At 42.3% G+C, this 72,089-nt stretch overlaps 1 protein-coding gene across 3 annotated transcripts; it reads right to left on the reverse strand.

Annotated features, from left to right (window-relative positions):
* Positions 1 to 2,874: 2,874 nt before the first annotated feature.
* Positions 2,875 to 23,715, reverse strand: ciz1b (cdkn1a interacting zinc finger protein 1b). 3 transcript variants are annotated; one of them, XM_065026477.1, is made up of 15 exons: positions 22,959 to 23,715; positions 16,083 to 16,189; positions 15,788 to 15,942; positions 15,481 to 15,592; positions 12,737 to 12,815; positions 12,462 to 12,550; positions 11,983 to 12,069; positions 11,661 to 11,854; positions 9,624 to 9,754; positions 9,367 to 9,463; positions 9,134 to 9,241; positions 8,724 to 8,840; positions 8,555 to 8,633; positions 8,316 to 8,437; positions 2,875 to 8,180 (listed from the first exon to the last, which is right to left on the reverse strand). In XM_065026477.1, exons 1-15 carry the CDS (start codon positions 23,090 to 23,092, stop codon positions 8,091 to 8,093), a joined length of 1,701 nt encoding a protein of 566 aa, XP_064882549.1. In that variant the 5' UTR covers positions 23,093 to 23,715; the 3' UTR covers positions 2,875 to 8,090. The 3 variants fall into 3 exon arrangements, with proteins under 3 accessions (XP_064882549.1, XP_029519776.2, XP_064882548.1); XM_029663916.2 differs by having other exon boundaries at positions 11,661 to 11,870; positions 11,987 to 12,069; positions 22,959 to 23,714; XM_065026476.1 differs by having other exon boundaries at positions 9,137 to 9,241; positions 11,661 to 11,870; positions 11,987 to 12,069; positions 22,959 to 23,713.
* Positions 23,716 to 72,089: the final 48,374 nt, after the last annotated feature.

Raw genomic sequence — 72,089 nt, forward strand, 5'->3', positions numbered from 1 at the left:
ACCAGCTGTTGTTTACACATATACATAGACCGCCACCCATTGTTTTACCAGAGGTGGCTGTTATATCCTGCTGATACAGCGTAAATCCCGCCAGCTGTATGTTGTTCATGTCGTCGTTCAGCCATGACTCGGTGAAACAATAGATATTAGTTTTTATGTGCTGTTGGTAGGATATACGTAGTTTGTCTATTTTATTATCCAATGATTGTACGTTCGCTAATAGGACCGATGGTAAAGGCAGATTACCCACTCACCGTCGCATCTTTACAAGGCACCCCGACATACGTCCCCGATATCCCTGTCTATTTCACCTGTGAATGACTGGGATGAGGGCCTTGTCGGGTGTCTGAAGAAAATGCTTTGCGTCCGACTCTTAAAATAAAAAAATCTTCTTCCAGTATCAGGTGAGTAATCGCTGTCCTGTTATCTAGAAGCAATTTTCAGTCATAAGAGATGGTGGCAGAAACATTTCGTACAAAATAAGTTACAAATAACACAAACACAATAGCACAATTGGTTAGGGGACCGTAAAATGGGAGCCATCTACTCCGGCGCCATTGTATCACTCCCTTGAACAGCCATTCCAGCTCAGGGTGCCAGCCTTCACATTCACATTTTGAGTATTTGGCGCATGGTGGGGGAAGTGCCTAGGGAAAGTCCACACTCCCTTGAACAGTTTTCACATTTGTGATCAACTCCTTTTACTGTCCAGCCACTCCAGCTGAAGGTGCCAGCCTTCACATTCACATTTTGAGTACTTGGGGCACGGTGGTGGAAGGTGTAGACAGTCCATCAGAGAGGCTGCTGGTAGGGAGACAAAACAATATGAATTGTATTGTAAAGTACATCACTTTACATGGGGTTCAAGTGAGGAATGGGCTCATTTGGAAACACTCATCATTCAACCTATAGAAGAATGTTGTTTTACATCATATTTTGTAGATTTGTTTTTCAATTAAATTGTCCCATTGGATGTATCGGGTCAACCATGAATAGTTTTGCAAAACTATTTATTTTGTCGTCGACAAGTAGTTAGATAATTCTGTGTTTAGCTGCCATAAAACACTTGCTAGCTCAATTACCTACTATCACATAGGCTAGACGCTAAATGTTAGCTAGCTGACGCTAACAGAGAAATTTGAAAACAACCTTGACACAAATGAATTAGCAACTGCAATACACTACTAGAAATACAATAGCTACAATTACCTATTTTTTTTACTTTTTAAAAACTTTTTGGTATCTTCCCCCGGCTGGTCTCAATTGTCAACCAACTGACTGACTCACAACGACTGTTGGAAAGTCAGGAGCAGAGGCTGGCTCGAGCTGCAAGGAAGACGGCTCAAGCAGGCCATCGCTGCTGGATTTTGTGTTTTGGGTTCCTTTAGAGGTAACGCTAGCTCTATATTATTAAGGATACTTCAGCAAGCAATGATGTTGGCATTTGAAGATACAAGTATGCTGCTATTTGCTATGTTAAAAATCACAGATTTGTAAAAAAAAAAAGACAGGAAATAGTAGCCTATTATTGACATGGTGATGTGAGGTCTCATTAAACTTTGTCTATGTTCAGGTTCAGCAAAACTTGGGTTATGACAAAGAAACACTATGACAAAAGTTACAGTTGGTGATACAATTCATAACTTACCCAGTTTAGACAGAAGAAAATAAGTGTGTCTTCTCAAAATGCTCAGGCAGCCCATTGCTACTGTTTAAAGTTCCATGCAGGAAAATGTTTGTCTCACAAATGAGGTGTGCAAAAATAAATGTGACATTAAGCAGACGCTTTTATCCAAAGAGTCAGTATGCATGCATTCATTTTCCATTTGTGGCCATGGGAAGCAAACCCACAATCATGACGTTTTGAGCGCAGTGTTTTTTTTCCATCGACTGTCATGTCGTTATTTATTTTGCTATTTTAATAAGCTATTAGACATTTGTAACAGTTTTATAGTTTCATGTGCCTTAATAAACGTGTATGCCATCTGTAAATATGAATAAAATGTTTAAATTACGGGCCTAGTTGTTTTAGCCAAAGAAAAAGTCTACAACCTTCCCGCTTGCCATGTTTGGCTGAGATGAGTTTGATCTGCCATATAGCATGCTTCTGTCTATTTGAGCTGGTCAGTATGTCTAGGTAATCCTGTCTAACGCAGCTCTAAAAAAAGTATTGTGTATTAAAACTGCATAAGTGTTGCTCTCCACTTTCTGGAGGACTGAGTTTTGAAATCAGTGGAATTCGAATATGATAGCTTCTGGATTACATCTTTAAACTAAGGGCAATCATGGCATCTGATAGGAGACATCCAACCATGAATGATGGTAAGATAGTCTGGCTAGATACCTTATCAGATATTACACGTTTGCTGTAATGAATGAAAAACTTTGTATCTTATCTTTGGTATCATAAACAATCCTTGCTTCTTGCCTGTGTCTGGTTAAGAGAGGAGGGGGAGGGCCCCCTCCGGAGGAACATCTGACAGAATGCCCAGAATATGATCTTTAAGTTAAGATCGAGATGGAGCCAGTCACATGTGTGAACCGATCCAATGAATCATGTTTATGTAGGTTTAGATAGCAGTATATAAGGCTATGTAAGTAACACCCTTTCAAAGCTCACTTCAGACCAGTCCTTAAGCATCTAAGTTTAACTGTGACCACTCCAGCTTGCTGACAATAAAGAGTGATTCATTTAATATTGACATTGAGTGTCCTGTGTAAGAACTTCAGTAACAGAGCCATATAAAGTTTAAGTTAGCCAAATACATTTCAACTCAAGTTTTTCACAATTCATGACATTTAATCCTAGTAAAAATTCCCTTTCTTGGGTCAGATAGGATCACCACTTTATTTTAGGAATGTGAAATGTCAGAATAATAGTAGAGTGATTTATTTCAGCTTTTGTTTCATCACATTCCTATTGGGTCAGAAGTTTACATACACTCAATGAGTATTTGGCAGCAGTGCCTTTGAATGGTTTAACTTGGTTCAAACGTTTCAGGTAGCCTTCCACAAGCTTCCCACAAGAAGTTGGGTGAATTTTGTCCCATTCCTCCTGACAGGGCTGGTGTAACGGAGTCAGGTTTGTAGGCCTCCTTGATCACACGCTTTTTCAGTTCTGCCCACAAATGTTCTACAGGATTGAGGTCAGGGCTTTGTGATGGCCACTCCAATACCTCGACTTTGTTGTCCTTAAGCCATTTTGCCACAACTTTGGAAGTATGCTTGGGGTCATTGTCCATTTGGAAGAACCATTTGCGACCAAGCTTGAACTTGAACTGATGTCTTGAGATGTTGCTTCAAAAAATCTACAAAATTTTCCAGCCTCATGATGCCATCTATTTTGTGAAGTGGTCCCAGCTTTGATGCACCTGTACTGACCTCGCCTTCTGGATGGTAGTGGGGTGAACAGACAGTGGCTCGAGTGGTTGTTGTCCTTGATGATCTTTTTGGCCTTCCTGTGACACCGGGTGCTGTAGGTGTCCTGGAGGGCAAGTAGTTTGCCCCCGGGTGATGCGTTGTGCAGACCGCACCACCCTCTGGAGAGCAGTTGCCTTACCAGGCAGTGATACAGCCCGACAGGATGCTTTCAATTGTGCATCTGTAAAAGTTTGAGGGTTTTAGGTGACAAGCCAAATATCTTTACCTTCTTCACCACACTGTGTGTGAGTGGACCATTTCAGTTTGTCCGTGATGTGTATGCCAACGTTCCACCTTCTCCACTGCTGTCCCATCAATGTGGATAGGGGGGTGCTCCCTCTGTTTCCTCTAGTCCACGATTATTTCCTTTTTTTGTTGACGAGAGATCGTTTTCCTGACACCACACTCCGAGTGCCCTCACCTCCTCCCTTCGAAGTCCGCCTACCTCTTCTGCGGCGACGTTGTTTTGGGTCGGCCTCTGGGATTAGATCCAATGTCCTGGTAGGTGGTCCGAACAAAGGATCCACATCGGTAAAGTGATATTCCTGGTCACAATGTTGGTAAATTGACGTCGCTCTGATATCCAATAGTTCTTCCCGGCTGTATGTAATAAGACTTAAGATTTTCTGTGCTAACAATGTAAGAAATAATACTTTTTTAAAAACGAAACACTGCATAGTTTCCTAAGGACTCGAATGCGAGGCGACCATCTCTGTCGGCGCATCTTGTTGTGATTATGGTTCATTGTTTACCTAGCTAATGTAATCTAACGTTACGTGTATGACATTATTAGTATCTCAGAGCTATTTGCTTAACTAGCTTACATTAGGCTATAGCTAGCCAACACTGAACCTGATTGATTCGCTACCTGCAGAATCATGCAGGCTAGTAGCATCATGAGTTGTGATTATGGTTCATTTTTTACCTAGCTAGCTAGATTACATGTCTTAACAAAATACTCCACTATGCAAGTAACCACTCCCTGGTGCATTCGTAAATTCAGTCTGGTCATCTACTCCAATTTTAAAGCACTCTCGTCTGTGTGCCAGAGAGCGCAGAATAACTGAAGATTTTCGAACGCTCAACACCAGTTAAATATGGCCATGTCAGTAAATTCACTCATCGGCCAGAGCGTCCGCTGTGCGCTCAGAACACTAAACGCTCAGAATTTACAATCTGACAGCACAATTGCAGTCACCAATGCTCTGGATAACAAAGCAGCCTAATCAACTCTGCTAGGGCAAGTAATGTTCAGTGAGCTGTTCTCTCTCTCTCTCACATAGATGTCTGGAAGTAGTTAGCAAGTTAGTTTGGGTGCCTGACAGCTGTTAATACATTCGGATAAACCCGTAAATAGATGGTTGGGGCTAAAGTTTAAGAGGATGTGAACAATGCTGAATGGGTGTAGACAAAGAGGGTTCTCCAATAGCAGTACCAAAACTTTCAAAGACCATTTTCTCAAAAGTGAATTTACAAGTTTATCAACTTTCAAAGCAAAATTACTTTCCCATTGTTCCTCAACTGTAGTGTATTATACCATTTTGCAGCTCTGAGTCTCTACTTTTATCCAATGTAGGAAGCACAATTTAAAAATGTTGCTTCATGAGACCGATTTGAGCCCGTCAGTCACAAATCTGTCCTCGGTTGCAACACTTCTAAACTGCCTGGAAGCACAATAACTGTTCATCGGGAGCTTCATGAAATTGGTTTCCGAGCAGCCACACACAAGCCTAAGATCACAGTGCGCAATGCCAAGCATCGGTTGAAGAGGTGCAAATCTCGTAGCCGTTGGGACTCTGAAGCAGTGAAAATGCGTCCACTGGAATGATGAATTACGCTTTACCATCTGGCAGCCCGACGTACGAATCTGGGTTTGGCGGATGCCAGGAGAACGCTACCTGCCCCAATGTATTATTATTCCTCCACCCAGTTTGGTGGAGAAGGAATAATGGTTTGGTGCTGTTTTTCATGGTTTGGGTTACTTAGTTCCAGTGAAGGGAAATCTTAACTTTACCAGACAATTCTGTGCTTCCAACTTTCTGGCAGTTTGGGAAAGGCCCTTTTCCTGGCCTGCACAGAGCCCTGATGAATTGGAATGCTGACTGTGAGCCAGGCCTAAACTCTCAACATCAGTGCCAGACCTCACTAATGCTTGTGGCTGAAAGAAAGTAAGTCCCTGCAGCAATGTTCCAAAATCTAGTGGAACGCCTTCCCAGAAGAGTGGAGGCTGTTACAGCAGCAAAGGGGCGACCAACTCTATTAATGCCCATGATTTTGGGAAGTTAAGAGCAGATGTCCACATACTTTTGTATCTGTGCATATGCCAGCACCGGTACTGCAAGCCTTCCTCTTATGCGTGAAATGAGTTGGGGAAAAACTGACACTTTGCATCTTAGAAATAGTTCACACTTACAGTATATCACAAAAGTGAGTACACCCCTCACATTTTTGTAAATATTTGAGTATATATTTTCATGTGACAACACTGAAGAAATGATACTTTGCTACAATGTAAAGTAGTGAGTGTACAGCTTGTATAACAGTGTAAATTTGCTGTCCCCTCAAAATAACTCAATACACAGCCATGAATGTCTAAACCACTGGCAACAAAAGTGAGTACACCCCGAAGTGAAAATGTCCAAATTGGGCCCACGATCATTAATTAAACTTTTTAAAACAAACTTTTATTTGAGTCCTCAGATGAGACTAAAATGTAGCTTTTTGGCCATCAAGGAAAACGCTATGTCTGGCGCAAACCCAACACCTCTCATCACCCCGAGAAAATCATCCATGCTTTTCAACGGCAGGTACTGAGAAACTGGTCAGAATTGAATGAATGATGGATGGGGCTAAATACAGAGAAATTATTGAGGGAAACCTGTTTGTCTTCCAGAGATTTGAGACTGGAATGGAGGTTCACCTTACAGCAGGACAATGACCCGAAGCATACTGCTAAAGCAACACTCCAGTGGTTTAAAGGGGAAACATTTCAATGTCTTGGGATGGCCTAGTCAAAGCCCAGACCTCAATCCAACTGAGAATCTGTGGTATAATTTAAAGATTGCTGTACACCAGCGGAACCCATCCAACTTGAAGAAGCTGGAGCAGTTTTGCCTTGAAGAATGGGCAAAAATCCCAGTGGCTAGATGTGCCACGCTTATAGAGACTTGCAGCAAAATGTGGCTCTACAAAGTATTGACTTTGGGGGGTGAATAGTTGTGCACGCCCAAATTCAGTTTTTTTTTCTTATTTCTTGTTTGTTTCACAATAAAAAATATTTTTCTTCAAAGTGGTAGGCATGTTGTAAAATCAAATGATTACAACCCTCCCCAAAAAATCTATTTTAATTCCAGGTTGAAAAGCAACAAAATAGGAAAAATGCCAAGGGGGTGAATACTACAGAGGGTAGTGCGTACGGCCCAGTACATCACTGGGGCTAAGCTGCCTGCCATCCAGGACCTCGACACCAGGCGGTGTCAGAGGAAGGCCCTAGAAATTGTCAAAGACCCCAGCCACCCCAGTCATAGACTGTTCTCTCTACTACCGCATGGCAAGTGGTACCAGAGTGCCAAATAGTTTTGACCTGAATGAGATTGCATGGTGTGACTGATTAGTTCAGAGCTGAAAAGGAGGCAATAGACAACGATATATACATAGACTTGATTGAGCTCATTGATCCAAGGGCACTTTCTTTAAAGAAAACAACATAATATGGCCTCACTCACTGTGATAGGAGATCCCTTGCAATACTGTGAATGCTATCTCTTAATAAAATAGTAACCCAAACTGTTAATTCCATTCAAACTAAACTAGGCCTACTTTACTGTAACCAAACAGGATTTGTCTGTGAAATCTTATCTTGGGTGACTTCAAACTCGCACACACACCAAATGTGTAGATATCCCATCAATCACCATTAACGACCTGTCAGGCTTAGTTTGTGTTAATTTCCTGTGTTCTGTTGGGTCGTGTTCAGTAGAACACGACCCTGCTCTCAGGTTGTGTGGGTTGTCCTTATGGATTTAATTTTGGAGGCCATTCTTTTCGATGTGGTCCTTGACTTTCCTGGCTTCATCCCAGCTGACTCCTTTCGTTCCACTTTCTCTCTGTTGACTAGTTCTCTGTCCTCATCCAGTTCGAGTATATGTGGCATCAACAGCGTGGAGCTCCCCTGCTTCAAATGCTCTCTTTCCAAGAGGCTGCCTCGTAGTGGCTTGCTTGCAGTTTGAGGTATGCTCATGTTTGTTTCCTGTTGCACTGCATGCAAAGCAAGAGCACATCCACCTCTGCAGGAGCATTTTTCTCCAGTCACATCATGCCCATACTCCTGGAGGCTCGGTTGGGACCTTTGGCAGCTTTGGCATGGAGACGGCTTCACCATGTTCTTCAATCCACAGCTTGAGCCAGAAGGAGGCTGGGTGGCACAGCAGCACGGCCTATGGACAGCGACTGCGGTATTTGGCAATACAGAGTCTGAGTTCAGCTGTTCTGAGACCTGCTGAGTGGCAGTGGAAATATTGTCCTGCTCTGCCTTGTCCTGAGTAGAGACAACAGAATGCATCTTGATTGTGGTAAAGGAGGTACCACAGGGATGTGTGTTGTCCCTAGCCATGTTGCAGTCATTTGTACAGTCATTTTTCACTTGGATAACCACTTTGTATTCTCTCAAGTCAGGGGAGTCCCCCACTGTTCGGCTGCATGTCCTCGTCTTCTCGGTGTCCTCCGCAGCGGAGCTCTTGATTCTTCAAGGCTTTGTACTTCTAATACAGAGACATAAGAGGCAGATGTGAGGAATCAAAAGAGAGCAAGCACTTTGTGGAGGCGATGTGTCAGTAATTGCTGCCGTTTGACAACAATACACTAAGTATGAATGCCATTGGGTCTATGGCGCATACCTGTAAGTTCTGGAAGTGTATGAGGGACTTGCAGTGAAAGTGCCTGGCCGTGGACTTGAAATAGAAGAACTTATGGCACAGTCTGCAGAGAAAACCAGCCACTGGGACAACAAAGCTTGAACCTGGAGAAAATAATGGAGAGATATGAGGCGGGAAATAAATAATGCTTCGTCTCACTTTCTGTCCTACAGTTTCGTTTTTTGTGACTGGGTGTGTCATCATAGCAACAGCATAATCACCGTATTGTGTTTCAGAATCAAACGCTTCATAGCCCCCCACATGCTCTTGTGGGACTGCTCTTTGACCGGGCTGCGATCCCTGCAAAAACAGTGAGAAATTAAACACTTGGAAAGAAATGTACATGACGCATGGCAGTTATGTTCCTTGGGAAATTTAGTCCATTAATACCCTGCTATCCTCATCCTCGTGGGTCTCCTCCTCAAAGTCATCTTCTCCCTCGAAACATCCCACTGCATCCACAGTGATGAGTTCTTCAATGACCTCTGGCTCTCCTTCCTCCTGGAGCTGGGGTCAAAAGGAGGACATGAGGTGAATCAACATTAAGCTAAACAATGCCCCCTGTTGGATATTGTGCTTCATGAACGGTGCATTGCTCAGTGAGGGACAAATCCCAACTGTCTAATTTTCACTTAGTAATGCATTGACATTTTGACCCTGAAGTGGCTAGTAGCCAAGCGAGACTAGTCAATAGTCATAGATTATAAACAAGGACAAATGCCCCAAACCAAAAATTAAAGGTCCATATTTCATAAACACACATTATTATGCACTACTGTTGTTTATTCACATGCACACACCACCTTCCGCTTGTGTTCTCGGGACTTCATGTGCTCCACAAACTTCCGTGGCGTCCTGAACTGGCGATTGCAGACGGTGCAGAAGGGACGTGAGGACTGCTTTGATAGCTTAGAAACCCGAGAGAATAAAATGTTTACAATGTTATGGCTCTACCCGCTTCCATTCTCCACAAAGCCCATTTCACCTTTTTACTCTTCCCAACCTTAGTGCTTCTCTCTGACGTCACCTTTACCTTGTGCTCCTTTGTCCTCCGGTGCTCGAGGAGGTCGCCGGTAAAGTGTGTTTGGCAGGTTGCACACCAGCGCTGCACCCTTGCTGGCTTTTTGCCCCTGGAATGTAGCCAAACAGAATTTGAAATCCACTCTATTGCATTTGCCAGGCTGCCTGACTACTGCCAGTCCCCGGTGTCTCAGTCTCACCAACACTGACAGCGGATTGTGATGATAGAGAAGTGTAGTGAGTAATATGGTAATAGAGTTTGCCCCTTACCCGGCTTTGTGTGTACCCTGTACAAAGTCGCCGACCCGTGGTAATAGATTGACCAGACAGGCATTGCTCACTTGCTGAATCTCCATCATACGCTGTTGATGTTCCAATCCGTTCATATGGTTCTGGAAATTCTGCAGGCAGGTGAGGGGCAGACAGACAAAATTAATTTGAGTTGTAAAATACCATTAATTTCACAGGATGAGCATCAATACTTACATACAGTATTAATTTTGTCAACAATAACTATGACAAAAAACACTCATTAACAACCTATTTTTCCTGACTAAAACTATAACGAGAATCCCTGAAAAAAAACTATAACAAATTGCTTTTCATTTTAGTTGACAAAAATATGAAGAGACAAGAATTACACGTGAGACTAATAGAAATGTAATATGAAATGAAGCTCCTTTCATCCGTTTTGTCCAATCCTAAGCACACATGCAGACTATTTAAACGCTATCCTCTCATTGGCAGAATTTAGATATTGTAGTTGCGCGGTTTGATTGAGCCGATATGCTTGGCTCTCCCACACACTCCCAGATGGTCACTTCAGTCACTCATCATTTTTTTAAAACTGATACAAAGACTGGACACTTGACTTGTAAATAACCTCAACTAGAAACAATGTTTGCCCTCTTACTTTCATGTAGGCCATTTTTGATTTGATCACATCTGAAGCTCTATTTTCCCTTTGTGCGTCTGTTATTCATTAAATCGGTGTTGCGGTAGCTTTTTTCCTATGAGAATTTGTTGAATATTAGGAGTATAGTGATACTTCGGTCATTTTTGTGAAGCTCAATGTTGCCTGCTGAGGTATACGAGGGGATAGTAGACCTAGTTGGATAAGGATATCTGAATGTGCAATGTACTGACTATTATGTGACTAAAATGGCTGTGACAAACTAGGATATAATTATCCAGAGTTTTAGTCGAATGATAACTAAAACTAATGAAGGATGAAATGACTAAAATGTGACTAAGACTAAAGGGTATTTCAAGACTAAAACTAAAATAGCTGCCAAAATTAACACTGCTCACATTTGGTATTCAGACCCCTTCCCCTTTCCCACATTGTTATGTTACAGCCTTATTCTAAAATGGATAAAACTTTAAAGTTCCTCAATCTACACACAATACCCCACAATGACAAAGCAAAAAATGATTTTTAGAAAAACTGAAATATCACATTTATATAATTATTCAGACCCTTTACTCCGTACTTTGTTAAAGCACCTTTGGCTTCAGTATACTGTACAGTGCATTCAGAAAGTACTCAGACCCCTTGACTTTCTCCTCATTTTGTAGTTTGTCGCGTCATACCCAAGATACCCAACCTGACAGAGCTTGAGAGGATCTGCAGAGAATAATGGGAGAAACTCCCAAAATATAGGTGTGCCAAGCTTGTACACAAGAAGACTGCAAGCTATAATCGCTGCCAACGGTGCTTCAACAAAGTACTGAGTAAAGGATCTGAATACTTATGTAAAGGTGATTTAAAAAAAAAATGTAGATCTACATACATTACAGAGAGTATTCAGTCCCCTTGACTTTCTCCACATTTCACAGCCTTATTCTAAAATGTATTGAATTGCTCTAACAAGCATGACATTGACAGTCCATTCCCCAAGCAGCTGTTTCATTTTATAGTGATGGGTTCTGACTTCTAAACTTGAAATATGAGCCAAGGGCTTGGAATGTTACTGAGTAAGGGAAAGGCAATCACATGGTTGCGGCCACTGATAAGGGTGGAGAGCTGTGGATTAGTGAGGAATGGGGGCCAAGGTCAGGTCACATTAAGGGAGAAAGAACAGTTTATTACCCACATCACTTAACTTCCTGCCTATCAATAAAGATGACAGGGAAGGAGGAGACTTGTGCTGGTGGGAACACGTCTTTGTCTGTTCAGCTGTCTGACTCATTGCGTAACTAAAACCGGGTTTAAGCTTTTCATAGTTGTCCGTCAGGTTCTAAATAACAGGGTAAAAACTAACAATAGTACTTGTGCTAGCTTTACGTGTGTGGCTTTGTCCTCACCTGCTGGTTGTGGTAGGGGTTGCTGCAGATGTAGCAGTAGTGGCTGTCAGTCGCAGCTCCTCTGTCACTGTCCTCACCCTGTCCCCCTACACCACAGGGGGTCCCCGTGGCTGTTGCTGCAGCCAACTCCTCTAGGCCTGTGCTGAACGCCCGGCTCTCGCTGCTCTGCTGGATGGTGACTTTCAGGGATGTGCCTACCCCCAGAACATGCTTTAGCCCAACACACAGGACAGCATCCAGTGTCAGCACAGATAACACTCGCAGATGGAGCATTTTTGAAAATCAGGATTACGAAATTAAATTAAATTCCTTTAGTGCCCACCTACTTCAGCTGTTACACTTTCTTTGCAACATTCCTCCGCCACTTGAATGGAAGTGCTTCCTCCTCTGTACTCGAGAGCAGAGATATCTATGGAAAAGCAAAATATATTGTGTGCTAAAACAACAATGGATGAATTAAAACAAAAGCTGGACCTGCAGGATACATATAAAAATAAACAATGTATAAGGGTAATGGTTTAGCTGTAAGCAGAGCTATATTCATTACAAATCAAATGGAAGCACAACAGCCGAAGGGACTATGCTGAACTTGTAACTCCAATTACAAACACTTGTTTTCATTGCTATTTTTTTCCGTTGCAAAGAGTTTGGCTACAGTGTGCACTAATAAATACACCCCTGATTACCCATTTCATGTCTCCTGGTATGTCAGTTGCAAATATCGATACCATTGATTTGATTCCTATTTCATTACAACAGCGGTGTCAGAATCAAGACTGCCATAAAATCTCCAAAACACACCTACAGGCTGAGGTACATCTGTTGACATTTCATTATCAGACTTCTGGACTGCCTCTTGTCCAATTTTTATATTCACAGGCTCTTCTGACCTGTGAATAAGACCAGTCCAGAAAATAAAAAACAACAAAAACAACCAGGTTTAAATTTAACATAGCTGTGGTGGTAGGCAGAATAACTGGTCTGTGTTCAGTAAGTAGACAAGTGACAGACTTTTGTTTTCCATGGCAAAATTGTGTGTGGTGAGCCCTACTGAACAACTCCAGTTAGATACTTACAAATTCATCTTCTGCTTCTTCATCTCAGGCTCCTGTTGCTTTGCAAAGAATTGTCCAGCTGATTCCGCTTCCTGCATCTCTGTAAAACAAGGATAACACATACCCAGATCAGCACAAAATTGAAATAGGCATATCAAGACACTTAAAATTGATGGGTTCTGACTTATAAACTTGAACATTTACATTCTAGCAGAACATGTTATTGTATACATCAGGTATCTTATGATAAGGAGAAGGGCCACAGTCTGGCTTCAGTTGTTGTAAATTGAAATACTTGCTACACCAGAAGTGAATGATATGTAAAATTAATGAATATGGTGGAATCAATTATGGTTGAATATGAGCCAGGGGCTTGGAATGTTACTAAAGTAAGGGAAAAGGCAATCACATGGTTGCGGTCATTGATAAGGGTGGAGAGCTGTGGATTAGTGAGGAATAGGGGCCAAGGTCAGGTCAGATTAAGGTCAGGTCACTCTAGCGTGGGTCGGGTCAGGTCAGGCTAGCGACCCACCTCGCCAACAGCCAATGAAATTGCAGGGCGCCCAATTCAAAACAACAGAAATCCCATAATTAAAATTCCTCAAACATACAAGTATTTTACACCATTTTAAAGATACATTTCTTGTAAATCCAGCCAGTGTCCGATTTCAAATTGGCTTTACGGCGAAAGCACACCAAATGATTATGTTAGGTCAGCACCTAGTCACAGAAAACCATACAGCCATTTTCCAGCCAAGGAGATGTCACAAAACTCAGAAATAGCGTTATAAATATTCACTTACCTTTGATGATCTTGATCGGAATGCACTCCTGGGAATCCCAGTTCCACAATAAATGTTTGTTTTGTTCAATAAAGTCCATCATTTATGTCCAAATACCTCCTTTTTGTTCGCGCATTTAGTTCACAAATCCAGGCGAAAGTTCAGACGAAAAGTCCAAAAAGTTATATTACAGTTCGTAGAAACATGTTAACCTCTTGCTTCTACTCGGGACGCTTGCATCCCAACTAGAGCTCTGGAAATGCAAATGCGCTACGCTAAATGCTAATAGTATTAGTTAAAACTCAAACGTTCATTAAAATACACATGCAGGGTATCGAATTAAAGCTACACTCGTTGTGAATCCAGGCAACAAGTCAGATTTTTAAAATGCTTTTCGGCGAAAGCATGAGAAGCTATTATCTGATAGCATGAAACAATACACTACAACACAAAAGATCCGCAGGGGACGTAAACAAAATAATTAGCATTTCGGCGTTACACAAACCGCACAATAAAATAGAAAACATTCATTACCTTTCACCATCTTCTTTGTTGGCACTCCTAGATGTGCCATAAACACTATTGGGTCTTTATTTAGATTAAATCGGTCCATATAAAGCCTAGATATCATTATATGTAGACTGTGTGATAAACGAAAAAAACATCGTTTCAAAACGTAACGTCATTTTTTAAAATTCAAAAAGTCGACGATAAACTTTCACAAAACACTTCGAAATACTTTTGTAATGCAACTTTAGGTATTAGTAAACGTTAATAAGCGATAAAATTCATCATGAGGCAATGTAAAAATCATTAGCTGTCCGTCTGGAAAAATGTCCGGCTAGAAACTCAAAGAAAATATCCGGTCCTAGACCTGAAGAAATACGGTGCCTTGCATGTGTTTGACCAAGAAAAAACTTGAAGGCAAATGACAAGACTCTAGACACCGTGTGGAAGCTGTAGGTACTGCAACCTCAGTCAATTAATTGTGGTTCACCTTTATCAATGGGTTCAAGTAGCGCATGGATATATTTTTCCATTTTCAGTGATCAGTTTTTCCTGTGCTTTTCGATGTAAATGCCGTTCTGGTAAAGCCACAGCAGTGATTTAACCAGTTTTATAAACGTCTGAGTGTTTTCTATCCACATAGACTAAGCAAATGCATATATTATATTCCTGGCATGAGTAGCAGGGCGCTGAAATGTTGAGCGATTTTTAACAGAATGTTCAAAAAAGTAGAGGGAAGAGGTTAAACGATGTATAGAATCAATCTTTAGGATGTTTTTAATCATAAATCTTCAATGTTTCAACTGGACAATTCCTTTGTCTTTAGAAATGAAAAGGAACGCAGCTACCTCTCACGGCCGCACGCATGATTTAGCTCATGGCACTCTGCCAGACATCTGACTCAAACAGCTCTCATTCTCTCCCCCTTCACAGTAGAAGCCTGGAACCATGTTCTAAAGACTGTTGACATCTAGTGGAAGCCTTGGGCAGTGCAACATGACCCCATAGACACTGTATATTCGATAGGCAATGACTTGGAAAAACTACAAATCTCAGATTTCCCACTTCCGGGTTGGATTTTTTTTCTCAGGTTTTTGCCTGCCATATGGCTTCTGATATACTCAGACATCATTCAAACAGTTTTAGAAACTTCAGAGTGTTTTCTATCCAAATCTACTAATTATATGCATATTCTAGCTTTTGGGCCTGAGTAGCAAGCAGTTTACTCTGGGCACCTTATTATCCAAGCTACTCAATACTGTCCCCCAGCCATAAGAAGTTAACAGTATTTCATGTGGTACTTTACTTTTGACGACCCAGACCACCATTTTCTTTGTTCACACACAGAAGATTGACTGTCAAACATGGATTTTTATTGTGGCTGTGTGGCTGGGGGTCAACAGAAATAAGTTGCCAGGTTAACTAAGAGGGTTTCTAGAGTCGGGTGTATAAGTGAGATAAAACCATGGGACTCACCTGTATTGGGAGTCCTATCATCCCTCTCCCCTAGCCCCTCTGCACTGCTGGAGCTCAGCTGGCCCCCAGCACTTCCTGTCTGTTCCTTCTTCCTCTTCCTAACACGAATGTCCTGTTTGGACACAAACACAACAAAACACCACACATCATTAAATCAATAGTTCACACTCACAGATCATTTTAGGATGTGCAGTTGCTCAATGTTAATTTAAGTAAAGAAGATAATAGTACTGTAGATGTAGCCTATACTGAAGCGGTCCTGCCCAGAAAGGTTCTCCGATTCAGAGTGGTAGAAGAAAAGATGAACCTTGTTTAAAAAGTGTGTAAGGGAATGATTGGGTCCTGATGCGAACAATCCCACTTGGGGAATAGGAGCCGGTCCAAGGAGAGATTGCCTTGTCCCCTCAGACAAAAATGAAGTAAAGGGTAGCCCACTACCCATGGCCAAGCCTCGCATGTTACCTATAGATAGAGGAGGAAGACATTGTATGTACTTATAGGGAAAAGGAATTATCCTCCAACATCCACAGCATTTTGACTCTTCTATATGCTACTAAAACATCAACCACCTTCCTGTGTGAGAATATAAGACAGAGGCTTACCTCGCATCGGTTGTTGCATGAGCAGTGCCCCTTGCAGCATGGGGTTGGTGGCAAGGAGAGAGGCCCGGGGAACTGGGCAGAGGTAGATCATGCTAGGTGGAGGTGGTCTGATTGACATCAAAATTAGAAAATTAGACAAAAATCTGGATAAGGTGTTTGACTTTATTACTAGGTTCAGTGTAGCTGAGGAATGCTCATCTCCGTTCTCTTATATCAAAAGGAGTTGACTATCGATAACCGGTTACTAGCAAATCGTGTGACAACATTGAGTCACCAACAGTCAGAGCCTAATATTGGAATCAAGGAGCCTAACGTTAATCCTTAGTACAAGGACCTTACATGTTCTGTTTAAAGGGCGAATTGGCTCTGGATGCCAAAACAGCCATATACATATACTTTTAGAAGCATAAATAACGTCACAAATGCAAAATACACAGTTACTGTACACCGTTTTACCACACAGTTGCAGCCGACACTATTTTTCAGTGACAACATGTTTGTGCGTCGGTCTTCTGTTTACACACAAGTGTCTGTAGACGCAGATAGGGGCGACAGTCATTTAATTAGCACAGGTAGTCAAATCAAATTGCATTGGTCACATACACATGGTTAGCAGATGTTAAATGCTTGTGCTTCCTAGTTCCGAAAGTGCAGTGATATCTATCAAGTAATCTAACAATACCCCAATAACTACCTAACACACACAAATCGAAAGGGATGGAATAAGAAAACGTACATATAAATATATGGATGAGCGATGGCCGAGCGGCATAGGCAAGATAGAAGAGATGGTATAAGATACAGTATTTACATAGGAGATTAATAATGTAAGATATGTAAACATTATTCAAAAGTGATCTATTTATTAAAAAGAGGCCAATGATTTGAGTCTATGTAGGCAGCAGCCTCTCTGAGTTAGTGATTGCTGTTTGGCAGTCTGATGGCCTTGAGATAGAAGTGGTCTCTCGGTCCCAGCTTTGATGCACCTGTACTGACCTCGCCTTCTGGAGGGGTGAACAGGCAGTGGCTCGGGTGGTTGTTGTCCTTGATTATCTTTTTGACCTTCCTGTGACATCTGGTGCTGTAGGTGTCATGGAGGGCAGATAGTTTGCCCCCGGTGATGCATTGTGCAGAACCAGGTGGTGATACAGCCAGAAAGGATGCTCTCAATTATGCATCTGTAAAAGTGAGGGTTTTAGGTGACAAGCCAAATTTCTTCAGCCCACTGCTGTTGTGTCATCTGCAAACTTGATTGAGTTGGAGACGTGCATGGCCACAGTCATGGGTGAACAGGGAGTACAGGAGGGGGCTGAGCATGCACCCTTGTGGGTCCCCAGTGTTGAAGGTCAGCGAAGGTGAGATGTTTCCTACCTTCACCACCTGGGGGCAGCCCGTCAGAAAGTCCAGGACCCAATTACACAGGGCTGGGTCGAGACCCAAACTACAAAAAAAATGTCTTCTGGCAGTTTAAATTGGCCACATTTTGAAACATGGACCTGCGTTTTGTTTAGGTTTTACACCTTTTTTTTTTTCCATATTTGATGGGTAGGCGCCAGCCATATCTGGCACTGTGGGTCACCAAACTTGTACACAGGCAAACAGTGATATCGCTCACAAAGTAGCTGTAACCTTGTTAACTCTTTAGAACCCATGGCGGTCATCGACGGCCTTTCTTTAAATTACTATAGCGGCCGCGAACGGCCTCGTTTTTCTAACAATAATATCTGTATCAATATTGTGAAATTAACTTGCTTAACAACCTGTCGTCATATTCGCGTGGCTGTTGTAATCTACCAGAAACAGGGTATGCTGTAATTTGACTTCCAAAGTTAAAAAAACTGATGGTGCCAAAGCAGACACGACTTTTCACTGTGATAGAGGCTGTGTTGGTTGGCGATACGGATTCGGAGACGTCCTTGCACTTTGAAAAGCGATGATGTCGAGGTGAGTGAAATAAGTCAACAGCAGATTTACAGTATGTTTGATGCTATGAAACTTGGGGAATAGCTCTCAGATTAGCAAATCATGTCATGATAACTTGGTTGGTACAGGCGAGCACACAGCTCGAATGATTGCTCTCGGTCTCATGGAAAAATACTTGAAAAATATAAACGCAACATGCAACAATTTCAAAGATTTTACTGAGTTACAGTTCATGAGAAATCAGTCAATTTAAATAAACAAATGAAATCCATAGACTAGGGCCTAATTTCTCACGACTGGAATACAGATATTCATCTGTTAGTCAGATACCTTTTTTAAAAAAAAATTTTTTTTTTAAATGGCTCTATGTAGTAATGTGCGCCTCCATAGTCTGTTCTGGACTTGGGGACTGTGAAGAGACATCTTGTGGGGTGTCTTGTGGGGTATGCATGGGTGTCCGAGCTGTGTGCCAGTAGTTTAGACAGACAGCTCGGCATTGAACATGTCAATACCTCTCATAAATAAAAGTAGTAATGAAGTCAATCTCTTCCACTTTCAGCCAGGAGAGACTGACATGCATATTATTAATATTAGCCCTCTTTGTACATCCAAGGGCCAGCCGTGCTGCCCTGTTCTGAGACAATTGCAATTTTCCTAAGTCCTTTGTGGAACCTGACCACACGACTGAACAGTAGTCAAGGTGCAACTTAAATTGAAGATGTGGCAAATAGGAGTGGTAATATCGTCTGCTATTATCCTCCAGATTGTCAGACCCCGGTAGCATGTCATTGTTGATAGACAATTTTTGACCTCTTCCACACTGACTTTACGGAATTCAAAAGTACAATTCTTGTCTTTCATAATTTGGTCCGATATACTTGGATGTGTGTTGTCAGCGTTTGTTGCTGGCATGTCATCCAAGTTTGCTTATCTTGCCAATTAAAAAGTAATTAAAGTAGTTTGCAATATCAGTGGGCTTTGTGATGAATCTGATTCAATGAATGGAGCCGAGCTGTTTTTTTCCCCCCAATAGTTCATTTAAGGTGCCCCAAAGCTTTTAACTATCATTCTTTATATCATTTCTTTGTTTCATAGTGTAGTTTATTTTTCTTTTAATTTAGTTTAGTCAAATGATTTCTTAATTTGCCAGATTTAATTGACATATCTTTTGCCTCATCCCTCTCACCTAGAGGTCGACCGATTAAACGGAATGGCCGATTAATTAGGGCCGATTTCATAACAATCGGAAATCGGTATTTTTGGGTGCCATTTTTTTTTTTTTATATACCTTTATTTAACTAGGCAAGTCAGTTAAGAACACATTCTTATTTTCAATGACGGCCTAGGAACGGTGGGTTAACTGCCTCGTTCAGGGGCAAAACGACAGATTTTCACCTTGTCAGCTTGGGGTATCCAATCTTGCAACCTTACAGTTAACTAGTCCAACGCAATAACGACCTGCCTCTCTCGTTGCACTCCACAAGGAGACTGACTGCCTGTTATGCAAATGCAGTAAGCCAAGGTAAGTTGCTAGCTAGCATTAAACTTATCTTATAAAAAACAATCATAATCACTAGTTAACTACACATGGTTGATGATATTACTAGATATTATCTAGCGTGTCCTGCGTTGCATATAATCTGACTGAAGAACATTGAAGAATCTCATATTTAGATTTTTTTTTTAATACACTTTTTTGGTTACTACATAATTCCATGTGTTATTTCAAAGATATGTCTTCACTATTGTTCTACAATGTATAACATAAAATAAAGCCTTGAATGGGGGGGGGTGTCTGTCCAAACTTGACTGGTACAAACATATATAAAGGAATACAAGTATCAAGCATACAAGTATCTAAGTATCTGACTGAGCGGTGGTAGGCAGAAGCAAGCACGTAAACATTCATTCAAACAGCACTTTCGTGCGTTTTGCCAGCAGCTCTTCATTGCGCTGTTTATGACTTCAAGCCTATCAACTCCCGAGATGAGGCTGGTGTAACCGAAGTGAAATGGCTAGCTAGTTAGCGCGCGCTAATAGCGTTTCAAACGTCACTCGCTCAGAGCCTTCTAGTAGTTGTTCCTCTTGCTCTGCATGGGTAACTCTGCTTCGATGGTGGCTGTTGTCGTTGTGTTGCTGGTTCGAGCCCAGGGAGGAGCGAGGAGAGAGCTATACTGTTACACTGGCAATACTAAAGTGCCTATAGGAACATCCAATAGTCAAAGGTTAATGAAATACAAATGGTATAGAGGGAAATAGTCCTATAATTCCTGTAATAACTACAACCTAAAAATTCTTACCTGGGAATATTGAAGACTCATGTTAAAAGGAACCACCAGCTTTCATATGTTCTCATGTTCTGAGCAAGGAACTGAAACGTTAGCTTTCTTACATAGCACATATTGCACTTTGACTTTCTTCTCCAAAACTTTGTTTTTGCATTATTTAAACCAAATTGAACATGTTTCATTATTTACTTGAGGCTAAATTGATTTTATTGATGTATTATATTAAGTTAAAATGAGTGTTCATTCTGTATTGTTGTAATTGTCATTGTTACAAATAAATATAATAAACATCGTCCGATTAATCGGTATCGGCTTTTTTGGTCCTCCAATAATCGGCATCGAAAAATCATAATCGGTCGACCTCTCAACCATACAGTTTTTTAATTCCTCATCAATCCAAGGGGATTTAACAGTTTTTACAGTCATTTTCTTAATGGGTGTGGGCTTATTAGAACTGGAGTAAGCAATTTCATAAGTGTCTCAAGTGCAGCATCTGGTTGCTCCTCATTACAATCCACAGACCAGCAAATATTCTTTACATAATCAACATATGAATCACTACTAAACTTACTCTATGACCTCTTATACACTATATTAGGCCCAACCTTTGGAACTTTGGTTTTCCTAGATATGGCTATTATATTGTGATCACTACATCCTATGGATTTGGATACTGCTTTATACCAAATATCTGCAGCATTAGTAGAGATGTGATCAATACATGCTAATGATTTAATTCCTGTACTGTTTGTAACTACCCTGGTAGGTTGACTGACAACCTGATCCAGGTTGCAGGCACTGGTTACAGTTGGAAGTTTTTTCCTAAATGGGCAACTTTATGATAGCCAGTCAATATTAAATCACCCAGAAAATATACAGTTGAAGTCTACATACACCTTAGCCAAATATATTTAAACTCAGTGTCACAATTCCTGACATTTAATCCTAGTAAAAATTCTCTGTCTTGGGTCAGTTAGGATCACCACTTTATTTTAAGAACGTGAAATGTCAGAATAATAGTAAAGAGAATTATTTTCAGCTTTTATTTCTTTCATCACATTCCCAGTGGGTCATACATTTACATACACTCAATTAGTATTTGGTAACATTGCCTTTAAATTGTTTAACTTTGGGCAAACATTTCAGGTAGCCTTCCACAAGCTTTCCACAATAAGTTGGGTGAATTTTGGCCCATTCCTCCTCAAAGAGCTGGTGTAACTGAGTCAGGTTTGCAGGCCTCCTTGCTCACACGTTTTTTCAGTTCTGCCCACACATTTTCTGTAGGGTTGAGATTAGTCTTTGTGACGGCCACTCCAGTACCTCTACTTTGTTGTCCTTAAGCCATTTTGCCACAACTTTGGAAGTATGCTTGGGGTCATTGTCCAGTTGGAAGACCCATTTGCAACCAAGCTTTAATTTCCTGACTGATGTCTTGAGATGTTTCTTCAATATATCCACAAAATGTTCCCTCATCATGATGCCATCTATTTTGTGAAGTGCAGTGGTCCCTCTTGCAGCAAAGCACCCCCACAACATGATGCTGCCACCCCCGTGCTTCACGGTTGGGATGGTGTTCTTCGGCTTGCAAGCCACCCCCTTTTCCTCCAAACATAACAATGCTGGGCGGCCATTCAGGTTAGGTCAATATAGGACTCGTTTTAAAAGTGACTCCAGCAGAGATACAGTAGTCTTTTAGCCAGATGTGTAATTGCCAGCAGTCTGCCGAATCTTTCACACCTGCGTCCCAAAGATGGTACTGGACCTAAAATGTGCCGTTCTATGGAATCTTTTAATTCTAAAATCAGTTATGTTAGTATCTCTCTGCCTGCCTCCTGTTAGTCTCTCTCTCACCCTCTCCCATCTGTTAGTCTCCCTCCCGTTAGTCTCTCTCCCCTCCCTCCCGTTAGTCACTCTCCCTCCCTCCCCTCGTTAGTCTCCCTCCCTCCCCGTTAGTCTCCCTCCCTCCCCGTTAGTCTCCCTCCCTCCCCCGTTAGTCTCCCTCCCTCCCCGTTAGTCTCCCTCCCTCCCGTTAGTCTCCCTCCCTCCCCCGTTAGTCTCCCTCCCCCCGTTAGTCTCCCTCCCTCCCGTTAGTCTCCTCCCCCCGTTAGTCTCCCTCCCCCCGTTAGTCTCTCTCCCTCCCGTTAGTCTCTCTCCCTCCCGTTAGTCTCTCTCCCTCCCGTTAGTCTCTCTCCCTCCCGTTAGTCTCTCTCCCTCTCTCCCTCCCACTCTCCCTCCCATTAGTCTCTCTCCCCCTCCGTCGCAGGCCTAACAACACCTGTGCCAATATATCCTCCAAACACTGGCTTCTCTGGCATTATCACTTAATAATGCATTGCTACCAGCAAAGCTGGCATTGTGACGCAGAACAATGGGCTGGGAATAGAACTTTCAGAAGGCGAGTCGGTGCCATGATGTTCAATAGAACTAATAGGAGCTGGCTGGGTGAAAAATGCCCTGAAATAAGGTGTTTTTTTCATGTTTTTGATATTTACTTCAAAACTAGAGCAAGCAGTTGGGACATATAGCAAATATTAGGAAACGGGGCTCCGTGGAGGATGTAATTAACACATTTTTATCAAAAATAAAAACGTAAAAAATGTAATGTGTCCAGATTATCTAGGTTCAGTGGGTTTTGATAGAGAGCACCCATGCAGGAATGTCTTACCGGTTCATTTGGTGCTGGTGTGGAAGTTGGGATGGCATGAGTTGGGTTGTTTGTAGCTGCTGGCGTTGTTGGAGATGTTGTGGAAGCTGCCAAATACGTTGCTGCTGTTGGAGGCGTTGTTGATGACCGAACATATTGCTAGCTAAATAACGTTACATAACTAGCTACTAACCTTTACGAAGTAGCCAGTTAACATCAAATATGGTTGGCTACATATGTGCTTGTCTAATTAACGGTACAGCTGACATACTAATTTAGATAGCTAACGTTATCTAGACTAACTTTACCAAGCTAGACAGATTAGTTAGCTAGCCAGTTTACCTGTACTATGACGCATAGCTACGTTAACTAGCTGAAAGTATGAAATTATCAAGAAATGCGCTGTAGTTGTGCATTTACAATACCTACTTCCGTGGCACATATATTTAGATGGTTTCAAAAACAGTAGCTACTGTTATCACTTTCAAAACTTATTTGCTGGCTATGCACACTAGCTCCAGTTCAGAAATACTATACTATATCAGCGTCTCGTCAGCAACACTAAAAAAAGTACTTCCGTATCAGGGGAATGTCGGAAATGTTCAAATTAAAAGTCGCGCATGTAAGAATCCCCTAGAGTCGATTGATACACTGGTGCATCAAATCTAAATTAAATAACAAAAATTCCCATCAAAATTCGTCAGTTTGTGTTTTGCATTGAATGCGTCTCAATTACCACCTCATCCAGTGTCGCACTTCCGCATCTGCGGTGAAAGCACAGGAGAAGATCTTTGGTGAAAGGTGGCAGAAACTAGAGAAACAGATAGAATATTGAGACAGATAAGCATCCGGTTGGCGTTTCGCCTGAGAGAAAGCCCACTAAACACGTAGTGGGAGAAGATGGAACGGGATGGATTTGGGTCGAAATTCTGCAAAAAATATTATGTTATGAACAGAGTGGACTACGTTTAGTAGACATTACTCTTTGCAAAAGTAAAAAAAAATATATATGTCTGTTTAGGAGTGAAAATACCAATTGAGTTATTGCATACGTGAACTTCACTGAGTAGGCGTTCTCAAACGGAAATATGTAAATATTTACTAGAACGCGCCAATAGGTTATCGCTAGCGCATGCTTGGCTCTACCCACCTCCTTGCTTGTTCTGCCCACTATGACTCGTGTTCTCATTGGAAACGACAAGCTGTGATCTATCTTCGTTTCGTGATACAAATCTTTGCTAGAGCAGCGTTCTTTTTTGATGTTTATTGGCAGGGTATACTCATAAGGTGTATTGCTGCCACCTACTGCATGGAGTACCGAATACTAATACTAATTACCAAAAACACTAACCAAATTCACGCTACTACCCTGAATGTTTTTTTATTTATTAAAAAAATAAACTGTCCTATTCAGATCCCTACACAGGCTCAGGAACCTGGGAAGGGGGAACATCTTCATTCAGTACTCCCTGTTTCGGCTGTAAAGACCTGTTGATCCAGAAATCTATTTGCTGCATTCACAATGATGTCTAGCTTCTTTGATTTTTTGTTTGTTTTACTAGTGCAATTGATCACTTGCGCTATAAACACAACAAAGCCCACCTTCTTCACTATTAGTGTCGGGCTCCTTCTCCTGCATGTAATTCGCTGCAGACTGTGGGACACCCACTACCATCTCCTCTCTACGCACTCTTCTCTACGCACAGACCTGCTGGATGGCCCTGATCCTAGCTACTGCGGCCTCCTTCATTTGTACAGGGCACTCCGGGAACTTGGGAACATGATTCCCATCACATTTACAACAATATGCTTCACCGGACTCTTCAATTACTACATATTTATTCCTTCGAAAAACACTTGCCACATGTCCAAACGTTTTACAATTATAACACTGCACATACGATCTCACCACATATCTCACATGCCCAAGTTTTGCAAAAGTTGGGAGAACCACTTCATCAAACAATAGGCTTTGCTCCCTCTTTCTGTCATAGCTTTCCACATCATACGTCGACATCTCGTTGAGCCACAGAGCTCTCTCCTTTTGCACCTTTGGCACACACAAAATCAGCATCGCCGCTCCTGGTCACTCTGACTGATTCCACTTTACCCAATTCATCCTTCACCGTCTTCGAGACTGCAAACAGGTCACTAAAAAAACATCCTTGCTCGTGAATGGCACTCGAACCATAAACTACTGTTCACTTCTTCACCGTCGTCCCTTCATTCTCGCCAACTGTACTCAAGTAGCAACCATATTGTTTGCGTTCCAGCACAGCTGTTGAGGTTCTGCTTGCCTGAGATAGAGTATCTCAAGATAAGCTGTAGACCACACTATCTACCTAGAAAGTTTATATCTGTATTTGTTGTAGCTGTCTACATACCACAACAGAATGATGCTGCCACTAAGACCACACTCAATGAGCTGTATACCACCATTAAAGCAAACAGGAAAACACTCATCCAGAGGTGGCGCTCCTAGTGGCCAGGGACTTTAATGCAGGGAAACTTAAATCAGTGTTATGTCATTTCTATCAGCAAGCGTCAACATACACAAGGCTGCGGGGCCAGACGGATTTACCAGGACGTGTGCTCCGGGCATGTGCTGACATGTGTAACCAGAGAGAAATAAACTCTTGGCCACCTTTACTCCACACACAGAGATGCGTACAAAGCTCTCCCTCGCCCTCCATTTGGTAAATCCGACCACAACTCCATCCTCCTGATTCCTGCTTACAAGCAAAAATTAAAGCAGGCAGCACCAGTGACTCGGTCTATAAAAAAATGGTCAGATGAAGCAGATGCTAAACTACAGGACTGTTTTGCTATCACAGACTGGAACATGTTCCGGGGTTCTTCCGATGACATTGAGGAATACACCACACCACTCACTGGCTTTATCAATAAGTGCATTGAGGATGTCGTCACTACAGTGACTGTACGTACATACCCCAACCAGAAGCCATGCATTACAGGCAACATTCGCACTGAGCAAAAGGGTAGAGCTGCCGCTTTCAAGGAGCGGGACTATAACTCGGAAGCTTAAAAGAAATCCCACTACGCCCTGTGACGAACCATCAAACAGGCAAAGCGGCGATACAGGGCTAAGATTGAATCATACTACACCGGCTCCGACGCTCGTCGGATGTGGCAGGGCTTGTAAACTATTACAGACTACAAAGGGAAGCACAGCCACGAGCAGCCCAGTGACAGGAGCCTAGCAGACGAGCTAAATCACTTCTATGCTCGCTTCGAGGCAAGCAACACTGAGGCATGCATGAGAGCATCAGCTGTTCCGGACAACTGTGGGATCACGCTCTCCATAGCCGACGTGAGTAAGACGTTTAAACAGGTCAACATACACAAGGCTGCGGGGCCAGACGGATTACCAGGACGTGTGCTCCAGGCATGTGCTGACCAACTGGCAGGTGTCTTCACTGACATTTTCAACATGTCCCTGATTGAGTCTGTAATACCAACATGCTTCAAGAAGACCACCATAGTCCCTGTGCCCAAGAATACAAAGGCTACCTGCCTAAATGACTACAGACTCACGTCTGTAGCAATGAAGTGCATTGAAAGGCTGATAATGGCTCACATCAACACCATTATCCCAGAAACCCTAGACCCACTCCAATTTGCACAGCGCCCAAACAGATCCACAGATGATGCAATCTCTATTGCACTCCACACTGCCCTTTCCCACCTGGACAAAAGGAACACCTATGTGAGAATGCTATTCATTGACTACAGCTCAGCGTTCAACACCATAGTACCCTCAAAGCTCATCACTAAGCTAAGGAACCTGGGACTAAACACCTCCCTCTGCAACTGGATCCTGGACTTCCTAATGCGTCGCCCCCAGGTGGTGTGGGTAGGTAGCAACATATCTGCCACACTGATCCTCAACACTGGAGCTCCCCAGGGGCGCGTGCTCAGTCCCCTCCTGTACTCCCTGTTCACCCACGACTGCATGGCCAGGCACAACTCCATCACCATCATTAAGTTTTCAGATGACACAACAGTGGTAGGCCTGATCACCGACAACGACGAGACAGCCTATAGGGACGAGGTGAAAGGCCTGGCCGGGTGGTGCCAGAATAACAACCTATCCCTCAACGTAACCAAGACTAAGGAGTTGATTGTGGACTACAGGAAAAGGAGCACAGAGCCCGTCCCCATTCTCATTGACGGGGCTGTAGTGGAGCAGGTTGAGAGCTTCAAATTCCTTGGTGTCCACATCACCAACAAACTAGAATGGTCCAAACACACCAAGACAGTCGTGAAGAGGACACGACAAAGCCTATTCCCCTTCAGGAAACTAAAACGATTTGGCATGCGTCCTGAGATCCTCAAAAGGTTCTACAGCTGCAACATCGAGAGCATCCTGACCGGTTCCATCACTGCCTAGTACGGCAATAGCTCTCGGCCTCTGACTGCAAGGTACTTCAGAGGGTAGTGCATACGGCCCAATACATCACTGGGGCAAAGCTGCCTGCCATCCAGGACCTCTACACCAGGCGGTGTCAGAGGAAGGCCCTAGAAATTGTCAAAGACCCCAGCCACCCAGTCATAGACTGTTCTCTCTACTACCGCATGGCAAGCGGTACCGGAGTGCCAAGTCTAGGACAAAAAGGCTTCTCAACAGTTTTTACCCCCAAGCCATAAGACTTCTGAACAGGTAACCAATGGTTACCCGGACTATTTGCATGGTGTGCCCCCACCCAACCCCTCTTTTACTCCGCTGCTACTCTCTGTTTATCTTATATACATAGTCACTTTAACCATACATCCCATGTACATACTACCTCAATTGGCCCGACCAACCAGTGCTCCCGCACATTGGCTATAACTGGGCTATTTGCATTGTGTCCCACCTCCCGCCAACCCCTCCTTTTATGCAACTGCTACTCTCTGTTCATCATATATGCATAGTCACTTACATGTACATACTACCTCAATAAGCCTGACTAACCGGTGTCTGTATATAGCCTCGCTACTCTTATTTTCAAATGTATTTTTACTGTTGTTTTATTTCTTTACTTACCTACACACACACATACCTTTTTTTCACACTATTGGTTAGAGCCTGTAAGTAAGGATTTCTCTGTAAGGTCTACACCTGTTGTATTCGGCGCACGTGACAAATAAACTTTGATTTGATTAAATAATTACAATATAACAATTAAACACTGCAATGGTAGATGTGCAGAAGATGAATGTGCAAGTAGAGATACTGGGGTGCAAAGGAGCAAGATAAATAAATAAATACAGTATGGGGATGAGGTAGTTGGATGGGCTGTTTACAGATTGGCTATGTACAGGTGCAGTGATCTGTGAGCTGCTCTGACAGCTGATGCTTAAAGCTAGTGATGGAGATTGGAGTCTCCAACTTCAGTCATTTTTGCAGTTCGTTCCAGTCACTGGCAGCAGAGAACTGGAAGGAAAGGCAGCCAAATGATATATTGGCTTAGGGGGTGACCAGTGAGATATACCTGCTGGAGCGCGTGCTACGAGTGGGTGCTGCTATGGTGAACAGTGAGCTGAGATAAGGCGGGGCTTTACCTAGCAGAGACTAGTAGATGACCTGGAGCCAGTGGGTTTGGCGACGAGAGTGAAGTGAGGGCCAGCCAATGAGAGTGTGCAGGACGCATTGGTGGGTAGTACATGGGGATTTGGTGACAAAACAGATGGCACTGTGATAGACTGCATCCAATTTGTTGAGTAGAGTGTTGGAGGCTACTTTGTAAATGACATCGCCAAAGTCGAGGATCGGTAGGATTGTCAGTTTTACAAGGGTTTGTTTGGCAGAGTGAAGGATGCTTTGATGCGAAATAGGAAGCCGATTCTAGATTTAATTTTGGATTGGAGATGCTTAATGTGAGTCTGGAAGGAGAGTTTACAGTCTAACCAGACACCTAGGTATTTGTAGTTATCCACATATTCTAAGTCAGAGTCATCCAGAGTAATGATGCTGGACGGGCGGGCAGGTGCGAGCAGTGATTGGTTGAAGAGATTGCATTCTGTTTTACTTGCATTTAAGAGCAGTTGGAGGCCACGGAAGGAGAATTGTATGGCATTGACGCTCGTCTGGAGGTTAGCTAACAGTGTCCAACGAAGGGCCAGAAGTATACAGAATGGTGTCGTCTGCGTAGAGGTGGATCAGAAAATCACCAGCAGCAAGAGCGACATCATTGATGTATACAGAGAAGAGAGTCAGCCCGAGAATTGAACCCTGTGGTACCCCCATAGAGACTGCCAGAGGTCCGGACAACAGGCCCTCCGATTTGACATACTGAACTCTATCAGAGAAGTAGTTGGTAAACCAGGTGAGGCAATCATTTGAGAAACCAAGGCTGTTGAGTCTGCCAATAAGAATGTGGTGATTTGCAGAGTCAAAAGTCTTGGCCAGGTCGATGAATACGGCTGCACAGTAATGTCTCTTATCGATGGCGGTTATGATATAATTTAGGACCTTGAGTGTGGCTGAGGTGCACCCATGACCATGTCTGAAACCAGATTGCATAGTGGAGAAGGTATGGTGGGATTCGAAATGGTCGGTAATCTGTTTTGTTAACTTGGTTTTCGGATACCTTAGAAAGGCAGGGTAAGGATAGATATGCTGTAGGTCTGTTGCAGTTTGGGTCGAGAGTGTCTCCCCCTTTGAAGAGGGGGATGACCGCGGCAGCTTTCCAATCTTTGGGAATCTCAGACAGGCTAGTGATAGGGGTTGCAACAATTTCGGCAGGTAATTTTAGAAAGAGAGGGTCCAGATTGTCTAGCCCGGCTGATTTGTAGGGGTCCAGATTTTGTATCTTTCAGAACATCAGCTATCTGGATTTGGGTGAAGGAGAAATGGGGAGGCTTGGGCGAGTTGCTGTGGGGATTGCAGTGCTGTTGATCGGGGTAGGGGCAGCCAGGTGGAAGGCATGGCCAGCCGTAGAAAAATGCTTATTGAAATTCTCAATTATAGTGGTTTTATCGGTGGTGACAGTGTTTCCTAGTCTCAGTGCAGTGGGCTGCTGGGAGGAGGTAGAGCAATATTCTCCATGGACTTTACAGTGTCCCAGAACTTTTTTGATTTTGTGCTACAGGATGCAAAAAGCTAGCTTTCGCTTTCCTAACTGGCTGTGTGTATTGGTTCCTAACTTCCCTGAAAAGTTGCATATCCTGTGGGCTATTCGATGCTAATCCAGAACGCCACAGGATGTTTTTGTGCTGGTCAAGGGCAGTCAGGTCTGGAGAGAACCAAGGGCTATATCTGTTCTAGGTTCTAATTTTTTTTTGAAAGGGGCATGCTTATTTAAGATGGTGAGGAAGGCACTTTTAAAGAATGACCAGGCATCCTCTACTGACGGGATGAGGTGAATATCCTTCCAGGGTACCCGGGCCAGAAAGACCTGCTCGCTGAAGTGTTTTAGGGAGCATTTGACAGTGATGAGGTGTGGTTGTTTGACCGCGGATGTCACGCCCTGACCTTGGAGCTTTTTATGCCTCTATTTTGGTTTGGTTAGGGTGTGATTTGGGTGGGCATTCTATGTTCTTTTTTCTATGTTTTTGTATTTCTTTGTTTTGGCCAGGTATGATTCTCATTTATTTGTTTTGGCCGGGTATGGTTCTCATTGTCTCTGATTGTGAACCATACTTAGGTAGCTTTTTCCTACATGGTTTTTGTGGGTAGTTAATTTATGTTTAGTGTTTTCACCTTACAGAACTGAACTGGTTATTCTCTTGTTTATTTTTGTTATAGTGTTCAGTTTGAATAAAACAAGCATGAACACTTACGACGCTGCTCTTTGGTTCGATGATTCCTCTTCTTCAGACGACGAATACCGTGACAGAACTACCCACCACAAACGGACCAAGCAGCGTGGTAATGAGGAGCAGAGGGTTCAGGACTCCTGGACTTGGGAGGAGATATTGGACGGACAGGGACCCTGGAGACAGGCTGGGGAATATCGCCGCCCGAAGGAAGAACTAGAGGGAGCTAAAGCTGAGAGGCGGCAATATGAGGCAGCGTAGCAGGCACGAGAGGCAGCCCCAATCTCCCCGGGGGGGCACACAGGGAGATTGGCGGAGTCAAGCGATAGACCTGAGCCAACTCCCAGTGCTTACCGGAAGCAGCGTGGTACTGGTCAGGCACCATGTTATGCGGTGAAGCGCACGCGCGCGCTCATAGCCTGGAGCACCATATGCCAGCCCCCCGCAAGTGCCATGCGAGAGTGGGCATCCAGCCAGGGCGGATTGTGCCAGCTCAGCACGTTTGGTCTCCGGTGCGCCGTTTCGGCCCAGGGTATCCTGCGCCGGCTCTGCGTACTGTGTCGCCGGGGAGGGTTCAGTTCGTCCTATTCCTGCGCTCTGCCCGTGCCGGGCGAAAGTGGACATTGAACCTAATGGAGAGCTGCGAGTGTTAAGCACCAGAGCTCCAGTGCTCCCCCACAGCCCGGTTCATCCGGTGCCTCGTGGCAGCCCGCGCACCAGGCTGTCTCGGCGTCTCCTCCCTCCAGATTCCGGACCCTCCAGAGGCGCCCTGACCTCAGAGCTTTTTATGTCTCTATTTTGGTTTGGTCAGGGTGTGATTTGGGTGGGCATTCTATGTTCTCTTTTCTATGTTTTTGTATTTCTTTGTTTTGGCCGGGTATGGTTATCAATCAGATTGGGAACCATACTCTGATTGGGAACCATACTTAGGTAGCTTTTTCCCACGTGGTTTTTGTGGGTAGTTAATTTCTGTTTAGAGTTTTCACCTTACAGGACTGTTTCAGTTATTCTCTTGTTTATTTTTGTTATAGTATTCAGTTTTAATAAAACAAGCATGAACACTTACCACGCTGCGCTTTGGTCCGATGATTCCTCTTTATCAGACGACGAATACCGTAACAGCGGACCCATTACGGATGCAGGCAATGAGGCAGTGATTGCTGAGATCTTGATTGAAAACAGCAGAGGTGTATTTGGAGGGCAAGTTGATTAGGATGATATCTATGAGGCTGCCCATATTTATAGATTTGGGCTTGTACCTGGTGGGTTCATTGATAATTTGTGTGAGATTGAGGGCATCAAGCTTAGATTGTAGGATGGCCGGGGTGTTAAGCATGTCCCAGTTTAGGTCACCTAGCAGCACGAGTTCTGAAGATAGATGGGGGGCAATCAGTTCACATATGGCGTCTAGGGCACAGCTGGGGGCAGAGGGTGGCCTATAGCAAGCGGCAATGGTGAGAGACTTGTTTCTGGAAAGGTGGATTTTTAAAAGTAGAAGCTCGAATTGTTTGGGTACAGACCTGGATAGTAAGACAGAACTCTGCAGGCTAACTCCACCCCCTTTGGCAGTTCTATCTTGTCGGAAATTGTTGTAGTTAGGGATGGACATTTCAAGATTTTTGGTAGTCTTCCTTAGCCAGGATTCAGACACGGCTAGGACATCCGGGTTGGCAGAGTGTGCTAGGGCAGTGAATAAAACAAACTTAGGGAGGAGGCTTCTAATGTTAACATGCATGAAAACAAGGCTTTTAAGGTTACAGAAGTAAACAAATGATAGCGCCTGGGGAATGGGAGTGGAACTAGGCACTGCAGGGCCTGGATTAACCTCCACATCACCAGAGGAACAGAGGAGGAGTAGGATAAGGGTAAATGCTAAAGGAATTGGAAGCCTAGTATGTTCAGGACAGGGAGTAAAAGGAACATATTTCTGGGCGCAGTAGAAAAGATTCAAGGCATAATGTACAGACAAGGGTATGGTGAGATGTGAATACAGTGGAGGTAAACCTGTGCATAGAGTGACGATGAAAGAGATATTGTCTCTAGGAATATAATTTAAACCAGGTGATGTCACCGAATGCGTTATTGGTGAAATTAAAGTGTTCACTAAGGTGTATTGAGCATGGCTAGATGCTCTACAGTGTGAAATAAGGCAATAAATACTAACCAAAACAGTAATGGACCAGCCATATTGATGTTAGGGAGATGCATGCGTAGCCGAGTAATCATGAGAGTCCATTGAGTGGCTTCAGGCAGGTAGAGGGCCGGGGATAGCAGCTAGCAGAAGGGCCTTAGAAGGACGTTGCAACGGAAGAAAGTCTGTTGTGGCCCCCTCGCACTGAATATGTCGGCAGACGGATCAGCAGGGCTCCGTGTGGTAAACCAGGCCAATTGGCAAAATAGATGTAGTGGCCAAAGAATTTGTCCGATGGGACTCTTAAGCTGACAGTCCGGTGTGCTCTTGACAGCTAACGTTAGCGGCCCACGGCTAGCAGTGCCACGGAGCCAGGAATAGTCACTCTGGTTGCAGCTAGCTAGCTGTGGTGATCCAGGTGAAATGGTTCAGATCTTGCGGTAGGAATCCGGGGATATGGAGATAGGTCCGGTATGCTCAGTTTTGAATCGCATTGTACAAACTGGCGAGAGCTTTCCGAGCTAAAGGTTAGCTGATGACTTCTAGCAGCGGTTAGCAATGGTTAGCTAGTTAGCTGGCTAGCTTCTGTTGGGGAATACCGGTTTGGAGGTGGATAAGAATACTTTAGAAGAGACAGATCCACACTACATTGGGTGAGGCGGGTTGCAGGAGAATATTTTGAAGTTGAGATTTAGAAAAATATAAACGATATGCAAAGAAAAAATATGTAAAAAGATATATATATGGGACACGACAAGACGAAGAATAAAGACGTCTGACTGCTACGACAATTTGGATGAAACTGGGTCTTACCTTCAAACCTAATAGTACAAACTGGCCATGACTGACCCAGCAGCACCGGGCCAGCTGCGTGATGCCATCTCCTCCAAAGGAGCCACCACCGGGAGGCACGAGGAACTGCTTCGTGGCCTTATGGAGGGGGTTCAAAGGTTGGAACGCCTTGACCGGGCATTGAACAGTTTGTTGGAGCAATTCCGCGGGTTGTCTGGGAGGTATCCCCACAGCCCCTCATTAACCCAGCTGCTAGCAGAGCCGTCTCATCGGCCACTCCACCTTCTCTGGAGCCCCGTTTACCCTCCCAGAATTCTATGGAGAGCCGATCACCTGTCTGGCATGTCTAGCTCAGTATGCCCTCAATTTTGAGCTTCAGCCCTCCTCCTTCCCCTCGGATCGCTCCAAGATAGCCTATCTCATCACGCTGATGTCCGCAAGGGCTCTCACCTGGGCTACTGTTGTATGGGAACAACAGCTGGCCATATGCGTTAGTCTGGAGGGGTTCATGGGAGAGGTAAATACGTTTTTTTAACGCCCTGTTCTCCAGGAGAGAAGCTGCCCGGATTAATACCTCTCACTTTCAGTTATTTGAAAATGAAGAGATTTTTGATGTACCAATTCCATGACACATGGTTTATGAACTGATAAGCAAAACGACACACGGATTCAAAATTATTATACAAAATTCTTGCAACCAATATAAAATTATATATATGGGGGATAGAACCATCCCAGCTCTGCAGATTTTGCTGCGAATAGACAGAATCATTAGTTAATTTGTTTTGGTACGGTCCATATGTAGCTTGTGTTTTGTCCAGGAATGGCTGAAGAATTGCAACAGTTACCTGGAGCTAACTCTGCAGATAGCACGACTGGGTGATTTTAAAAGTCATAGTCAATCAATCAATAATATAATAATACTTTTAGCAAAAATGCTTATCTTTAATTTATAATCTCTAAAAACTATGAGAGTTCAGAACTTTTATGAAAAATTACAGGACAGTTAAAAAAAATACATGGCAAATAGACTAATAGGCAAATAGACTAATAACAACAAGATAACTAATGTAAAATATACTTTGTCCGTAAAATCTATATAAACTCAGCAAAAAAAGAAACGTTCCTTTTTCAGGACCCTGTCTTTCAAAGATAATTTATAAATCCAAATAACTTCAGAGATCGCCTATGGGCACAAACACACTGGCGCTGGACCAGACAGGACTGGCATAAAGTGCTCTTCACTTACGTGGCGCGGTTTTGTCTCACCAGGGGTGATGGTTGCGTTTATCGTCGAAGGAATGAGCGTTAAACCGAGTCCTGTACTCTGCAGAGGGATCGATTTGGAGGTGGAGGGTCCGTCATGGTTTGGGGTGTTGTGTCACAGCATCATTGGACTGAGCTTGTTGTCATTTCAGGCAATCTCAATGCTGTGCGTTACAGGGAAGACATCCTCCTCCCTCATGTGTACACTTCCTGCAGGCTCATCCTGACATGACCCTCCAGCATGACAATTCTGCTCGTTCTGTGCATGATTTCCTGCAAGACAGGAAGGTCAGTGTTCTGCCATGGCCAGCAAAGAGCTCGGATCTCAATCCCATTGAGCACGTCTGGAACCTGTTGGATCGGAGGGTGAGGACTAGGGCCATTCCCCTGAGAAATGTCCGGGAACTTGCAGGTGCCTTGGTGGAAAAGTGAGGTAACATCTCACAGCAAGAACTGGCAAATCTGGTGCAGTCCATGAGGAGGAGATGCACTGCAGTACTTAATGCAGCTGGTGGCCACACCAGATACTGACTGTTACTTTTGATTTTGACCCCCTCTTTGTTCCGGGACACATTATTCCATTTATGTTAGTCACATGTCTGTGGAACTTGTTCAGTTTATGTCTCAGTTGTTGAAACTTGTTATGTTCATACAAATATATACACATGTTAAGTTTGCTGAAAATAAACGCAGTTGATGCAGTGAGAGGACGTTTCTTTTTTTGCTGGGTTTTATATGAACGTGTACGTTATTGACTAACTCCACCACTTAGGGTGATTGAATAGATTGAGAGTTGTTAGGCAATTACATTACTATTACCCATATGCCACAACATGGTTGCATCACAATAATAAATTCAAAAGCAGAATAACTTAATAGTACTTATCATTTTAAATTTTCCAGGATGTATTACATAGGGGAAAAATATGTATGGTGCTATTCAGAACCGTCTCATGAATGTAACTAGTTTTTTTACCAGACTGAAAACACAATTTAAGTTACAGCAATGACCTGGGGAATAGTTACAGGGGAGATGAGTGGGATGAATGAGCCAATTGGAAGCTGAGGATTATTACGTGGCCATGACGGTATTAAGGCCAGATTGGGAATTTAGCCAGGAAACACCCCTACTCTTACGATAGGTGCCATGGGATCTTTAGTGACCACAGAGAGTCACTGGCCTGAATGGGAGGAAGGCGGTCATACCGACGGTAAGGTCCGGGTCTGGGGACAGGCCCGATGTGGCCCACGTAGCCTGCCCACATTGGGCCAATGTTCCTTTGCTCATTGTCTCCACATTGGCATACAAGGCATTGGCTCAGTTTGGGCAGCCCATATCTGGTGAGGTCAGCCCTCACTTTGCCTGAAATAAGCCCATCTTTTCCCAGCGAACATGCCCAAATTGGTACGATGTGTGCCCAACATTGGTAGGATGAGGGCTCATTGGCACCACATTGGACCCAAGGCAGGTGGCCCCAAGGGCAGCCCTCATGTCTCCTGAAATAATGTAAGCCCACACTTTGGATCGGCTGTCCAATATATTGTATCAGAAAGACAACAAAGTTGTTACTATCATGTATATTTTTTACAGAGAAACGTAAAAGTTGGTGACCCTTTAAATGACGTTCAGCTTATAAAGGATTCAAAAGCCTTCATAATGCCTTTATAAGAACTATATAAATGTGTTAAAGTATCTATAACCACATGATATGCTTTATAAAGGGTTCATAAATGTGCCATAGCTGTGTGACATAATCACCAAGGTGAAATGTGACATAACCGTCTGTTGAATATGATATAAACATGTGCTTTATAAAGGGTGACATGTTGTGTTGAAGGATGGCATACATTCTAAGGTGAAGATCTGGTGGACCAACACATCAAACTTGACCTTCATTAGTTAGGGTTAGGTTTAAAAACTCATTTTAAGAAGAGAAATTGTGGAAATGGGCAGGGTTTAGCCGTAATTACGACTTTCTGACTTTGTTAACTAGTTACGACCAGGCGGAATGTTTTTGCTAGCAAATACTTTACTCAGTAAGGTCACTCCCATAAACTCTTTCCTTGATGAAAGACTCCAATATAAGGAAATGGAAAGTGGCTTTCTTCTGGAACCAAGTTCCTCAGTACACAAACCCACACAGAACAATAATATTTTATGTTTTATTTTACCAGGTAAGTTGACTGAGAACACATTCTCATTTACAGCAACAACCTGTGGAATAGTTACTGGGGAGAGGAGGGGGGAAACATGAGCCAATTGTAAGCTGGGAATGATTCGGTGACCATGATGGTATGAGGGCCAGATTGGGAATTTAGCCAGGACGCAGAGGTTAACACCCCTACTCTTATAATAAGTGCCATGGGATCTTTAGTGACCATAGAGAGTCAGGACATTTAATGTCCCATCTGAAAGACAGCACCATACACAGGGCAATGTCCCCAATCACTGCCCTGGGGTATTGGGATATTATTATCATTTATTTTTCCTTTCAAATGGTATCAATAATATGCATATCCTTGCTTCAGGTCCTGAGCTACAGGCAATTAGATTGCAGTTTGTCATTTTAGGCGAAAATTGAAAAAACGGGTACGATCCTTAAGAGAAATGCCTTTGTCTCACTATCTGGATAAGGGCATTCCTGTGCTGCGCCAGAAGTACTCTAAATGGGGAGATGGGAAACTCCATTTGATTTGTATTATTATATTCCTCTTTCATTTATAAATCTCATGACGTGACTATGAGATATGGCTGGATTTTTTACTTAGCTTAGCCTATAGCTAGCTACATTTCGTCTAGCTAGCAATTGCTGTGATGTCACCGAAATTATTTTAATTAACGACTGTATGTAATCTAACTCAATACTTAACTGCAACAAACTCATTTAACTTACAATAAATTAAGGTTAACTTACTTGTTTTTTGCTGTCCAGTGGTACCAGAAGTGGGCATTTGATTTGCGAACTCACCACGTGTGCTTACTCCTCCTCTGTTCCTCTGGTGATATAGAGGTTTACCCCTGGCCCTGTAGCCCCCAGTTCCACTCCTATTCCCCAGGAGCTATCATTTCTTGACTTCTGTAACCGGAAAAGCCTTGGTTTCACGCATGTTGACATCAGAAGCCTCCTCCCTAAGTTTTTTTTTCACTGCTTTAGCACACTCCATCAACCCTGAGGTTCTAGCCATGTCTGAATCCTGGCTTAGGAAGGCCACCAAAAAGTCTGAAATTTCCATCCCCAACCACAATATTTTCCACCAAGATTGAACTGCCAAAGGGGGTGGAGTTGTAATCTACTGCAGAGAGAGTCTGCAGAGTGCTGTCATACTATCCAGGTCTGTGCCCAAACAGTTTGAGCTTCTACTTTTAAAAATCCACCTTTCCAGAAATAAGTCTCTCACTGTTGCCGCTTGTTATAGACCCCCCTCAGTCCCCAGCTGTGCCCTGGACACCATATGTGAATGATTTGCTCCCCATTTATCTTCAGAGTTTATACTGTTAGGTGACCTAAACTGGGATATGCTTAAACAATCTAAGCTAGATGCCCTAAATCTCACACAAATTATCAAGGAACCTACCAGGTACAAAAACTAAATCCATATACACTGGCACCCTCATAGATATCATCCTGACCAACCTGCCCTCTAAATACAACTCTGCTGTCTTCAACCAGGATCTCAGCGATCACTGCCTCATTGGCTGCGTCCTTAACGGGTCCTCGGTCAAACGACCACCCCTCATCACTGTCAAACGCTTCCTTTCTAATTGACCTGGCCCGTGTATCCTGGAAGGATATTGACCCCATTCCATAAGTAGTGGATGCCTGGATATTCTTTAAAAGTACTTTCCTCACCATCTTAAATAAGCATACCCCATTCAAGAACTAAGAACAGATATAGCCCTTGGTTCACTCCAGGCCTGACTTCCCTTGACCTGCACAAAAACATCCTGTGGCGTACTGCATTAGCATCGAATGGCCCTCGCGATATGCAACTTTTCAGGGAAGTTAGGAACCAGGCAGTTAGAACAGCAAAGGATAGCTTTTTCAAACAGAAATTTGCATCCTGTAGCACAAACTACAAAAGTTCTGGGACACTGTGAAGTTTATGGAGAATAAGATCACCTCCTCCCAGCTGCCGGTTAGGAAACACTGTCACCACCGATAAATCTATGATAATCGAGAATTTCATTAAGCATTTTTCTATGGCTGGCCATGCTTTCCACCTGGCTACCCCGGTCAACAGTTCTGCACCCCCGACAGCAAGTTACCCAAGCCTCCCCCATTTCTCCTTCACCCAAATCCAGATAGCTGATGTTCTGAAAGAGCTGCAAAATCTGGACCCCTACAAGTAAAATCTGGACCCCTCTCGTTCTAAAATTATCCGCCACAGTTTTTTTTTTTACCTTTATTTAACTAGGCAAGTCAGTTAAGAACAAATTCTTATTTTCAATGACGGCCTAGGAACAGTGGGTTAACTGCCTGTTCAGGGGCAGAACGACAAATTTGTACCTTGTCAGCTCAGGGATTTGAACTTGCAACCTTTCTGTTACTAGTCCAACACTAACCACTAGGCTACCCTGCCGCCCAGTTGTTGCAACCCCTATTACTAGCCTGTTACAACCTCTCTTTCGTGCCAACTCTTTTCTCTGTATACATCAATGATGTCGCTCTCACTGATGGTGATTCTCTGATCCACCTCTACGCAGACGACACCATTCTGTATACTTCTGGCCCTTCTTTGGACACTGTGTTAACAAACGTCTAGATGAGCGCCAATGCCATACAATACTCCTTCTGTGGCCTCCAACTGCTCTGAATTGCAAGGAAAACTAAATGCATGCTCTTCAACCGATCGGGTTCTCCTTTGCTCCTTTGCACCCCAGTATGTCTACTTGCACATTTGTCTTTTGCACATCTATCACTCCAGTGTTTATTTGCTAAATTGTAATTATTTCGCCACTATGGCCTATTTATTGCCTTACCTTCCTAACCTTAATATATTTGCACACACTGTATATAGATTTTTCTATTGTGTTATTTGACTGTACGTTTGTTTATCCCATGTGTAACTGTGTTGTTTGTGTCACACTGCTTTGCTTTATCTTGGCCAGGTCGCAGTTGTAAATGAGAACTTGTTCTCAACTGGCCTACCTGGTTAAATAAAGGTGAAATAAAAAACAAAAAATAATAAAATAAAAATACGATTAACCATACTTTTCTATTGTTTGACACACCTTGTATTTACTATAAGAGGTATTTGTACCTCTCAGACTGAGAGAATGGAAATCGATTACTATGTGATAGAAATTACATTTATTTTGTTGTCAAACAGGTCAACTACCCAACTTGCAGCTAGCTTGCTTCCCATGTCCCATGCTTATTGGGGTAGTGGTTTTCACTCAGGGGACATAAAGGTGCCCCGGGACATACATCCAGGCCCTCCGAGCTTGCGCATCTTCTACAGGACGTTTTCCAGGAAGCCTATGGGGTCCTCAGGGCAATGGTACATTAGTCCAGTCAGCACACTCAATTAGGGAGAGAAAAAAAGCCCATTCAATAGGATTTACAGTTCACGGAACATGACAATAACTTTTTTATTGTTGTTATGAATTCAAATGTTTCTGCCATTAACACAACCATCTGTACCATTTGATACATTTTTTATAATCATCATCATCAACAACTGATTAATGGGGTGAGGGAGTAAAAACAGTTCAACAACCAAATACCCCCCCCAAAAAATGTGATCCTGTAGATTTGTATCTGTCTAGAACCCATCTAGACATGTAAAACACTAAAACAATTTGTTCTGAAGAAATAATGAGGCTGTAAGGAAATGATAATTGCAAAAGGCTTCAATAAATGCAAATTAATTTGGAGCATTGTGTGACTGGATATTTACATGTCACTCATCACAGGTAGCATATCTCTGGGAATATCTCATGAAGAAATAATTGGTGCAAAAAAAACACAGCCACAGCGTGTTACGCAGTGGAAAGAAACAGAACGTCATGGTTCGGTGATTCTGAATCTCATGATCAAATCTCATTCATTGCCACATATACAGGCTTCAGATTTCAAGGTGATCTGTACATTTCAATGCAGACATATGGTGCAGATATTTCAATTTTTTTAAAGCAGCAGCCATGAACAACTGATGGGCAACAAAACATAAACTTTATTATAATCCTTTAAAAGTACTGACAGTTTCTAGATAGTGGTGTAAATTCAGCATATGTATAAAACAAAAATACAGTGGCTATAACTTCAGTGCTCTCAAAACAAATGTATCAGTCTTAAAACTTCTTAGGGCTAGGGGGCAGTATACTGAATTTCTGCCTGACTGACGTGCCCAAAGTTAACTGCCTGTTACTTAGGCCCAGAAGCTAGGATATGCATATAATTAGATAGAAAACACTTTGAAGTTTCTAAAACTGTTAAAATAATGTCTGTGAGTATAACATAATTGATATGGCAGGCGAAAACCAGAGGAAAATCCATCGGGAAATGTTCTTTTTTGTCGGTCACAGGCCTTTCCAATGCAATTCTATGGGTCTATATATAAAAAGTCCTCCCAGATTGCAGTACCTATGGCTTCCACTAGATGCAGGGGTTCAGGCTTGTTTCTTGAAAAACGAACAAGTAATAGTCGTTTTTACAAAGTGACCTCAACAGGAAAAGTTGGCTTTTGGCACGAAATTAACCCGAAATGCCTAATCTCTATCAAAACCAGCAAGTCTACTATACTTAACATAGTTTTTGGATCTGATGTTTCGAAAGGTATTCTTTACCGTCATTGGTGTTCATTCTTACAGTTTTTCTAAATCGAATGGCTCATTTTATAAAACAGTCTTAACATTCTCTAAACTGTAAGTGCCATTATCACAACTGTTTTATGGGACATCTCTATTGCATGTCTGCAAAATGTAGCAACTCACCCAAAACATTTAATTCATGCTTCAAACCCTAGTTATTGTGTCGGTAAATAGGCCAATGCTACCAAAAAACAAAAACAAATTGTCATCGTGTGAGCCGTACTGCTCAAAATGTTTAGATGTTTTTTCACCAAGGCAGTCAACCCTGGAAATGTTTGTTATATACAAATTTCAGTTTTGTTCTACTTTTTTGTTGACACTGACTGCTTACTTTACTCTGCAGGAATGTCAGTTTGTCTAGCTGAATGCTATTGTGTATCACACTGAGCTTTTTAGATACCGATTTCAACAGTAGGTAAAAGTTTACTGGGAAAAGTCAATACTGTACAATACTGTAGTACAGAGAAAAGGGACATGCACAATTGTATGTATACAATACATTTATTTTTGTAGCAATGTGTTACATGTAAACAGAAAATTCACATTTGCATGTCCATTTTTACACATTTCGTACTTGTAAAGTTATGAACAGACAATTTGCCACAAAATGACATCCATGCAACAAACCCCTTCCCCCGCAACAACAATTAAAAAACCTGCGGTAGTTCTAGAGAAAACAATAAACTATACCTCCGCACAATACGTAACACTACAAGTTGCCATCTTCTTGGTGGACATCCTGTCACTCTTGTTGGTCACATCTGACTTTTTCCCTTGCGATGCACCGGGGGAAAAATCTCCTTGCGTTGCGCAACCATCCCCTGCAATGATCACCTGTGATAGTCCTCACAAGCAACATTCATGGCATCTAACAAAGACATCAGATCTTGTGCCCGATAGTCATATACTTTCCACCTCCATGCCGAAAAAAAATATTATATCGGATTCAGGAATGGGGAGTATGGTGGAAGGAACTCCATTGTTATCCTTTTAAATGCAGCAAACCATTCCCTAACAATCTTGGTTTGGTGGAAGCTGACATTATCCCACACAATTACACAATTTGGCAAATCTGGTCTAACTAAACCTCTTTCATGTTCTGCTACTGAATATAAGAGCAGCGTCAACTCACCATCAGTACGACCAAGAATATGACTTTCGCGAAGCGGATCCTGTGTTCTGCCTTTCACCCAGGACAATGTAATGGATCCCAGCCGGCGACCCAAAAAAACGACTTCGTAAAAGGGGGAAACGAAGCGGTCTTCTGGTCAAACTCCGGAGATGGGCACATCGTTCACCACTCCCTAGCATTCTTCTCGCCAATGTCCAGTCTCTTGACAACAAGGTTGATGAAATCCGAGCAAGGGTAGCATTCCAGAGGGAAATCAGAGACTGTAACGTTCTTTGCTTCACGGAAACATGGCTCACTGGAGAGACGCTATCGGAGTCGGTGCAGCCAGCTGGTTTCTCCACGCATCGCGCCGACAGAAACAAACATCCTTCTGGTAAGAAGAGGGGCGGGGGCGTTATGCTTCATGGTTAACGAGACGTGGTGTGGCCACAACAACATACAGGAACTCAAGTCCTTCTGTTCACCTGATTTAGAATTCCTCACAATCAAATGTCGACCGCATTATCTACCAAGGGAATTCTCTTCAATTATAATCACAGCCGTATATATTCCCCCCAAGCAGACACATTGATGGCTCTGAACGAACATTATTTGACTCTTTGCAAACTGGAATCCATATATCCTGATGCTGCATTCATTGGAGCTGGGGATTTTAACACGGCTAATCTGAAAACAAGACTCCTTAAATTGTATCAGCATATCGATTGCGCAACCAGGGCTGGAAAAACCTTGGATCATTGCTATTCTAACTTCCGCGATGCATATAAGGCCCTGCCACGCTCTCCTTTCGGAAAAGCTGACCACGACTCCATTTTGTTGATCCCTGCCTACAGACAGAAACTAAAACAAGAAGCTCCCGCGCTGAGGTCTGTTCAACGCTGGTCCGACCAATCTGATTCCACACTCCAAGACTGCTTCCATCACATGGACTAGGATATGTTTCGTGTTGCATCAAACAACAACATTGACAAATACGCTGATTCGGTGAGCGAGTTCATTAGAACGTGCGTTGAAGATGTCGTTCCCATAGCAACGATTAAAACATTCCCAAACCAGAAACCGTGGATTGATGGCAGCATTCTCGTGAAACTGAAAGCGCGAACCACTGCTTTTAATCAGGGCAAAGTGACCGGAAACATGACCGAATACAAACAGTGTAGCTATTCCCTCCGCAAGGCAATCAGTCTACAGTCTACAGTCAATCACGGATTACAAAAAGAAAACCAGCCCCGGGCAGACTAAATAACTTTTTTGCCCGCTTTGAGGACAATACAGTGCCACTGACACGGCCCGCAACCAAAACATGCAGACTCTCCTTCACTGCAGCCGACGTGAGGAAAACATTTAAACGTGTCAACCCTCGCAAGGCTGCAGGCCCAGACGGCATCCCAGCTGCGCCCTCAGAGCATGCGCAGACCAGCTGGCTGGTGTGTTTACGGACATATTCAATCAATCCCTATCCCAGTCTGTTGTTCCCACATGCTTCAAGAGGGACACCATTGTTCCTGTTCCCAAGAAAGCTAAGGTAACTGAGCTAAACGACTACCGCCTCGTAGCACTCACTTCCGTCATCATGAAGTGCTTTGAGAGACTAGTCAAGGACCATATAACCTCCACCCTACCTGACACCCTAGACCCACTCCAATTTGCTTACCGCCCAAATAGGTCCACAGATGATGCAATCTCTACCACACTGCACACTGCCCTAACCCATCTGGACAAGAGGAATACCTATGTGAGAATGCTGTTCATCGACTACAGCTCGGCATTTAACACCATAGTGCCCTCCAAGCTCGTCATCAAGCTCAAGACCCTGGGTCTCGACCCCGCCCTGTGCAACTGGGTACTGGACTTCCTGACGGGCCGCCCCTAGGTGGTGAGGGTAGGCAACAACATCTCCACCCCGCTGATCCTCAACACTGGGGCCCCACAAGGGTGTGTTCTGAGCCCTCTCCTGTACTCCCTGTTCACCCACGACTGCGTGGCCACGCACGCCTCCAACTCAATCATCAAGTTTGCGGACGACACAAGAGTGGTAGGCTTGATTACCAACAACGACGAGACGGCCTACAGGGAGGAGGTGAGTGCCCTCGGAGTGTGGTGTCAGGAAAATAACCTCACACTCAATGTCAACAAAACTAAGGAGATGATTGTGGACTTCAGGAAACAGCAGAGGGAACACCCCCCTATCCACATCGATGGAACAGTAGTGGAGAGGGTAGTAAGTTTTAAGTTCCTCTGCGTACACATCACAGACAAACTGAATTGGTCCACCCACACAGACAGCATAGTGAAGAAGGCACAGCAGGGCCTCTTCAACCTCAGGAGGCTGAAGAAATTCGGCTTGTCACCAAAAGCACTCACAAACTTCTACAGATGCACAATCGAGAGCATCCTGTCGGGCTGTATCACCGCCTGGTACGGCAACTGCTCCGCCCACAACCGTAAGGCTCTCCAGAGCGTAGTGAGGTCTGCACAACGCATCACCGGAGGCAAACTACCTGCCCTCCAGGACACCTACACCACCCGATGTCACAGGAAGGCCATAAAGATCATCAAGGACAACAACCACCCAAGCCACTGCCTGTTCACCCCACTATCATCCAGAAGGCGAGGTCAGTACAGGTGCATCAAAGCTGGGTCCGAGAGACTGAAAAACAGCTTCTATCTCAAGGCCATCAGAGTGTTAAACAGCTACCACTAACATTGAGTGGCTGCTGCCAACACACGGACTCAACTCCAGCCACTTTAATAATGGGAATTGATGGGAAATGATGTCAAATATATCACTAGCCACTTTAAACAATGCTACCTAATATAATGTTTACATACCCTACATTATTCATCTCATATGTATACGTATATACTGTACTCTATATCATCTACTGCATCTTTATGTAATACATGTATCACTAGCCACTTTAACTATGCCACTTTGTTTACATACTCTTCTCATATGTATATACTGTACTCAATACCATCTACTGTATCTTGCCTATGCCGCTCTGTACCATCACTCATTCATATATCTTTATGTACATATTCTTTATCCCCTTACGCTTGTGTCTCTAAGGTAGTAGTTTTGGAATTGTTAGCTAGATTACTTGTTGGTTATTACTGCATTGTCGGAACTAGAAGCACAAGCATTTCGCTACACTCGCATTAACATCTGCTAACCATGTGTATGTGACAAATAAAATTGGATTTGATTTGATTTGATTTATTAGGTCTCTGTAAAGATGTTTTAGGAAGGCCAGGAGAAGTTGTGTGTTACAGGGCCCAATGTGTGGAAAATGTGTGCTCACACCATTCTCAGAAACAGCAACACACATTGTAATTTTGCCCCCACATTGGCCTGGTGTGCCAATTGTGGCTTGGTGTGCCATGAGATTGCGGCCACGTCTCCTGCCTTTGGCCAGATTGAACCCAGCCTCGTCCACAAAAACAAGAATGTGGGTCATTTCATGTCCTTCCTGCTCCTTTATTTTCTATAGTAACAAATAAACAAAATATAAAGTTTGTTTTACATAGCCTCTTCTAGAATCAGACAGTTTAGCAAAGTAGAAATGTTTTCTGTTCTTATGGGTTCAAGAACTATATACATACAAGTACAGTAAAACTCCCTTTACAATATACCATGTGCACACCAGTGGTTAACTGGACATACTGATACCACAGCTCCTTCATTCTGTCACAATTCCTCTCAAATGCCACCTTGTACAGTTGTTTCATAGTCATTAGATTTTTTTCAAAACTCTGTCTATAGTGGAAATGCTGACAGATCTGATATTTGTGAAGATATTGTTGTCATTTATGATTGCACTTTGGATCTCTTAATAACATGATGGAATTGTTGGCTATGACTATGTGGCAAATGTCTTGTTCTTGCTGATGGCTGAATACTGCTGCTCTGTCACCAGCATGAGCATGAGCTTGGTGAGAAGGCAACAACTGTTGGCGCAATTATTAGAAAATGGAAGAAGTTCAAGATGACGATCAATCACCCTCGGTCTGGGGCTCCATGCAAGATCTCACCTCGTGGGGCATCAATGATCATGAAGAAGGTGAGGGATCAGCCCAGAACTACACGGCAGGACCTGGTCAATGACCTGAAGAGAGCTGGGACCACAGTCTCAAAGAAAACCATTAGTAACACACTACGCCGTCATGGACTAAAATCCTGCAGCGCACGCAAGATCCCCCTGCTCAAATCAAATCAAATCAAATGTATTTATATAGCCCTTCGTACATCAGCTGATATCTCAAAGTGCTGTACAGAAACCCAGCCTAAAACCCCAAACAGCAAGCAATGCAGGTGTAGAAGCACGGTGGCTAGGAAAAACTCCCTAAGAAAGGCCAAAACCTAGGAAGAAACCTAGAGAGGAACCAGGCTATGTGCGGTGGCCAGTCATCTTCTGGCTGTGCCGGGTGGAGATTATAACAGAACATGGCCAAGATGTTCAAATGTTCATAAATGACCAGCATGGTCGTATAATAATAAGGCAGAACAGTTGAAACTGGAGCAAAGAGGGGAACCGGCCAGGCAGAGACAGCAAGGGCGGTTCGTTGCACCAGAGCCTTTCCGTTCACCTTCACACTCCTGGGCCAGACTACACTCAATCATATGACCCACTGAAGAGATGAGTCTTCAGTAAAGACTTAAAGGTTGAGACCGAGTTTGCGTCTCTGACATGGGTAGGCAGACCGTTCCATAAAAATGGAGCTCTATAGGAGAAAGCCCTGCCTCCAGCTGTTTGCTTAGAAATTCTAGGAACAATTAGGAGGCCTGCGTCTTGTGACCGTAGCGTACGTGTAGGTATGTACGGCAGGACCAAATCGGAAAGATAGGTAGGAGCAAGCTAGGAGTAAATGCTTTGTAGGTTAGCATTAAAACCTTGAAATCAGCCCTTGCCTTCACAGGAATCAAGTATTTAGTGCTTTATCCGGGTAGCCGGAAAGTAGAGCATTGCAGTAGTCTAACCTAAAAGTAACAAAAGCATGGATTAATTTTTCCGCATCAATTTTGGACAGAAAATGTCTGATTTTTGCAATGTTACGTCGATGGAAAAACCCTGTTCTTGAAACAGTCTTGATATGTTCGTCAATAGAGAGATCTGGGTCCAGAGTAACGCCGAAGCAATTTTATTTGAGATGACTGTACAACCACCAAGATTAATTGTCAGATTCAACAGAAGATCTCTTTGTTTCTTGGGACCTAGAGCAAGCATCTCTGTTTTGTCCGAGTTTAAAAGTAGAAAGTTTGCAGCCATCCTTATGTCTGAAACAAAGACTTCCAGCGAGGGCAATTTTGGGGCTTCACCATGTTTCATTGAAATGTACAGCTGTGGGTCATCCACATAGCAGTGAAACTTACCACATAGCAGTGAAAGTTACTTTCTGACATTGTTTGTTCTAAAATTTCTTAATTCCTTTTATTTTTTTATTTTGTGTGTATTGTTATTTCACTGCACTAAACATAAACATTTCACTACACCTGTGATTTTTTATTTTATTTTTATTTATCCGTTATTTTACCAGGTAAATTGACTGAGAACACGTTCTAATTTACAGCAACGACCTGGGGAATAGTTACAGGGGAGAGGAGGGGGATGAATGAGCCAATTGTAAACTGGGGATTATTAGGTGACCATGATGGTTTGGGAATTTAGCCAGGGCACCGGGGTTAACACCCCTCCTCTTACGATAAGTGCCATGGGATCTTTAATGACCTCAGAGAGTCAGGACACCTGTTTAACGTCCCATCAGAAAGACGGCCCCCTACACAGGGCAGTGTCCCCAATCCTTGCCCTGGGGCAGTGATAACATCTGCTAAATATCTGTACGTGACTAATAAAACTGTTTTATTTTATAAAGCGTGAAACCAAATTCTTGCTAACACCAGCCTGTCTACATCCTTGACTGTGTAGTCACTTTGTTCACACCTCAGCCAGGCTAGAAAACAAAAGATCCAAGATAAATACCCAGTGACATCTTTTGCAAGCAGAGTAAATATTTGTTGGCAGAGTTAAGGTATAGGGGGCAGCATTTTCACTTTTGGATAAATAGCGTGCCCAATTTCAACTTCCTGCTACTCATGCCAGGAATATAAGATATGCATATTATTAGTAGATTTGGATAGAAAACACAGAAGTTTCTAAAACTGTTTGAATCATGTCTGTGAGTATAACAGAACATATGTATCAGGCAAAACCCAGAGGACTAACCGTTCAGATTTTTCTTTTTTTTTTAGGTCTCTGTCTGTTCACCAAGTTCTCATTGGCAAATTATATTTCTTAGGAACCTGTTTTCAGTTCCTACCGCTTCCACTGGATGTCACCAGTCTTTGGAATTTGGTTGAGGTTATTCATTTGTGCAATGAAGAAGTATGCCATCTAGGAACTGCGTAACACTGTTGAGAGTTGGCCAAGACATGAATAGTAGCGTTAGTTTCCTCTCGTCCTCTATTGAAAACAGATAGACCCGTATTCAATTTGATCGATTATTAACGTTTAAAAATACCTAAAGTTGTATTACAAAAGTAGTTTGAAATATTTTGGCAATGTTTATAGGCAACCTTTAAAATATTTTGTAGTGACGTTGCGCATTTTGGAAGCTCTTTTTTTCTGGATCAAACGCGTCAAATAAATGGACATTTTGGATATATGGACGGAATTAATCAAACAAAAGGACCAATTGTGATGTTTAAGGGACATATTGGAGTGCCAACAAAAGACGCTCGTCAAAGGTAAGGCATGTTTTATACATTATTTCTGCGTTTTGTGTAGCGCCTGCAGGGTTGAAATATGCTACCCTCTTTGTTTACTGTTGTGCTATCATCAGATAATAGCTTCTTATGCTTTCGCCGAAAAGCCTTTTTAAAATCTGACATGTTGGCTGGGTTCACAATGAGTGTAGCTTTAATTGAGTATCTTACATGTGTGATTTAATGGAAGTTTGATTTTTGTATACATTTATTTGAATTTGACGCACTGCTTTTCCCTGGTTTTTGGCCAAGTGGGATGCGAGCGTCCCCTATCCTAGAGAGGTTAAACTAATTAGATGGAGCTCAGATTTGTTTGGGTTAGAATGTGATGCCGTCAGATCCATCTGATGAGTTCTAAACACCCTGGACACCATCAGGTTTCAGAATAATAACCTTTGAAATGGCGACAGATGGCCCCGATTCTGCCTATAAGGGTCTGCCCCTTTTTTCAATTTTAGCCTAAAATGACATTCCCAAATCTAACTGCCTGTAACAGGCCCTGAAGCAAGGATATGTATTTCTTGGCACCATTTGAAAGGAAACATTGAAATTTGTGGAAACGTCAAAGGAATGAAGGAGAATATAGCACAATAGATCTAGTAAAAGATAATACAAAGACAAAAAAAAACGTTATTTTGTATTTATTTTTACCATCATCTTTGAAATGCAAGAGAAAGGCCATAATGCATTATTCCAGCCCAGCTGCAATTTAGATTTTGGCCACTAGATGGCAGCAGCGTATGTGCAAAGTTTTAGACTGATCCAATGAACCATTGCATTAATGTTCAAAATGTTGTATCAAGACTGCCCAAATTTGCCTATATTTATTAATTTGGCTCGAATATACCAATTCGTCTCGATCTAGATAAAATTGGTCAGCATAACCTGCTGACAGAAAATCAGAAAATAAAGAACTCAGAGATGCTTTTGCAGTATGGCACAATGACATCAATGAGAAATTGCAAGTGTTTTGATGTCGGTGTTTTATCAACAGAAGAGTATAACCGATGTATTCAGCTCCAAAAATACTGGGTCATGAGTACATTGATGGAATTTGTACGTCGGCTTTGATGGCAGGTTTGAAACCTGTGATCAAATGGCAATTGCGGGGGTAGTGGATGAAATGGATCAGGATGTCACGTTCTGACCTTTATTTCCTGTGTTTTGTATTTAGTTAGTTAGTTGCTTTTTGGTCCGCTTCTCTTTCACCAGAAAACCCTTACACAGGATGCTTTGAAAGTGGAATAGAACACCTCTCACTTCGCAGTCGTGCACGGGATTAATATGGTCACAGTGAAAGTCACTAACAGCAGTTTCAATGGCCAAGGTAAGACAAAGAAGAAAAAATTGTGAAAAAACATCAAAGCGTAGGTGGACAGATCCCTGTTTTAAATGTGGGGCTGTTGGTCATTGGAAGAACGTAGAGTGGTAATGGAGACTACTGCACTCGTGGGATTCAGGGGGATGTCAAAAGAGCAGCAACAAGCCCTCTTGAATGCAGCGGGACAGGAAAATGTTACATAACAGTGTATGGTCTCGGTTCGATTGATAGTAGTTAATGGAGATTACAGTTTCTATGTGAAGAGAGACATAGGCGATGTTTCAAACAACTTTTTAATAGATGCCTGGGATCAAATATCGCCGATTCCTTACAATGAAGAATTGGCTAAATTTGCCACAGGAAAGGGTATTTTGGGTTGAAGAATCTGTGAAATGCCAGGGGAATGGATTCTAAAAAAGGTAACAAATTAAAATGAGGCCAAACATTCCGTGCAAAAATCTGAAAACCCTTGGGGTTTTTAAGCTCATGAGACATTTTATGTTGTCTTATTCTGAAATAGATCTATAGAATGGACAAAAGGTAGGAGGAGTAACAAAGAATTAGAATGGAGTTAAGTGTGAGTAATTGTTAGTAGAGTTTAAAGAAGAAAGTCTGTCAAACAATGAAACATAAAACATGATTGAAGGGAGGACAGTGGACTCATTTTCATGTTTTGTTTGTAGTTGAATTTTTTGGGTTGCTGATTAAGATGTAGCATAGTAAATGCTAACGAAATGTACACTTTCTTTACCAGAAGTGGGTGTTTCATTATCTCTTTGGAATGCTTCCTGAGACTGTGGTCTTGGGAGAGCAGTTAGTGAAATGCTACAGTGTTATAAGTATAAAGGTATTATGCTGTAAAAGGAGCTCCCAGATAAGTAAGGCCTGGTTATGTGTGTGTTTTGACCTACGGTTTAGTACACACACAACTTACTGGTTATGAAAATGGGTTAGTGGTGTTAATACTGTGGGATTTATTGTGTGGGGTCTTTTCAATTTGGTTTTGGGTAAGCAGAATGATGGAAATGTTTCAAATATTTTTTAAATGGTTTCTGAAGGACAGGGAAAGAAAATGGAAAATAAATACCTAATGGTGTTGAATGATCTTTGTCCCGACTTTCTGGTGAGGCCTGATCAACCTCACTAGAAATGATTGAGACAGGTGGAATTTAACTTTTTATGGCTGGGGGACAGTATTGAGTAGCTGGATGAATAAGGTGCCTAAAGTAAACGGCCTGCTCCTCAGTCTCAGTTTCTAATATATGCATTTTATTATTAGTATTGGATAGAAAACACTCTAAAGTTTCTAAAACTGTTTGAATGATGTCTGTGAGTATAACAGAACTCGTATTGGCAGGCAAAATCCTGAGTTTAAATCAAAACAGGATGTCAGAAATCTCAGCTTTGTATGTATTCACCAGAGTCCCCAATGAAATCCCCTTCAGATATGAATGATGTTGCACTGCCTAGGGGTTCCACTAGATGTCAACCATCAATAGAAATTATAATGAGACTTCTATGATGTTGTGGGAGTGAATGATAGCAGAATCAGTCAGGTGTCTGGCAGTCAGCCATTTTCTGATCATGTTTATTCCTTGTGGTAGTCACTTGCGTTCCATTGCTCACGAAGACAAGGAGTACTTGATAGAGGAATTCTAAATTCCTTTATGTTTTAATTGCCAAAACCAATTTCGCACTCGTTTCTAATTCATTAATGAGGTGTAAGTTCATTAATTATGCATGAAGTAGATCGAGACCAGTCTTAAAAGCCAGGTAAGAGCGTTTAATTCCAGAGAGTACTAACCACATACACAGATTTCCACAGGTTATAAACTCAAAATGACATCATCAGTTTCCCACGATAGCACCGTTGTTTTTTGTTTAACCTCTTCAGTCGACCCTCTACTTTTTTGAACATTCTGTTAATAATCGCGCAACATTTCAGCGCCCTGCTACTCATGCCAGGAATATAGTATATGCATTTGCTTAGTCTGTGTGGATAGAAAACACTCAGACGTTTAAAAAACTGGTTAAATCACTGCTGTGGCTTTACCAGAACGGCATTTACATCGAAAAGCACAGGAAAAACTGATCACTGAAAATGGGGAAAATATATCCATGCGCTACTTGAACCCATTGATAAACCACAATTAATTGACTGAGGTTGCAGTACCTACAGCTTCCACAGGGTGTCTAGAGTCTTGTCATTTCACTTCGAGTTTTTTCTTGGTCAAACACATACAGGACACCGTATCTAATCCGGTCTACGACCGGATATTTTCGTTGAGTTTCTAGCCGGACATTTTTCCAGACGGACAGCTAATGATCTTTACATCGCTTCCTGATGAATTTTATCGCTTATTAACGTTTACTAATACCTAAAGTTGCATTACAAACGTATTTCGAAGTGTTTTGTGAAAGTTTATCGTCGACTTTTTGAATTAAAAAAAATGACGTTACGTTTTGAAACAATGTTTTTTTCGTTTATCACACAGTCTACATATAACGATATCTAGGCTTTATATGGACCGATTTAATCGAAATAAAGACCCAAATAGTGTTTATGGGACATCTAGGAATGCCAACAAAGAAGATGGTGAAAGGTAATGAATGTTTTCTATTTTATTGTGCGGTTTGTGTAACGCCGAAATGCTAATTATTTTGTTTTACGTCCCCTGTGGGTCTTTTGGGGTGTTGCATGCTATCAGATAATAGCTTCTCATGCTTTCGCCGAAAAGCATTTTAAAAATCTGACTTGTTGCCTGGATTCACAACGAGTGTAGCTTTAATTCGATACCCTGCATGTGTATTTTAATGAACTTTTGAGTTTTAACTAATACTATTAGCATTTAGCGTAGCGCATTTGCATTTCCAGAGCTCTAGTTGGGACGCAAGCGTCCCGAGTAGAAGCAACAGGTTAAGGCCGGAGATGCTTTCTACTCCCCTCATAAACCAGACATTCCAATCTGTCTAAAAGATATACTTTTCTCCCACCAATGGAACATAATCCAAACATTCTTATCTTGTCTGAAAAGCTATATCTTCTCTCCCCCTTAAACTAACCAAGAGGCACAGACAATTAATTAGTTCTGCTTCCATTTTCAGTAACAGCTTAACCAAGAACTCATAATAGTATTAGAATAAATGGTTCTAATCAATAATGTATACATAATTAATCATTTCAAATATAATTTCCTCTATCCATCCTCCCTTTGATCAAATAGTATACATTCAAATCTACAAAATAAAAATATTATTATAAATGTTTACCCGACTCTTCACCCATTAATCAAATCTAACCTTAACTCCAACTGTTTTTAAACCTACACCAGAATCATAACTCCTCTTTTAGGATTTTGTTACAACCTTCATTAAAAAAACAGTTTAATCATTGAAACAAATTACAAATATCTAATTCCCCTTCATCTCAACACTATTCTCATCAAACATAAATTCCCCACAAATGAAAGATCCAGATTCGTCCACTTCCTCTGTAGACATGCCTTCAGTCCTCCACGGGTCAGAACCTGGAATTCGGCCCATAACGCACCATCTGTAGTGTCATTGATCTCTCCATAGTCCTGGAAACAATAACTTTCATACATACACGCAATCAACCACGTACGTACAAAACTAACACAGTCACACAGGTGAAAAAAGCCCATAACACCACATTTTTCCATAATACTGTCAACCCAATGAAGTTCAGAGAAGTATCCACCCCAGAGTTTCTGCCAACCCGTGAGCCAGGGTGGTCAAACCAGCTGAGGCTTCGGGCACTGATTCGTGCGGAGCTGTGTTACCTGGGATGTAAGACATGGTCCTGATTACTACGCCCACTTCCCCCTTTTATCTAATGCAATTCTATTCTGTCAGGTCTTCCAGCTGGTTGCTTCAGTCTGTTCTACAAAACCTTTAATAACACTTCTGGTAAATCCAGTCTACATTCTTATTGAGAGTAGACCACCAGAAAATGCTTGACTCTAATCCTGCTAGTATCTGATTTCTTGCCTTGAACTCATCCGGCACACCTCGTGGAACCCCAATGTTATCAATATATACTCTGTCGTCAAAAGACCCGGATGGAGCATCTCTTCTCTTTTCCCTTTTAGATAACTTCATGTCCTGTTGTCTGAATGTGTAAAGACATCCAACGCACCTGACCCACACAACCACTAGGTGTCAACACTGGCCCATTTTATTTGATTGAAATCCCCAGAGTTCAACCAGCCTGTCAATTCAGACATGGTCTCGTCAGTGGTCATATTCTCTGTACTAACTTGGTTCCTGGGGATATAAATAGTGCAAATCAATACAACTGTCATTATCTGGCATTCCTGCTTTCATGAACAGCTTTACCATACCGACCCACACTCCTCTACCCAGAACCGCACTAGGGTGTCGACCAAGACCTGGTCATCTCAAACCTTGATCCTTTTCATTTCTTATTTAAAGAGTTAAGCATTTCCTTATGCCACTCCACTCTACCTTTTTCCATACTGGGTGAGTGGATTCATATAGCCCTCTCTCCCATGGGGTATAACCTGTGTATGGGAACCTGCACCGATATCTCTTACCACTCTCCGCATATCTAGTAGGACGTGCTGTATCAGGAACATGTCACCCACGATAAAACAGCTTCAGACGAACAGCTTCCATGTGAAGCCCCACCCTCTCCCCTAGAACACATCGCTTAGCAAGAGCCAGACACATCTTCACTCCTATGAACAACAACAGTGAGGAAAGGACAGGTAAGGTATTTTTCATTCGAGAGATGGCCCCCAGAATTCTGTTAATTCCAGTTCTCCTCTCGAACTCTGTTATTGTTCGATAGTGCCAAAATGTGCCTTACCCTCCCGCAGTGCGATATGAATCCGGGTAGCTCTTTCAGCTAGCTGTCACCAGGAGCCCCTGGTATGGTCACCAGGCTTATGGGACTGGATTGAGTGACTTCACCTGTAGTTCACCTGTAGTGCATCAAATCTTGGACATACAGGTTTGGTTAATAAAACAGTTTCTTATTCGTACTGTTTATTAGCTAAAAAAAAATGTTTTTATTAGTTCTAGAACACTATTTATCCATCCCCCCTTTGTTACCTGGCTCTGCCCAGGTAACAACCTTGCCTTATTTTTAAACAATGACTTAGGTAAGATTTAGTATATTATCCTTATGTCTGACATTATCATTTAGGAGTGTCCCTTTCATTTTCCACATGTCCAATTCTCGCTTTTGTCTCCACTCAGTAACTTATCTACACACTATGTTATCTTTGCTCGTCCTGGCTCCCCTTCCAAACCTCTCTCCGCTCTCCAACCTTCAAGGTCTCCGCAGTGCGGGGGAGGGCTCTTCTGCCTGCCTTTTCCCCTATCTGTCTGTAGCTCTTTTTCTCATGTTTTCCAAATTTGAACTACATGTCTCACTGTTTGGCTCCATCCAAACCCATGGACCCTCTTTTAGGAAAAAAACATGTCTATGAGCGGCTTTTCTCCAAAGTCCCCACATTTCCTCAATCAATCTATATTAATCCTAACAATAATCCTAAATCATCACAGATGTCCTACATTCCTGCTAAATGCAACACCATTCAAAAACTCATAATAATCAATCAAGGTCTAATAAATGCCAACCATATTAAAAATCCTTCCTACACTAACAAGCCCTCTCCTTGGGGACCCTCAGTATTCTATCTGACAATAACATGGATTTAATATGTGTTGCAAAGTGTGGAATAAAACTTTGGTCATGGAAAACAGAGTAAAGCAGAACAAAGCATTCTTATCTCCCATCTGGTCCTCTCAGCTACTCCTATCCTGCACCAGGTGGGCACCATGCCACCCCTCACAACAGGGAGAACAAACATACATGGGTCATCCTCAGTCAGTCTCATCCTCCCCTGAAAGCATGCTTCACCTCAGCCTCTCCAACTGGAGCATCAAGCAAAGGCATCATGCCTGAAGCCTTCACCACATCTGTAACAGACTTCTTAAAACACGGTATGATGCAAGCAGCACATCACATCAATAACAAATAATACAAGAATTAGGGTCAGAAATCCAGTAACCACCATACCAGTATACTTACCAAACCAGGCTCCCAACTAAGAGAACAGTTAGACTCCTCCACCCCCTGCCATGGTCCTCATCTCAGCAGATAGTGCATCAAGCCCATTAAGGCTCTTAGATATACTACCATCTGGACTGGTGTTATTAGGAATATACGTGCAACATTGTTCACCGAACATCTTGCAGGCGCCCCCCTGACTAGCAAGAAGCATATCCTAAGTCTATTCTGTATAAGACAGCCACAAATTGTCCCTCCCATCAAAACCAGTCTCCGTGCCTAATTGATCAATAGCTGAATAGTCTAACATTAATTACCTGAATGGGATTTTTAACACAGTGGTGGCAGGTTCGGTCCAGGGGTGGTAGAGGAGTGTGTCTGGCCCTGGTTCGTCTGGGACCTCTGGTTTTGGCAGTACCTTAATAGAAAACACACCCACCGTGTCTGTCCCGGTCCTTTGTAGTCCGAGGGTGTAAGTGCCTGCATCAGAGAGCTTAATAGTTTTGATGGTTAGTAGGATTTCATCACCTTTACAAAGTTCAACAGTGCTCTCAGGTTTCCCCCATATCATGGAAAACCTATCCACCTTTGTGGGATTCCCTATGCTATAAAGGATATCCTCTTCTCCAATCCCAGAACTGTCCCAAGTTGGTTATCATGTAATCCCCCTACGGACACCCTCCCACATTACACAGGTAATGTCCCCCGTCTTTTGACACTTCTGTACACGGGTGTTAAAACCAAACAAAAATATCTCAATTCCTTCCCTGCCCTGTTGGCTCAAAATATGTTATCTTCCCCTATTTATTCTCAATGATAAATATGACTTTCTCTCTGTTACAATACCAAATCCCTAATAGCCCATTCAAAAAACTTCACAGCTAATGTTATAAGACAGAATCCTGAACCACTTTCTCATTTGCGGTTCAAACAGTAATTCTAAGCCCTCAACCAAAACTGCTTCATTTCTAATGAATTTACCTTAAAACTAGTAACTCAATAGGCTGATTCAGCTTCCCATATACAGATAGACTATTAGGTAAAAACTTTATTTAGGTATGTTTATTGAATTATTGGCCATCCTATTTGTACGGAACAAGCGTCCTAATTCTCCAATGCGTACTATATCACTCCTTAATAATCCTTCTGGCTTGCAAGACCAGGCTTTATTAAGCTCTAGTTTATTTGATGGTAGCGCCCCTTACCTCAGTTCAATATCGGACCTGCTTCCTTTTTATCGATATCCTGGTTAATACCCCCGGTAGAAACCCATTTTATTTGTTCGGAATATTCAAGCACCTATTATTGATCAAATTCAACTCCTTCATAACATTTTAATCAATAAATATCCTAAATAATCCCTCCCAAATTCGAGAATAAAGGCTACTTTACCTGCTGCCGACTGGGATAAGCATTGTTGGTTGTATCTAGTCACCCTCCCTGTCCTCCGTGATAATACGCAGGCCTGTTTCAATTTTAACCTAAATTCAGAGGTCAGGTCTTTAGTAAAACGAGTCAAAAACTCGTCCGTGCACGATTTTCAGCGTATTACCTTCAGATAACAGGTAGAGGTATTTAGATCCGGCTCGAAGGACCAAATTGATAGAGGAATTCTAAATTCCTTTATGTTTTAATTGCCAAAACCAATTTCGCACTCGTTTCTAATTCATTAATGAGGTGTAAGTTCATTAATTATAATATAAATGAGGGACATCCGTCTCTAGTCTATTTTACCATTACCTTATGGGATACCATTATTTCCTTATGGAGGTATCAATAGTTGTATTCTAAGTTGATTGGTTATTCAAATTAATTTATTTTTAATTTAACATGCAGTGTTGTCTATCTTTGAATCACAATGTGAATCATGTGTGTATTTTTGTTCAGTCTGCATATAGAATTAAAAATATATGTTAATAATGGTTGACAGTTACTCCAAGTGGATTGTGATATGTGTATTGCTGATTTTGTTTTTGTCTTTGTTTCGATACAAATTTCACAGGACTGGGTCTGCCGGATTGTTGAGATTTCCCCGATGGGTTAGAGTTGTAACTCCCTGATCTGGTAACTCTTCGAAGAGATCGCCAATAAAAATAAGGGAGTATGAATCAATTTTGAAAATGGTTTCAACAGTGCTCTTTGACAGTTGTCTTAGAGATAATGGTATTAAGAAATTGGGAATATAATAATTTGTAATACAATGAATGGATGGTTCTTTCCCCAGTCTTAGTCGCATCAAGGGTGGTGTGAAATTACAATGACATCATTACATTATATTCTGACCCATAAGAGCAGCAGTTCGGGGAAAGGTTAGGGTTAACATTTTTGGGATAGGGGGCAGCATTTTCACTTTTGGATGAATAGCGTGCCCAGAGTGAACTGCCTCATACTCTGTCCCAGATCCTAATATATGCATATTATTATTAGTATTGGATAGAAAACACTCTGAAGTTTCTAAAACTGTTTGAATGATGTCTGTGAGTATAACAGAACTCATATGGCAGGAGAAATCCCGAGAAAAATCCAACCAGGAAGTGGGAAATCTGAGGTTTGTAGTTTTTCAAAGCTTGGCCTACCGAATCCACAGTGTCCATGGAGTCAAGTTGCACTTCCTACGGCTTCCACTAGATGTCAACCGTCTTTAGAAACTTGAATGAGGATTCTACTATAAAGGAGGGGCTCATGAGACCTGTTTGAGTCAGTGGTCTGGCAGAGTGTCTCAGGCTTGTGACGCGCGCTCCCGACAGAGTTAGTTCTCGTTCCAGTGCTTTTCTTCAGACAAAGGAATTCTCCGGATGGAACATTATTGATTCCAGACATCATTTGACTTTTTTCCACGACCTGTAACGGAACTTTTCGAGTTTTTGTCTGGATAATATACATATATTAGCATCTGGGACAGAGTAGGAGTCAGTTCGCCCTGGGCACGCTATTCATCCACAAAAGTGAAAATGCTGCCCCCTATCCCAAAAAGGTTAACAGATTCCATGTGTTATTTCATAGTTTTGATATCTTCACTATTATTCTACAATGTAGAAAATTGTAAATATAAAGAAAAACCCTTGAAAGAGTAGGTGTCCAAACTTTTGACTGGTACTGTCGATCAATACAAATAGGTAGTCCCCACATTTGCCAGGATACTGAAGAACGTCACCCTAGAATGCCAGCCCATCAAATCCAACAGGAGCAGCAGAAGAGCTCCCACCCAGCAGAGACCAGCCCCACACCCCAGCAGACATGCACTGAGAGGCCCCCCGCCAAGAGAGGAGTACCACCGACCACACCCATCATCAAACCCCAAAGCCATCACAGCCAAACCCCCCCCCCCCCAGCCCTTAAACCCAGCACAACCAAACCCCCCAAACCAGCAACAGATACCCCCCTATGGGCTTCACCAGGACTGAGCCACTCCTGCCCCCCTCAGCAACTCCACCCATGCAACAGGAGCCTACAAGAAAGAGAGATTCTCCATCCTAGAAGAGATCAGTCAATTCCAGGCCTAGAAGAATGCTCTGATCTGTGGGGATCTTAATGCTAGGACTGGCGAAGAACCAGGCACCATTAGCACACAGGGAGACATTTTGGCATTTTCACAGATCTTAGGAACTCTTCACAAAGGGCCTTTTACTTGAGAAAGTAGTATCCCTTAGTCAGATAGCATTCGCTATAAATTATCGCTCAGTTTGGTCTCTAAAACGAGGTTCTAATCTCGTTCCTGGTACTTCATAGAACCAAAACAATACCTCACCCAAGGCATAACTCAATTGTCAATTCTAGATACTCCCATCTCAAGTAAAGCCCCTCTTGACCCCACTGATGGACAAGCTCACTGAGGGGAGTGACTTGCGCACAGACATTGTGGAGACAAGTAATTGGTTCCCTCTTAATCACGCCATCCCTTCACATGGTTTAACAGATACATTCACATATGAAGACACTGTTCCATACTGTCCTCTTCCCTTTCTGATATTCTGCATAGTGCCAGAGACATGTAAAAGACAAGCCTGACCTCTCCCCTCTCTGGGCCCCAAATGACTGAGCCCCAGCTGAGGGAAGAAATGCATCTGCCAACACTAGAGTCTATTAGAAATACATTCTAATAAAAAGTATATCACATAAGAATATTATGCAGATATGACATCTTAATTACTTATGTTACCCAACTAATTCTGATTAATCCACCACAAGACAAACATCAGCATGCCTCTCCCCTCATATCCCCCCAGGAAGAACTTAGATAAGAACAACAACATAAATGGGAAGCGATGGCTCTGATGGCTCCGTCGAACACATAGTCAGTGGAGGGCTACGAGGTTACTTTTTTTGTGAGATACAGTGAATTCGGAAAGTATTCAGACCCCTTGACTTTACACATTTTGTTACTTTATAGCCTTATTCTAAAAGGGATTAAGTTGTCTTCCCCCCCTCGTCACTCTACACACAACATCCCATAATGACAAAGAAAAACACTTTTTTAGAAATGTTTGTGAATTTCTTAAAAGAAAATACTGAAATATCACATTTAACTAAGTGTTCAGACACTTTACTCAGTACTTTGTAAGGGGCGATTACAGCCTCAAGTCTTCTTGGGCATGACGCTATAAGCTTGGCACACCTGTATTTGGAGAGTTTCTCCCATTCTTCTCTACAGATCCTCTCAAGCTCTGTCAGGTTGGATGGGGAATGTCGCTGCACAGCTATTTTCAGGTCTCTCCAGAGATGTTTGATCGAGTTCAAGTCCGGGCTCTGGCTGGGCCACTCAAGGACATTCAGATACTTGTCCCGAAGCCACTCCTGCGTTGTCTTGGCTGTGTGCTAAGGGTTGTTGTCCTGTTGGAAGGTGAACCTTCACCCCAGTCTGAGGTCCTGAGAGCTCTGGAGCAGGTTTTCATCAAGGATCTCTTTGTACTTTGCCCCGTTCATCTTTCCCTCAGTCCTGACTAGTCTCCTAGTTCCTGCAGCTGAAAAACATCCCCACAGCATAATGCTGCCACCACCATGCCTTACCATAGGGATGGTACCAGGTTTCTTCCAGACGTCACGGTTGGCATTCAGGCCGTTTAAGAGCCTTTTGGCAAAACTCAAAGCCGGCTGCCATGTACCTTTTACAGACGAGTGGCTTCCATCTGGCTACTCTACCATAAACGCCTGATTGTTGGAGTGCTGCTGAGATGGATGTCTTCTGAAGGTTCTCCCATCTCCACAGAGGAAATCTGGAGCCTCCCACGATTGCTAATTTTGACCGGACGGCCAGCTCTAGGATGAGTATTGGTGGTTCCAAACTTCTTCCATTTAAGAATGGTGGATGCCTCGACACAATTCTGTCTCGGAGCTCTATGGACAATTCCTTCGACCTCATGGCTTGGTTTTTGCTCAACTGTGGGACCTTATATAGTCAGGTGTGTGCCTTTCCAAATCATGTCCAATCAATTGAAAATACCACAGGTGGACTCCAATCAAGTTGTAGACAGAGCTGCATTTTCTCCTAAACTGCGAGAGCTATACAAACTGACGGGCAATTTTCTTCCCTAAAATGAATAATAATAATTTAAATCTAAAACAGAAAAGGAGAAAATCAAATATCTATTGAGAGAAAACCCCCTTTGTGCCATATTAGCTGCAAAATAAGTAGCTTCCTGCCACACCCGTAGGGACAGCTAGTGGAACAACCAACCAGAGCAATAACATCGCTACCCGTGTCTTTCTCACTATTAAATTATTGTCCTCATTAATTTCTTACTGTAGTGTCCTGTTAATTGTTACTACTCGTTGAGTATTATTTTTCTTCTTATTATCTATCTGCATCATCATTGATTTGATATGTGTCTATATGTCTGTTTTGGCAATGTATGTGGGAACATTTTTCATGCCAATAAAGTAATTTTAATTTGAGAGATGTAGACAGAGAGTGCAAGACAGACTTAGAATGGATTTATATATTTCAGAGATGTCGGAACAACAGTCCCAGCTCCAAAACCTCTAAGTTTTTTCCCCACACGGACGACACGCAATTTATACTGTGTGATTAATGGTCAGCCATGGCGCATGCAAATGTGAACTGATAGCATGTAATGTGAGAACTTCCAACAAGATTCTCCGGGAGAATCGAACTGAAAGGCATCCACTGAGCGGTCAGACGGTACTTGATTGTCCCATATCTGGGAGATATAAATCCACTCTTAAATGTTGTGGAAACGTATGCCGATGGTAGTCATGGTTACCTGCGTTGTACTGGCTGTGGTATTTGTAGTGCTTGATGAGTACTGGGGAGGGCACAACCAGGAAGTCTCTGAGTGATGTGATGGTTGAGTGGGCTACTACTGGAAACCTCTCACACAGGCGCCCTAGACCCTACAGACAGACTCAGAGCAGAGTGGGCTACTATTGCAAAGTTGTGGAAACCTCTCACACAGATGCCATAGTCCAGATACATTCAAATCTGGACCTTTAATCCAGTTCCACTGTTGATTTTCATTCTTTCCCTCTAAACAAGCCTGATTAAGGCATGAGACACCAGGTGGGTTCAATTAATTATCAGGTACTCCTGGCCTCCAGGCTTGGATTTGTATACCCCTGGACACTACAGACTTACAGAGCAGAGCACACTAGGCTTGGGCGGTATCAAGATTTTCATATTGTCATACCGTCCTTCCCTCATCCTGGGATTTACGGTATTACTGGCAAAGCAGACAAGGGGGTGCTAAAAACACAAGAAAATACCATTGGGCCTCTATTACCAGAATGCTAATAAAATTAACACAAACTAATAGCAAAATCACAGACGCTGTTAGCTAAATGCTAGCAAGCTCCCCAAAGAATGTAATTGCAAAGAAAGGCAAATCCAGCTCATACACAAGCATAGCTAATAGCTGCCGAATGTCATTTTTGGTGAGCGTGGACATTTACAAGCGAAAGTGAACAAGAGAAATTGTGCAACCCTTACACAAATGTACCATGGTACTTTCAGTCATACCATGGTATAGATCTGAATCATGGAAATGTACCAAGGTTTTAGCTTTGAAGTATGATGGTACTGCCATGCACTTAAATAATACCATGGAATTGTTTAATTTTTACATGGTTTAGATGTAGATTATGGAAATACAGTGCCTTGCGAAAGTATTCGGCCCCCTTGAACTTTGCGACCTTTTGCCACATTTCTGGCTTCAAACATAAAGATATAAAACTGTATTTTTTTGTGAAGAATCAACAACAAATGGGACACAATCATGAAGTGGAACGACATTTATTGGATATTTCAAACTTTTTGGGAACTGGGAACTCAGAAAAATATCACGTCAGTTATCTTTAGGTCGGAAAGTCAGAGCTCTAGACAGAGGCCTGAGTTCCCGAGTTGGAATTCTAAGTTGGATGACCACTCAAATGATTTTTCCCAGTCGGAGCTCGTTTCTTTACGGTTTCCCAGTTGTCTTGAATGCTTTGAAGTCTGAGATTTCCAAATTTCCAGTTCCCAGTTGTTTTGAATGCAGCATTAATGCTCAGAGGGAGTCGGCAGAGTATTTTTCTTTGAGTCAGGAACCAAAACTCCTCTGTAGTGACCTGTAAATGGGTTGTTTGCAGCATGACGGCTCGATCGGCTGTTCGATTCCAAAGTGCCCTTCCAAGCTTTGGAGGTGAGCAGTCATCACTCATGTGGGACACTTACTGATGCTGTTTTCTGTTATTTTCTTTTCATTACACAGGAAGTCTGTTTTTTTTTTTTACATCCATTGAATAACAACAGTTCCTCTTTCAATGCGAACAATCTTTCCAACACTCCCCCTCGATAACCACCAAGCATCGGTATGAAATAGAACGACATGCCCTGATCCCATATCTCCACATTAAGGCTGACCCCATTTAGTCAACAGGCTGTTGGTCGACCCAGATTTCGTTAGTAGAGCAGTAGCAAAAAAAACTGTAAAAAAATCATGGTGTACAAGGCGCCTGTCTGATTTGCGCCTGTCTTAGTGGACTGATCAATTGTGGAGGTAATTGGGATGGCACAGTCCAATATTTTTTTTCAAAATGCGTTTTTGGCAGAAATGCCATCTGGAACATGTGAACTTTCATGTGCCTTAATAATAAACTCGCATGCCATCTGTAAATACAAATAAAATAGTTAAATTAAGAGCCAGTTGGTTTAGCCACAGAAAAGAGACAGGTACCTTCCCGCTAGCCATGATTGGCTGAGATAATGGGTGGCTGGATATGTCGAGAGATGAGATGATTGGTCTGCCATGTAGCCCTCTTCTGTCTATAACATGAGCCGGTCAGTATGTGTAGGTAATCCTTTCTAACACCGCTTTTTTGAAAGATATTACGTAATAGAACTGCAAAGGTATTGTTCTCCACTTTCTGGAGGACTGAGTCTTGAAATCAGTGGAATGCACAGTGGAATTAGAGTATGATAGCTAAGGAGATGGAGAAAATTCTGGCGTTTGATTGCAAATATGCAGACAGAGTCGAAAAGAGAACACACAGAAGGCTGTTATAATACATCTGTCTCTGGATTACATCTTCAAACTAAGGCAACCAAGGCATCTGTGACAGAGAGGGAGAAGCGTCCATTCTTGTATACATTTTCAGATATTACACGTTTCTAATTTAGTCAGAACGTCATTTTAGTTTCAAGTTAAAGCATACTGTTAGCTAGCTAGCTAACGTTAGCTGGCTGTCTCACTAGCTAACATTACGTGTCTGATCTGTGTAGTAATATTATTCATATCTCAGAGCCATTTGCATTGCTAGCTATAGCCTAATGGTAGCCAACTAACATTGAACCTGGTGGGTTAGCTACCTGCAAATTCATGCAGGATATTAACGTTACGAGTTGGGATTATGGTTCATTGTTTAGCTAGCAAGCTAAGTTACATGTCTAAACAAAATACTCCACTATGCAAGTAAACATTTTTAGAATGTTCATGATGCCACTGCGACAACTGTAAATTCACTGGCAAAATTAAAGACACAAACGTTGGCAAAAAAAGCGGAATTAAATTGTTGCCAGAAGCACAGTTGCAGTCACCAACGCTCTGGATAACATAAAAACAGCCTAACCAGCTCTGCTAGTGCGAGTAAAATGGTCAGAGTGAGCTGTTCCCTCATTTGTGTCCGGAAGTAGAGAGCAAGTTAGCCAACATTAGCCAGTTGGCTTTGGTGCCTGACTGCTGTTAGGTCAGAATGCTTTGATCAACCCTACGCCTCAGCCGGAGCTTCCAGTGTGTGCTCTGAATTTACGAACGGACTCCAGAATTATTGGATGAACTGCCTTCATTGCCTTCATGGATGAACTGCTGCAAAGAAACCACTACTAAAGGACACCAATAATAAGAAGAGACTTGCTTGAACCAAGAAACACAAGGAATGGACATGGAAATCTGTCCTTTGGTCTGATGAGATCAAAATTGAGATTTTTGATTCAAACCGCCATGTCTTTGTGAGACGCAGAGTAGGTGAACAGATGATCTCCGCATGTGGGGTTCTCACCGTGAAGCATGGAGGAGGTGGTGTGATGGTGTGGGCATGCTTTGCTGGTGACACTGTCAGTGATTTATTTAGAATTCAAGGCATACTTAACCAGCATGGCTACCACAGCTTTCTTCAGCGATAGTGGGGCTATCATTTGTTTTTCAACAGGACAAAAAACCCAAACACAACTCCAGGCTGTGTAAGGGCTATTAGACCAAGAAGGAGAGTGATGGAGTGCTACATCAGATGACCTGGCCTCCACAATCACCCAACCTCAAACCAATTGAGATGGTTTGGGATGAGTTGGACCACAGAGTGAAGGAAAAGCATCCAACAAGTACTCAGCATATCTGGAAACTCCTTCAAGACTATTGGAGAAGCATTCCAGGTGATTACCTCATGAAGCTGGTTAAGAGAATTCAAAGCTGTCATCAACGCAAGGGTGGCTACTTTGAAGAATCTCATTCGTTTTGATTTGTTTAACACTTTTTCGGTTACTAGATCATTCCAGTGCACTGATGTTCCAGAACCGCAGACAGCAACCGCTATCCAATGCGGGAGAAAGCGCATTTGTTATAAAATATATATTTTTTTAATTCATGTTGCACACTCATAGGACTTCATGTTACACAATACATGTATGTTTTTTTTTTTCGTATTTATCTCCAAAAATCTTAGTTTACATTGACGCGTTATGTTTGGTAATGTTTTGCTTCCAAAACATCCGGCAATTTTGCAGAGAGCCACATCAATTTACAGAAATACTCATAATAAACATTGCTAAAAGATACAAGTGTTATGCATGGAATATTAGATCCACTTCTCTTAATGCAACCGCTGTGTCAGATTTTTAAAAAAATGCAATAATGCAATAATCTGAGAACAGCGCTCAGACACAAAAACAAGCCATACAAATACCCGCCATGTTGTGGAGTCAACAGAAGTCAGTTGGTCCTTTTGCAAGTAGGAATGTGAGACAATATATCCACAGAAAAGTCTAATTAAATGAACTTTTCAAAGCGCTGGTAGCTCGTTCACCTAAAAATATCTTGTCCACCAAATTATATCCTTCCTGTTTGGCCCTGTCCGGTGGTGTCCTCGGATGGGGCCACAGTGTCTCCTGTCCCCTCCTATCTCAGCCTCCAGTATTTATGCTGCAGTAGTTTATGTGTCGGGGGGCTAGGGTCAGTTTGTTATATCTGGAGTACTTCTCCTGTCCTATTCGGTGTCCCGTGTGAATTTAAGTGTGCTCTCTCTAATTCTCTCTTTCTCTCTTTCTTTCTCTCTCTCGGAGGACCTGAGACCTAGGACCATGCCTCAGGACTACCTGACATGATGACTCCTTGCTGTCCCCAGTCCACCTGGCCGTGCTGCTGCTCCAGTTTCAACTGTTCTGCCTGATTATTATTCGACCATGCTGGTCATTTATGAACATTTGAACATCTTGGCCATGTTCTGTTATAATCTCCACCCGGCACAGCCAGAAGAGGACTGGCCACCCCACATAGCCTGGTTCCTCTCTAGGTTTCTTCCTAGGTTTTGGCCTTTCTATGGAGTTTTTCCTAGCCACCGTGCTTCTACACCTGCATTGCTTGCTGTTTGGGGTTTTAAGCTGGGTTCCTGTACAGCACTTTGAGATATCAGCTGATGTACGAAGGGCTATATAAATACATTTGATTTGATTTGACCAAAGCAAAAACCTGATAAAAATGAATTCATAGGAATGCTGTAAGTACAGAAAATAGTCAGTGACAACTGTGTGGAATTTATTAAAGCAACTACGTGAGCTTATTACAGTATTATAGATACTGGGATTTCCTACGATCGTCTATGTAGAAGAACTCCTTACCTTCCAACGACTGTTATTTAGCTTGTGAGCGTCAGAGCAAAACATGTAACACGTGTGTGTTTGTGAGAGTCTCAGCTTTTCATAGATAGCTCAAACCACTGTGGCTCTAAAGTAGTTTTTGTAAAAAGATCCAATCCCGGGCCCCGTCGGGATCCACCGTTGTTGGTAGCAAAAGATGCAGAAGAAATAGACAAATGCAATGGTACAACCGAAGCCTGTAGCTCAAACACACAATGTTTAAAAGGGGTTAGAAGTCCTCCATTAATCTCAGACTGTGAACCAGAGGTATCACACTATGATTGTGATAGGCCTATGTTCAAGGTAGTTTAACTAGACAGATAAAGTTTCTCTAGACCTGTGAGCGTGAACTATCAGCACAAAGAAAACGACTTCAACACTATTTTAACTTAAAGATTTAAACATCCTCCAATCAGTCTATAATATGATGACAAGGGAATTATATGCTTAAAGGTAATGATTAAAGTATTCCACCCTGAAACGTAACTATTAGTGATTATTACTTTATGTAGCATGTATAATGAATGATCAAAGTACTAAACATAAGTCCAATAATGTTTGGTAGAGACATGTGAGGGAGAGAAAGGTGTGTGTGTGTGTGTGTCTAAGAAAATACAGAAAACAATTCAACTGTGGTTGACCCGACCTGGCTAGAACTCTGAGAAACGTATGATTGGACAGGGAGTCCTTTTCAAGGTTCCTCTAATCTCGGGGGAATGGAACTAACAGCGCTGGGTAGTGATAAACAGTGGTGAGAACTATGGGGAAGGATACAACTCCCCTACTGTTCATGTGTATGTATGTGCGTAGGATATCTACTGTTTTTGTGGAGGTACGTGCGCAAGTTATACAATGGATGTCTTTGTATTATGGACTTCAGAGCGCTCTCGTGAATAAACGTTACGAGCCTTTTGCATAAGCTGAGTCTTTGCCTAATTATGATTAAACGCAGGGACTTACAAACCTCTGGGATTGGTCAAAGCTTATTGATTGTTAGTTATCCTCTAGTGACACCCCATCCCAGGTCCGGGAGCGTAATCATCGACTGAAACTAATTAGCATAACGCAACGGACATAAATATTACTAGAAAATATTCCTATTCGTGAAAATCACAAGTGAAATATGTTGAGACACAGCTTAGCCTTTTGTTAATCACCCTGTCGTCTCAGATTTTCAAAATATGCTTTACAGCCAAAGCAAGACAAGGATTTGTGTAAGTTTATCGATAGCCTAGCATAGCATTATGTCCAGTTAGCAGCAGGTAACTTGGTCACGAAAATCAGAAAAGCAATCAAATTAAATCGTTTACCTTGATGAGCTTCGGATGTTTTCACTCACGAGACTCCCAGTTAGATAGCCAATGTTCCTTTTTTCCCAAAATATTATTTTTGTAGGCGAAATAGCTCCGTTTGTTCTTCATGTTTGGCTGAGAAATCGACCGGAAATTGCAGTCACGACAACGCCGAAAAATATTCCAAATTAGCTCCATAATATCGACAGAAACATGGCAAACGTTGTTTATAATCAATCCTCAAGGTGTTTTTCAACTATCTATTCGATAATATATCCACCGGGACAATTGATTTTTCAGTTGGACCGATTGGAAAAATGGCTACATCTGAGAGCCATCAGGTGACCACTTACACAATGTAGCCGCTTACGGGTATTCCTCAACATAAAGGCGTAAAACTACGTCACAATGCTGTAGACACCTTGGGGTATACGTAGAAAAGGGAATCTGGTTGATAGCCCATTCACTGCTCAATAGGGACGAAATGGAACGCAGAACTTTCAAAATGATTGGATTTTTCTCAGGCTTTCGCCTGCAATATCAGTTCTGTTATACTCACAGACAATATTTTTACAGTTTTGGAAACTTTAGAGTGTTTCCTATCCTAAGCTGTCAATTATATGCATATTCTAGCATCTTGTTCTGACAAAATATCCCGTTTACTTTGGGAACGTTATTTTTCCAAAAATGGAAAATACTGCCCCCTAGTCACAAGAGGTTATTAATATCATTGGGATTTAAATTCTCTTGACATATGATTAGCCTAATTGTGAAAACTTAACTTAAAAAAATCTCTAAAAAATTATGTTAATTGATTTAATGGTATCAATGTTGCTAGATATCATGTCGCTGTCCATGAACTGATTCACATCCGCCGAATACAGCTGTTGACTTTACCATAGAATGCTTACTTACGAGCCCTTTCCCAACAATGCAGAGTTAAAAAGTAAGAACAAAATAAATATTTTGCATAAAAGAAGAAATAGTAACACAATAAAATAACAATAACGAGGCTATATGCAAGGAGTACCCGTACCGAGTCAATGTGCAGGGGTACGAGGTAGTTGAGGTAATACAGTGGGGCAAAAATGATTTAGTCTGGCTCTCACAGACCTGTAACTTTGAAGGGCATTGAAGATGAAACGTGGCTGGGTCTTTCAGCATGACAATGATCCCAAACACACCGCCCGGGCAACGAAGGAGTGGCTTCATAAGAAGCATTTCAAGGTCCTGGAGTGGCCTAGCCAGTCTCCAGATCTCAAACACATTAAAAAATCTTTGGAGGGAATTGAATGTCCGTGTTGCCCAGCAACAGCCCCAAAACATCACTGCTCTAGAGGAGATCTGCATGGAGGAATGGGCCAAAATACCAGCAACAGTGTGTGAAAACCTTGTGAAGACTTACAGAAAGCGTTTGACCTCTGTCAATACTAACAAAGGGTATATAACAAAGTATTGAGATAAACTTTTGTTATTGACCATATACTTATTTTCCACCATAATTTGCAAATAAAATCATTAAAAATCCATCTCTCATTTTGTCTGTCATAGTTGAAGTGTACCTATGATGAAAATTACAGGCCTCTCTCATCTTTTTAAGTGGAAGAACTTTCACTATTGGTCGCTGACTAAATACTTTTTTGCCCCACTGTGTGTGCATGTACTGTAGGTAGGGGTAAAAGTCACTAGGCAATCGGAATATATAAACACATTAGCAGCAGCATGTGAAGACTGTGAATGTGTGTCTGTGTGAGTGTGTGTGTGTGTCCGTCAACATGCATGTGTATGTTTTTTGTGTGTGCATGTGTAGTGTGTGAGGGTGTGTGTGTTGGAGCGTCAGTGCAAGAAAATACATTTAAAAAATTAAAAGGGGAAGACTAGATGAACACCAATGCTAACCTCCTTTTCTGGTTGGCAAAATGGTTTATCACTGTCATACAGTAGTACATGCGTTTGGTTTTTGATGTCCTAAGCTAGGCTACCGTACTAAAATGCTTGCGAGCCTAACTTCCTCGCATGGGCAACAATGAAAGAGATAAGTTAACTAGCTAGATAATTAACATGAGCCAGCTACATGTAGGATACATATTGAACTGCAATTGTCTCAAGCCAGTGGCACAATGTATGGTTAGATCAGAATCGTCATTATAGTCATTGGCCTGCACAAATAATTAAGTAAAAATCCTCATCTCCATCATTGGCTTTGGAAAGGGCAGACTTAGCTAGCTAACTAGTGCAGGACAACAACACATCACAAGCAGACCAGAAACATACTTTTTTTTCAAACAATTACGTTTTGCTTCTGATGTGGTGCCAAATCCAAACCTGCCTCCCTTGGGGGACGTTTTGCTGCAGCAGGACAACCCACAGCTGAACTCAGCTCAACTCTGATTGGCTAATTATTTTAAAATATTTTTATCAAATAGATACACAAGGCGAGGTGTTATTTAACGTGACCACGCCCCAGAGTAGGGTACAGCC

The sequence above is a fragment of the Oncorhynchus nerka genome, linkage group LG13, assembly GCF_034236695.1.
Source record: "Oncorhynchus nerka isolate Pitt River linkage group LG13, Oner_Uvic_2.0, whole genome shotgun sequence".
Classification (NCBI taxonomy): domain Eukaryota; kingdom Metazoa; phylum Chordata; class Actinopteri; order Salmoniformes; family Salmonidae; genus Oncorhynchus; species Oncorhynchus nerka.

Bases quoted from the DNA above. Each gene is read 5' to 3' on its own strand.
- ciz1b (XM_029663916.2), bottom strand. From the start codon at position 23,092: ATGTTCGGTCATCAACAACGCCTCCAACAGCAGCAACGTATTTGGCAG. The intron at 9,755-11,660 runs GTGAGGACAAAG...ACCTGCCTGCAG, and splicing joins ACCCCTACCACAACCAGCAG to AATTTCCAGAACCATATGAA. The intron at 8,438-8,554 runs GTGATTATGCTG...TATTTTCTCCAG, and splicing joins TGATTCTGAAACACAATACG to GTTCAAGCTTTGTTGTCCCA.